General features: G+C 41.2%; 1 protein-coding gene across 1 annotated transcript; it reads left to right on the plus strand.

Annotated features, from left to right (window-relative positions):
• Nucleotides 1-4,516: 4,516 nt before the first annotated feature.
• On the plus strand, nt 4,517-53,642 carry MRPS9 (mitochondrial ribosomal protein S9). Its single transcript, XM_082218797.1, has 11 exons — nt 4,517-4,691; nt 22,511-22,690; nt 32,640-32,702; nt 32,792-32,822; nt 34,392-34,471; nt 41,181-41,269; nt 44,085-44,160; nt 46,752-46,920; nt 50,048-50,156; nt 52,340-52,509; nt 53,438-53,642. Exons 1-11 carry the CDS (start codon nt 4,602-4,604, stop codon nt 53,527-53,529), a joined length of 1,149 nt encoding a protein of 382 aa, XP_082074923.1. The 5' UTR covers nt 4,517-4,601; the 3' UTR covers nt 53,530-53,642.
• The last annotated feature ends 5,676 nt before the right edge of the window (nt 53,643-59,318 follow it).

Below are 59,318 nucleotides of genomic sequence, written 5' to 3' on the forward strand. Positions count from 1 at the left end.
GTACTATTTCTGGGTTAGCGGAGTCTGTAACCTGAAGCGTATGTAACCTGAAGCGTATGTAACCCGAGGTACCACTGTAGTTAAGTTTTGGAATTTGCTGCCACGTGATATAGTGCTAGCCACCAATGCGGGTAGCTTAAAAAGGGAGTTAGTGCAAATTCCTGGAAGATAAAGCTCTACTAGTCACTATGGCTTGCACTATGCCAGTATGCCTCTCAACACCAAATTGCTGGGGAACTTGGGCAGAGAGAGGGCTATTGCATTCTGAAATATACTCGGAGTCGAGAGTGGATTTCATGCTCTTTATTCAGCTCATAGTGGTGAGGAGGAATGGAAGTTCCCCCACAATATCTGCTTTATATACATTATATACACAAGGGGCCCCACGTGATTGGCTAATTCCGGGATTCTCCTGTAGGCCAATCAGGTTGCGGATTCACTTCCACCTGGAGTTGGATTGGGTGGCTCCTGCTGACCAATCATACTGCTGCATTGTTCTAGGACCAATTAGACTGCTGCATTCTGAATCCTATTGTTCTAGGACCAATCAGACTGCTGCATTTTGGATCCTATTGTTCTAGGACCAATCAGACTGCTGCATTTTGGATCCTATTCAACTCAATACATAACACGTTCAGATCCTGCTTTTGGGTTGGCCACTGTGCAAACAGGATGCCAGACTAGATAAGCCTTTGGTTTGATCCAGCAGGACTCTTGTGTTCTTAACAGTTCTGTCCTGTTGAAACGCCACATGCCTCCATGGCTCTATTACAGAAAAGACTAATTTGATCCAGGGAAGAAATGACACTATAAGAAAGTACTGCTATCATCCAATTTCTTATTTAGGAGTAAAGTACATGTCTCTGTTGTTTTTTTATAAGGAAAATGCTGTAGCACTGTGAGCGGGGAGAAAGGAGATCACTATCAGGTGAAGATGAAGAAATGGCCCTGCCAAGATTGGAGGGGAAATTCCTGTATCAAGACAAGAGTAATAGGCCTATCAAGAAAAGTGGCAAAGAGACAATGGACGGAGATGTGGAAGGAATAGCCCCTCCAGAACCACCATTCAGTCCCTCCTTATTCAAATGTCAAGAGAAAGCAGCAAAGGAAATCATAGGATTTCAGAGAACCAAAGTTACCGGTACAGATGGGGCATCCATACGACAGTATAACGTCATTATCAGAATCATACTGTTTTCAGAATGAGAGGCAAAAAGATTTGAGAATTGTGTGGGTTTATCATTTTGGCTTAGGATCTGTTTGGTAGAGAAGGGGCAAAGGCCAATCTACTCTATTTTTACTTCTCCGAACCTTTTCCTATAACAACATCTCCTACAACTCCCTTCATCCCTGACCATTGGCTTTGGCAGTTGCAGTTAAGAATCCACCAACACAGAAGCTGGAGGGCCACAGGTCTTTCTCTCCTGCCGCTGTATGAGGTAGCTGACCTCTGAAATCAACAGTGACCTGCGGCTTCAGAATTCTAGAAGGGGCCAGGCACGGATTAGATCCAGAGAAGAAACTCGATGACCTCCAACACAAATTGGAGGTCACACATCTCCACTGTTTTGTAGCCTAAACATCATGCAGGTTTTCTTTTATTCAGTGTCACAAGCTTGTAATGTTAGCTAAAGGTAAAGGGACGCCTGACCATTAGGTCCAGTCGTGGCCAACTCTGGGGTTGCTGCGCTCATCTCGCTTTATTGGCCGAGGGAGCCAGCGTACAGCTTCCGGGTCATGTGGCCAGCATGACTAAGCCGCTTCTAGCGAACCAGAGCAGCACACGGAAACGCCATTTACCTTCCCGCCGGAGTGGTACCTATTTATCTACTTGCACTTTGACGTGCTTTCGAACTGCTAGGTTGTCAGGAGCAGGGACCGAACAATGGGAGCTCACCCCGTCGCGGGGATTCGAACCGCCGACCTTCTGATTGGCAAGTTCTAGGCTCTGTGGTTTAACCCACAGCGCCACCCGAACCCCTCTTGTAATGTTACATTTATGCAAAAATGATAAAACATTGTTCTTTTTCTGTGCCAAGCATATTTTTAAATTGTAATTGCTGTACACTTGAAACAGAAAGAAATCCTCTGATCCAGATATTGCATTCTTGATCATTAATTCTCTCTAGGCTTGCAATCCTAGTAGGGAAGAACCTGAAATTGAGGTCTGTAGAAAGGGCATTTGAGTAAACCAAAACCAGTGTACAGAGCTCACAGATAGGTGTGGTGTCATTTCTGAAAAGTCAAAAATATTCAAAGTAATCAAGGAAATTGCACATTGAATAAATGTTGATTTTTATCAGTGCATGCAAAAGAAATGGCAGTTTTTAAACTAACTACCTGCGTTTGAAATGTTTCCCATTAACACAGGCACATTTGAATTTGCAGCTGGCTTCCCTGGCAAGAGGGGCAGCCTATACAGCAACTGGAATGACGGAAGCGTTGCTGGATGTAATATGCACTGGCCATTCTTTCTAACGGGAAAGAGGTTTGCACTCAACATCCCCAGACAGAGATTGTACACTACATTTAGCTGCAATTATGCAGTTAAGATGCCAACATCTTCTGGAAAAGGGAGAGTGAATATATTGGAAATGGTGACGTGGTGTTTGGCTGTAGATTGGATAGCAACTGATTGTGGGGTTTTTAGATTTCATGTTACTGCTTCCCCATCTGTCTGTAGGTTAGAAGGCATGTGCTCTCTGAGCCACAGCCTTTGATTTATTATTTAACAGTGGTACCTCAGGTTACAGATGCTTCAGGTTACTGACCCTTCAGGTTTCAGACTCCGTTAACCCAGAAATAGTACCTCAGCTTAAGAACTTTGCTTCAGGATAAGAACAGAAATCGCATGGTGGTGTCGCGGCGGCAGCGGGAGGCCCCATTAGCTAAAGTGGTACCTCAGGTTAAGAACAGTTTCAGGTTAAGAACGGACCTCCAGAACGAATTAAATTCTTAATCCTAGGTACCACTGTATTTATTCAGTATATGCTGGCTTTTCGACCTACAGGTTCCCAAAGCAGCTAAAGCCCAATAAAATTATTATTTTAAAAATCGAACAACTTAAATACATATGACATCCCAGCAGATGGCACCATTTTCTGGAGGTCAAATCAGGCATTTGATTAACAGTCGCCACAACATTTTGGGCAGCATCTGACATGATTCATATACAGAGTAGATCTACTGAAATCAATGTTGGATATCACTCATTGCAGAACTATGGATTCCAGAAGCATTTGTTCTTCACCTTACTGCCGTTCCGTCTTGCAAACGTGGATAAATCCAGGTCTTCTTAACATACCATCAGTGGTAAATTGTTTGAAGATTTTGTTTTTTTGAATTTTTTGGAAAATTTTGTTTTTTGCACTATACATTTACACACTATACACTGTACTATACACACTATACATGCAGTACTATACAAGCGGTATTATACCACTTTATAAATCCTGTCGTTTTTTAAGAGTGCAGAAAGTTGCTAGGGTCTCCCTCATCGCTCCACAGAGCCCCAATTCCCAGAGTTCCCTGAGCCGAAGGACTGACTGTTAGGAAGCAGTGTTGGTAATTAATGTTGAGTTACTATTAGTGGCTGTTTTTTACTTTTCAGTGTTGCATCATGCAAAAAAAGAATTTCAACTAAGTGGGGAAAGATGCTGACTTCGTTACATTTGGGCATTTTCCCAGAATGCCAACTGTCCCCAAGAAGCACAAATGTTATGCTTCACGCAAATTTGCATTCTTTCTTGCACATTTCCAGGTTTAACTCAGTCCTATACTCGTAGGCAAGTGCGAATAAGACAGCAGCCTTAATTTACCTTTTCCCAGCCTTGAAACTAGAGTGTGTATCCTAATAAAATGAACAATAGCAAGACATGAAGAAGCATTGGAAGCACGTTCCCCACCCCCTCAGAGAATTCTGGGAGCTGAAGTTCATCCTGCACAGAATTACAATTCCCAGCACTACTTAACAAACTACTGTACCTAGAAATCTTTGAAAAGGGGGGGCAGAAAATGCGCGTTGAATGCGTTTTAAAGACACCGTGTGGAGGTAGACAAACCAGCCACCTGCAACCCTATCTACTTTTTTAATTGCAGAACTACTGAAGATCTAGTCGGTTGTCCATAGATGTCCCTTAATAATGCTGACTATCCTACGGTTGGGAGATTACACAGCAGCCACGCATTATTTTTCTTCTAAACATCTGGCAACTGCGGACAATCCTGAAAAAATAGCAGCCTTTCCTCCTTCCTCGGGGTTTTGCGGCTCTCCCGGGTTCAAAACAGAAACAGTCAAGCAAAATATATGTATGCTGCTCCCCTTCCCACTCAGACTTATGTTGCACGCGCGGCTACATAACTATTAATGGCTTTGCCGCTTGACAGCTCGAGAGTCACATGACTCCTCCTGAGGGCGGAGCGTCCTTTCTTCTTCCCTCCAACACTCCCCCCGCCCCCTCGCCGCGTTTTGCGGCCAATCAGGCGCGACGTCTCCGCCGTCGTGCTGCTGCGTGTGCGACAGTCGGAGGTCCGCTGAACGGAATACGGCAGATAGGGGAGGGGTCTCTCTCTCTGCCCCGCCCTCCTCTCCCTTAGCAAATATGGTAGTGGCGGCGGTTGGGCGCTTGCTGCTCGGGAGCCATGCGTGGAGCGGGGCGGTGAGGACGGGGAAGCGGTTGGCGGGGCCGAAGGTAAGAGAGAAGGGAGGGAGGAAGAGAGAGAGAGAGCGCGCGGGGGGGGGAGGGGGATATGATTAGCCGCTCACGTAAAGAGCTGCCGGTTTCTGAGCGCTCGGCTGCGCATGCGCTGTGTTTTCTCTCCCATCCCACCTCCCCCCACCACCAAGTCCCATGTGAGGTAACTTCAGTCCCCAAAATCTTTCCTTCCTCAATGTTCAGAAAACGTTGCTCCGTAGCCCAAATCGCTTCTCTGCCTTCCCACCTTTTAATAGGGTTATGTGGCATGGCTGTGAAATCCCTGCGGTTGTACTTTGGCATTAAAGTCACTGCTCTCTCTGGAGGAGGATTGGAAAAAATTTAAGGACTATCTGCAAAAGTATTATAAGTTATATGAATCTTAAGATGCCGCGTGACTTGGAATGTTAGCCCCAGCAATGAAGGTGGAGTATATATGAAATTGGATAATATTTATGAAAAAATCAAAGTTTAAATGGGTGAAAATGATAATGTGTTATATTTTTAGAATAAGTGGAAAATAAGAGATTTAAACTTAAACTGCAATTGAAAGTACAAAGAAACACATGAAACAAGGTTATAACTTGCTGATAATTTTATTGTCAAGAATGCATTATGTGGGAGACGTGGGGAAGTCCGATAGAAATTCGAAATAAGTTGTTGAAATGGTTGTGATTTTTTGTCTTTTCTTTCTTTCTATTTTCTATGTTTTTTTTCCTTTCTGTTTTATCTGCAACTTGGAAAAAAAATGCAATAAAAAATTATTATTAAAAAAAAATAAAGTCACTGCTCTCTCTACACAGACACACTGATACACACACTATATGTGTGTGTATATATATATTATATATGCTTTCGTAGATTTTCACGGGTACAGGAATGCAGGTTTTGGTGTCTTCGGGTGTCTTCCCGTGTAAGAGTCGGGGTGTCTGTGCGACGTTTCGACGAGGTCTCACTCGTCATCTTCAGGCTGGTGCTTTCGGCTTCTTGTTACTGGAGATACCTAAGAAAAGATACCTACTAAACCAAACCAACAAAGATCTGCTCACTCTTCACCTCAAACTATGTAACAAAATCCACCCTGCACTCTGGGACAAATGCAAACAACTAGCCGTCTGGAGAGCTGAAACTGAGACCTCACATAAGACAGACAGACACACCAACAAACTCTACAAACTAGAGAAACGCCAGAAGCCCAGCCACCCTCCACAACAACCCATGAAACAAACAGTACATAACATATCAGACAGGATCCTCACCCCAACTGAAACCAAAGTACTCTCCAAAGGTTTCAACTTTGCAGTCGCCCCGAGACGCATCCCCACGGAAAACATCATATGCGGAGTCGAAGCTAGCCTGACCAAAATCGACCCAGATGAAGCCAATAAAATCAGACTTGAAGTCACCAACATCCTCTGCTCCAGCAAACCACCCAGAAGCAATTTACACAAAGAAGAACAGAAAGCACTCACCAACCTGAGGAAAGACAACAACATAATCATTCTCCCAGCAGACAAAGGCAACGCCACTGTTGTGATGAACACATCGGACTACCAAGCAAAACTATCAAATCTACTCCAAGACCCTACCTACCAACCTATAAAAACAGATCCCACCACCTATCTGGAAAAAACCACAAAATCCAAAATAAAAGCCTCTCCTATCAGTGAAGAAATCCAGCTAAGAATCATCCCCAGAGAAAAATCATCCAGATGCCCCAAACTCTACGGTCTCCCCAAGATACACAAAGAAGGAACACCACTCAGACCAATAGTCAGCTCCATAGGCTCACCTCTACAAAATCTCGCTAAATTTCTCGCTAAGCAACTTCAGCCCTATGCAGAATCCATCGCTTCACATGTTACTAACTCCTTCCAGTTCATAGAAACAATAAAGAAGCAATACCTACATCCCGATGACCTTCTTGTGAGCTTCGATGTTGTATCTCTCTTCACTCAAGTACCCATTAATGAAGCCTTGACAGCCATCCAAAACAAATACAATCCCCCCAAATACATCCTGGACCTGACCAACCACTGCCTAACCAACACGTACTTCATCCACAATGGACAAAGATACAAACAGATAGAAGGAGCACCTATGGGATCACCCCTCTCACCGGTCATCGCAAATTTGTACATGGAACACTTTGAAACCAATGCTTTAGACAAGTCAGAACACAAACCCAAACTTTGGCTCAGATATGTTGACGACACCTTTGTAATTTGGCCACACGGGAAAGAAAAACTAGATAGCTTCCTCACACATCTCAACAGCCTACACCCCAAAATACAATTCACTATGGAAATAGAAGACAACAACCAACTCCCCTTTCTTGACGTCCTAATCTACAAAAAACCTGATGGCTCCCTAGGACACACTATCTACCGGAAAAAAACACACACCAACCGCTACTTACATGCACAATCACACCACCACCCTGCACAAATAAACTCCGTAGCCAAGACTCTCATCTCCAGAACCAAACGCCTGGCTGACAAAGACCACTTGACAACTGAGTTACAGAATCTCTCAAATGTGTTAATCGCCAATGGATACCAGAAAAACAGGGTTACGAAGCTAATCCAAAAAGAAACACCCCCCAAAAACCAAGACACAGAAGAAAACAATGGCATGGCCCTCCTTCCTTATATCAAGGGCACTACAGACAAAATTAGCAAAATCCTCCATAAACACAATATCAAAACAGCCTTCTGCACCAACCAAAAAATAGCCAATATCCTCAGAAACCCAAAAGACAAAATCCAGCTGGAAAACCAAGGGGTCTATGAAATACCCTGCAAAGTCTGCCCAGCCACGTACATTGGACAAACAAACAGACGAATAAATGCACGTATCGCAGAACACAAGAATGCCGTCAAAAAAGAAGAAAAAACTTCCTCTCTTTTCCAACACATGAAAGAAACAGGACACGAAATTAATTTTGCAGATTCCAAATTGCTCTCTAACATGGAACATCACCACAAGAGAATAATCATGGAAGCCATCGAGATAGAGAAACACCCTCACAACATGAACAAGCGTGACGACACGTCCCGCCTGCCAGACATCTGGAAATTAGCCCTCCCCACAAAAACCGACACCAGAACCAGAGGCACACAGAACGCCGTCACCAATCAACCACACCAGACCCAAACCCAGACCCTCTCCACAGACATATTACAGACTCCATCCAGCAGCCAAACTATAGTGGCACCTCCGGATGCTGCACCCCCCTGCAATCCCTACACAGATCTGGCTGGCACAAGGCACAAAATCACAGCTCGCCCCTATACACGAAGCCAAGCCAGAGCACAACTAAATGCAGCACAGCCATCTTCTCAGAAAAACTCTTCACAAGCTCAAGAGGTCATGACACGAAAGCTTTAGCAACTAATCTACACTTAATGACCCACCCAGTGGTATTCAGAATATCACTCATGAAATCACTCAAGACATCCCTCAAGTAATTAAGGAACAAAAGAAGAAAAGGCACACTAATCTAGGAACTTCCTCTCTGCCCAGAACGTTGGAGGCTATACACCACACCCCTCAACAGTATTTATAGGAACTCAAACACCAGATTCTGCTCTGTTCCAGTAACAAGAAGCCGAAAGCACCAGCCTGAAGATGACGAGTGAGACCTCGTCGAAACGTCGCCCAGACACCCCGACTCTTACACGGGAAGACACCCGAAGACACCAAAACCTGCATATATACGAAAGCAAATATATATAATAGTATATATATACACACACACATTGTGTATGTGTACATACACACACACACACACACATGCATACATACATATATATATATATACCATATATATATATGTATATAGTCATACGGCGTTCCGTGTGCGGCTCTGGCTCGCCAGAGCAGCGTTGTCACGCTGGCCACGTGACCCGGAAGTGTCTCCGGACAGCGCTGGCCCCCGGCCAATAGATGTGAGATGGGCGCACAAACCCCAGAGTCTGGCAAGACTGGCCCGTTCGGGCAGGGGTACCTTTACCTTTACCTATATAGTCATACCTCATGTTTCGTTAGGTTCATGTTGCGTCTTTTAGGCTTGCGACCGTGGCAAGTGTATATTTCCGGGTTTTGCCACATGCGCAGAAACGTTCTGCGCACTTCGCACATGCGCAGAAGCACTCTATCGCGCTCCGTGCTTGCGCAGAAGTGCCGCTCTAGTTGCAGACTTTATGGGGTGCGAACGGCACCCCAGAACGGATCGTGTCCGCAACTAGAGGTACCACTGTACACCCTGTCGGATGGGCAGGGTACAAATAAATTATTCTTTACACACACACATGCACATACATGGCTTCTGTGCTGTTAGGATAGGAGTTGGGTCTGCAGTCACATCTGGAAGACCATACGCCTCCCATGCCCATCATATTTTTATTTACAAATGTTGTGTAAATAAGGGATCCCTGTATTATTATTTTTTGTGCTGTGGAGCAACTTCTTTATTTTATTTTATTTTATTTTATGTATACTTTTCAGATATATACATTTCCCTGATTTGACAGTCATTTCGACATTTTAAAACTTGACTTCCTTCCCCCATCTTTCTGCGGTTCCTTAAATTTATTTTTAATATCTTACGCATATCCAAATTAACTTATTTATTCACCTTCTTTAAATATATCCTCTTATGTAGCTGCAGGTTATTACAGTAAGGATTATCGCAAGTGATTCCTGTAATTGTGCATTGCAACAATGTAAAATGATGAAATGCAATTAAACCATATAGGCTCATGCTAATGAGAGGAGGGTCACAGGCAGAAATGACACAGGTGAAGTTCGATCACTTTTTGACGATGTATTTAATAAATAATAATAATCCAACGACACTTGGATTCAGGAAAAATATTCTCAGTCCTAAATCAGGAGGGTTTGTGTGGTATAATGGGTAGGGTGTTGGATTATGACCAGAGAGACCCAGGTTCAAATCCCTGCCTAGCGATGAGCTCACTGGGTCACTGTCTTAATCTGCAAACCAAATGTTTTTAAGGTATAAGGGCAAAGGTGTGTGCATGTTTAGCCCTGATTTAACTGGAAGAAGAATAAGGAGGGGAAACCATCATGAATCATAATGAATAACAAATGTGGTGGTTCTGTTTGTGAATATGTCTCAACTGTTTGAGTATACTTTGCTTCCAACTACAGATAAATTCTCAGCTGGGCTCTCCCATCAACCAGTTTCAGTTTTGCATAGATCAACTGCCACCACACCGTTCCCTAGCAGGGTCAGGAGCCCCCTAGATCTAAAAAAAAATTTAACTAATTAATGAATTATACCACCCTCTACCCGCAGGTCTCAGGGTGGTTCACAGAATAAAATCAAAATACAGTGGTACCTTGGGTTACATACGCTTCAGGTTACATACGCTTCAGGTTACAGACTCCTCTAACCCAGAAATAGTGCTTCAGGTTAAGAACTTTGCTTCAGGATGAGAACAGAAATCGTGCCACGGCGGCAGCAGGAGGCCCCATTAGCTAAAGTGGTGCTTCAGGTTAAGAACCGTTTCAGGTTAAGAACAGATCTCCGGAACAAATTAAGTACTTAACCCAAGGTACCACTGTATAAAACCACCAAATGCATAATCAAAATAGAAACAACAACCCAATAACCCCTCCCTCCCAACCCCCCCACCACATTTTAAAAGGGCATAGGATCCTTAAATCAACAAGCTGATTTGAGAAGAAAGTAGGGAAGAGTTGTAGGAGAGGAATCCCCAATAAGGTTCCCACAAGAGCTATAACTAAACAACCAAATGGGTTTCCAGTAGTTATATGCAAAGGGTAAAGGTAAGGATAGAAAGTATAACCAAGAGAGGTCTCTTGAAAAAAGACTGAGTGCTGCCTTTCCAGTATAATAGGGCTTGTCCTGGATCTGCTGGCTCCTTTGAAAGCCGCCGCCGCCACCACCTAGCCTTGCCAATGTCCAAAACAAGCCAACTGCAGTTGAGAGCTGTGTTCTTCTCCTGTTTCCAGTCTCTGTTGTAGAGGGAGCTTCCTTCTTGACAGGCAGCTCCTAAGGCCAAGCTCTCAAGCCTGCCAGAGTACTTCATTGCAACAGAGGAAGCATTTAATTGGAGCTATTGAGACATCTTTTTCTTTGGTTGGGGCTTTCTTAAATACAGGCTTCTGTCTCTTGTAACTAAAAAAGCAGGGGGGACACCCATTTCAGGTTGCAGAAGGTGCAAGTGCAGGTCATGCCATTGCTCACCTGCACACCTGCTCCACTAGGCAGAGGAGAAGCCAGAATTATACTGCAAAGTACCAAGACCAAGTTTAGAAGCTAACTTTCCTTTGCTGCAATATATGGCGTCTATACAGCACAGAAGAAACCTGGTTATCATTATGCAAAAAGGACTTTGGATAATCCAAGGTGTGAGACAGGAGGGCCTGTACTTGTATAGGACACAATTGAACAACATGTATCATTATTTACAAAAATCACATTGCACAAAATAACAGCAATGAAAAACTGTATCTACTGTGTTAAAGATACGGGAATGTAATGAAGCCCACTATTTCACCTGATTTTAAACCAGACTTTGACATTTGATGCTGGAAAAACAACCTAATTAGATAGAAAGATTAATAAAAACCAGAAATATGATCAATTACTCACCAATTAGAAACTATTTGCATCCCGAGAATTTATTATGGTTTAAATACTTCATTTACACTGTTGTTACATGACGTTTAAGAGATTCTTAAGAGATTTAAAATAATTTTATATTTAATAGGTTCTTAAGAGATTTAACAGTTTGAGGAGACTGTCCTAAAAAAGATAAAAATTGACTGTTTTGAATTTATTTTGTGAAACAGAGGTATGATTGTGAATGAGAACAGGTTGAGGATTACATGACTAAATGGGTGCGGGATACTGGAAATATGATCCCCATGGAAATCAGGAAATTGCTACAGTTCATTCTTTTTGTTAAATCAAACTATAAGAGAAAACTGCTTCAAAGTAATGTCAAGGTGGCATTTAACTTCAGTTGTACTAAGTGTGATGAATTAGGATAAGGAAGTTACTCACAATAACAATAACAGTTAGATGTTAATTTTGTAAATTTCTATGTTGTGAGTTCTTCTACTCTTGTTACTAAATTACACTTCAATCCGAAGAGAATATTTAGACTACAACTAATCTAGAGATGATCATTGCAGCAAGGATGTTGTTTTCCCAGAAACTGAAAACTCACCTATTGCCTCCTCAGATTAGTGACAGGATAAATAAGCTTTGGAAATTGGCTGTGATGTCAAAATTAAAATATTACTTAATATTGAAATAAACAGGATATGGACAAAACAATCTTTTTAAAGTTTGGTCCCCATTTTTACTGAATTGTCAAAGAAATTCTTGTCCCCCAACATTTCAGTATAGTTTTATATGTTTTAAGTTACGTATTAATGATAATGTAATTGTTCTGCTTAAAAATGATTTAAGAAGCTATATTATTTGAAATGCATGTTCAGAAGGATTGATAATGTTATTAATAGCATTATTGTTATCAGTATATTTTTCTTGTTGGGTTCTATGGCGCAAAAATGAGATGTTACTGTTCAGCCATTGCACAGCAAGTTCCCCCACCCTTACACGTGGGTGCTGAGGTGCTAGTGGAGAGCAGCCATGGGCAATATCAGGAAAATTGATGAAATGTAACAGTTCGCAAGGACGGGCTCTCCCAGTTTGCTACATGAAATGTTGCAGCCGTCTTCTGGTTTGAATTTAAACATTTAAGAACTCCTTAAGCTGGCAAATGGAATGTAACTCAGTACGTATTTCCCCTTGCTTGCTTTATTTAATTAATTTCTGTCCCAGAGCAGGGTCACCTAATGAAACAGAAACTTGTTGCATGCTGCTGTCGTATCACGTGACCAACACTAAAATTCTCAGCATAGTAGTACCTAACTGTTCCTGCAAACACCACAGTCAATACTGTCTGCACCTCCTCACAAGCCCTCCCTACCAAAAGCATCAACAAAGATATGAGCTTTTAACTGGTAGCTAAAACCAAATAAAATTGTTGTCCATCACATTTGAGGTGGGTGGGAGGGAGGGAATTCCAAAACTCAAGTGCCACCACCAAAAGGCCACCGCTTGTTTTTTGCTTTTTTGTAATATGTATAGGCTTATATTGGTAGGATCTGTCTTATATTGAATCAGTCCATTGGTCCATCTAACTCAGTATTTAATAAAAAAATAATAATAAAAAATTATTTATATCCCACCCTCCCCAGCCAAAGCCGGGCTCAGAGCGGCTAACAACAATAAAAGTAACACAGCATTCTAAAATCAATTCATTTTAAAATCAGTTCAAAATCAAATTAATGGCAACCATTGGGCTAGAGTTCTGTGAAGATTACGAAAAGAGGGGGTCAGACTTTGCCTTGGCCATTACTGGGATTTCAGGGGGGGGGGCGGATTTCCGAAAGGCAGTGCTTTGTCCTGGATCTCAGAAGTCAATTGAAAAATCTTGGGTCTTGGCTCAAAAAAGCTCAACAACTTTGGGGTTTGTCTAAAAAAAGCACAGCTACGCTGCTGATTTTCAACATAATTGTAATAAATTAGGGATCAAAATAATGCTAGCAGTGTCTTGCAGCTTTAATACAGAATTACCTGCAAATAATTAAGTAAACATCTCTTACTGTAAAATCCTATACTTGTCTACTCAGAAATAAGCCTCTTTGAGTTTGCTTCTGTTTGACTAAAAAATAATGTGTGTAGGTGGTTCCCTGTGTGGACAATTCACCTACAGGGGTCGGGTCTAAAAGCATGTGTGTGTATGACAGAGACAGAGAGAGCACTCTCTCTTGCCTATTCACCAGCTTCTAACAGTTTCAGTCTAGCTGGTGGAGCCTGTAGGGGGGAGCCACAGTTTATGCAAAATCTGCCTTGTGAAGGCAGATTGATCATCCTGCTAATGCTCTGCTTATATATTTCTAAGTAATGCAAATATTACAAATACACCATAAACCTCCAGTGCCCTTCTCATCCAAATCCCTGGTGTTCTTGGCAGCTTCCGGTTCGGCGCCAGCGCTAATGGCTGCTCCCTCTCCGAGCTCCGGAGAGAGGACGGCTCTGCGAGTTCGGGTCTGACCCGCTACGGCAAGCGGGGGACCCCTAAAATCACAGGAACGGAGCCTGTGAACAAAGAGATTCGGTGGGCACCTGAAGCGCCCCCCTTTACCGCAGAAAGAGCCTTTTTAAAGGCTCCGGAACAACAACGGGGAGCGCGGTGCTGAGAATCGCTACCCAGCCCGCAGGGTGAAGCCGCGTCGCCATTAGTGGAGAGCGCCGATTCCTTCCTGAATAATTTGGACAAAAAAGACCCGTGAGTAAGATCGAACCTCTATTCGTGTCAAAACTACTTGAAATTAGGCTGAAAACGGGAAAGGCGAAAATTAAGGAAGTCTGCCTTCCCCCGACTGCATGACAATTAAAGCAACGAAAGTTACTAAGCTGCATCCGTATGGGATATTGTTTTTAACTGCTTGAATCCGACATTTAGACTTTGACTATCCCCTCTAGCTTGCAGGGCAGAGGGGAGGAAAAAGTGACTTTATAAGCTGCATGATCAATTTAAAGGAAAAGGAAATTCTCTGCAGCCTCCAACCTGGCACAAACTGCTTATAAGACAAAGGAACACTGAACTGACTCTAGATTCCTGTGAAAGTAACAAAGTGGAAGTCTTACTGGTTACTTGTTATAAAGTTTTGGGACTCTGTGGCTACAATATATCAGGGAAGGCTGGGACTGTATCTATTGGGAAAGTGTTGCAATATACATATAGAAGCCTCCTGATATATTTGCTTTTTAAATACTCTTTGTCTTTGTTTGTGGACATTTTGATTTGCTCCCTCTAGAGGGTAAATTAAAAGTTGCTACACCTTGGGACAGTGGAATTTTCCTTTAGGAGAAGGCTCCCGTGGGAAACGACCTTGGGATATGAGTGGCCCAGCAGACGAGATAAGCACGAGAGCCAAGACAAGGCAACATCAACAACAGCTACAGCAACAAAAGAAAAGAGGCTCGATCTCAGGTATAACCCCTACAGTGACAACAGGACAAGAAAAAGGCACAGCAGTCTCCATGGATGCAGTGTCGCAAGCCCTTCTTAAGATAAACCAATCTCTGGAGAATCTAACAAAGCAGACGGCAGAAAACACCAAGAAATTGACAGAGAATTCACAGAAATTGACAGATTTAACAACAAGACTTGACCTGAATACAGAATCTATAAACAGGCTTACGCAAGAAAATTCTGCCACACGCCAAATTGCGGAGGAAGCTAGAACTATTGCTGGAGAGACCCAAGAAAAATTAGAACCGATTGCCAGGAAGGTCTATGACCACGACGCAACTCTGGCATTGTGGGAACTACAAAGAAAAGAAAGGAATTTGAAATTACGATCAATTCCAGAGGACGAAGGAGACAATCTTACGGACTTCTTAACGCAAGAGTTTGCTGACGCCTGGGAAGATCTAGAGGAGGACGAATTTAAAATCACAACAGCATTTAGACTGGGCAAAAGACAGAACAGAAAGGCACCGAGAGACTGTTTGATTACCTTGAGATCGAAGGAGGAAAGAGACAAAATTTTAAGACTGCATTTTGAAAAAGCCTTACAAATCGGGAACTCACCGATACAGATCTTTAAAGATATTCCTAAACACATTCTGGACTTGAGAGCTTCTTATAAGGATTTGGTCTACCTGCTGAAGAAGAACACCATTCTCTTCAGGTGGGAATTTCCACAGGGATTGTCTTTTGATTACAAGGGGAAGAAGGTGAAAATAAAGACGATACAGGATAAAGACAGGTTCCTGCAAAGAAATCAAGAAGATTTACAGAAAGGAACTGTAGACCCAATTGCTGAGCAAAAGAGTGTAATAGACATCTTGAACCTCTCGTTTGGACAGAACCTTCCACCACCAACAGAGGAGGAACAACAATTGGGAGCTGTTGGAGGAATACAGAAAAATAACAAGATGGCCCTGCAATTCCTTAGTTGGAATTGTAATGGGATGAACATGCCTTTGAAGAGACGACAAGTATTCCATATTTTGTACAGAGAACAACTGGACTTGATTTGTTTACAGGAAACTCATATAACTAGAGCTCACAGGAGACTGCTTATAAATAAAAGATTGGGACAAGAATTTATTTCATCGGACAAAGTGAAAAAAAGAGGAGTTGTGATTTATGTAAAAGAGAAGTGGGCCCCAAAAATGATGTTCAAAGATGAACAAGGAAGATATTTAGCGGTGGAGATACAGGTACAAGGAGAAAATTTTTTGATAATTGGGATCTATGCACCAAATGAAGGTAAAGCAGAATTCTTAAAAAAACTTCATGAAACTTTGATGGACTATTTGGAATATAATATGATAATCATGGGAGATATGAATGGTGTAGTTTCTACAAACATGGACAAGACACAAAGACTGACACTTACTAAAGAAGGGAGACTCCCGAAGACCTTCTTTGAAATGACTGAAAATATGGACTTAATAGACATCTGGAGAACAAGGAACCCTCTTGAAAGAGAGGGAACCTTTTTCTCCCAAGCAAAGATGACCTGGACCAGAATCGACCAAATATGGGTTACTAGTGGAATGGCTCCGAAGATTAAGAAGGTAGAAATCTGCCCAAAAACCTGCTCCGACCATAACGCCGTGAAGATGGAAATGAAATTTACAACAACTGGTCAGTTTAGATGGAGAATGAATGACACCCTGTTTCGAGATAGAGAGATCCACACGAAGGCCCAAAAAACTCTAAAGGACTATTTTGAAATTAATCTAAAGGGCGATGTGGAAAAAAGAGTGATCTGGGACGCAAGTAAAGCTGTGATGCGAGGATTTTTGATTCAACAAAATTCAATAAAGAAGAGAAAGCAGAATGAGAAAAAGGAAAAAATTTTGGAAAAGATAAAAGAAGGAGAGAAAAAATTAAGATTAAAACCAAAGTCCCAGGAGATTTTGAGGGAGATTAAGTTATATCAAACACAATATATGGAATTGATGAACCAAGAGATAGAGTGGAAAATAAAGCAAATGAAACAAAAGACATTTGAGTCGGCAGACAAATGTGGTAAACTTTTGGCATGGCAACTAAAGAAAAGACAGAAATTAAATACAGTTACAAGTTTAGAAGTGGATGGAAAGATTATATCTAAACCCAACGAGATAAGAAATTGTTTTGTGAGCTATTTTAAAAAACTTTATTCTCAAGGATTACAAAATGAAGAGGACATAGATAAATTCCTTAATAAATTTGGATTACAGAAAATCTCTCATCAAAGCAAGATGGATCTAAACCAGAGAATTACAGAACAAGAGATAGAGGGTGCCATTCAGGACATGCAATTGGGCAAATCTCCAGGGCCAGACGGACTGACTTCCAGATATTACAAATCTTTAAAGGAATGGCTGATACAACCGTTAAAGGACGTCTGTAACGAGATCTTAGAGGGAAAAAGGGCACCCGAATCGTGGAAAGAAGCATATATTTCACTCATACCAAAGACAGAGACTGAAAAGACTCAACTGAAGAACTACCGCCCAATTTCGTTACTCAATGTGGATTACAAAATTTTTGCAGACATTTTAGCAAAAAGATTTAAAAGAGTACTGATGGAGAAGATTCACAGAGACCAAGCAGGCTTTCTCCCAAAGAGACACCTCTCAGACAATGTTAGGAATATAATAGACATTTTGGAAAAGTTAGAGGTGAACATAAATACTAAAGCAGTTTTGATATTTGTGGATGCGGAGAAAGCCTTTGACAATATTTCTTGGAGTTTTATGAAAAAGAATCTTCATGGGATGGGGGTAGGACAAGGATTTGAGAATGGTATGGGTGCAATATATTCCGAACAAAAAGCTAAGTTGATCGTAAACAATGTAATAACTGAGGAACTTAAGATAGAAAAAGGAACACGACAGGGGTGCCCAATTTCTCCATTGCTTTTTATTTCGGTCCTGGAGGTGCTGCTGAACATGATTAGAGAGGACCAGCAAGTTAAAGGTGTAAAGGTCGGAGCCAAACATTATAAGTTAAGAGCGTTTGCAGATGACCTTGTATTGACCTTGCAAGAGCCAAACACTAGTACAAAAAGAGTGTTGGAAATAATCCAACAATTTGGACAGGTAGCTGGATTTAAATTGAATAAACAAAAAACTAAAGTCTTAGGGAAAAACCTAACAGATATGGAGAAGAATAAGTTTCAAGAAGAGACAGGCTTGATGGTGGTTAAGAAGGTGAAATATCTAGGGGTTAATTTAACATCTAAAAACTTGAATTTGTATAAGGACAACTATGAAAAATGTTGGTCAGAAATTAAAAAAGATCTAGAAATATGGTCAAATTTGAGATTGTCAATGTTAGGCCGAATTGCAGTGATTAAGATGAATGTATTCCCTAGAATGTTATTCTTATTTCAAACTTTGCAGATTATTGACAAGATGGACTGTTTCAAGAGGTGGCAGAAAGATATTGCGAAATTTGTCTGGCAGGGCAAAAAGCCCAGAATAAAATATAAAATACTAACAGATGCAAAAGAAAGAGGGGGATTTGCCCTGCCGGACTTAAAATTGTACTATGAAGCAGCAGCATTCTGCTGGCTGAAAGAGTGGATGCTCCTCGAGAATACAGATACCTTGGACTTAGAAGGTTTCAATAATGCATTTGGTTGGCATGCATATCTATGGTATGACAAAATCAAAGTGCATAGTGCCTTTAAAAATCATATTGTTAGGAAAGCGTTGTTTAATGTCTGGATGAGATATAAAGATCTGTTGGAAAACAAAACCCCTAGATGGTTGTCACCTTTAGAGGCTAAGGCACACAAGAAAGTCAATATGGAGGTCGGATGGCCAAAGTATTGTGAGATTTTAGAACAGGATGGAGAGAAATTGAAATTAAAGAGCCATGAAAAACTAAAACCCAAAGTACAAGATTGGCTCCACTATTATCAAATAATGGAGGTTTTTAAACAAGACAGGAAAATTGGCTTCCAGGTGGAAAAATCAAAACTTGAGACAGAATTGTTAGAACCCAATACTAAGAATTTGTCAAGAATGTATAACCTGCTGTTGAAATGGAATACACAAGATGAAACAGTTAAATCAGCTATGATTAAGTGGGCACAGGACATTGGTCATAATATTATGTTTGCTGACTGGGAAAGGTTGTGGAACACCGGTATTAAATTTACGGCATGTAATGCCTTAAAGGAAAACGTGATGAAAATGATCTATAGGTGGTACATGACCCCAGTTAAGCTAGCAAAAATTTACCATTTGCCTGATAACAAATGTTGGAAATGTAAGGAAACTGAAGGTACTTTTTATCATCTTTGGTGGACATGCCCGAAGATTAAGGCTTTCTGGGAAATGATATATAATGAAATGAAAAAGGTATTTAAATATACCTTCCTTAAGAAACCAGAGGCCTTTCTCTTGGGCATTGTCGGCCAATTGGTGTCAAAGAAGGATAGAACTTTTTTCATGTATGCAACAACAGCAGCAAGAATACTGATCGCAAAGTATTGGAAGACACAAGACTTACCCACCTTGGAAGAATGGCAGATGAAAGTGATTGACTATATGACATTGGCGGAAATGACGAGCAGAATTCGTGACCAGGGAAAGGAGACTGCGGAAGAAGACTGGAAGAAATTTAAGATTTATCTTAAGGACTATTATAAACTTGATGAATCTTAGAATGTCGAGATTCTACAGAGAGAAAGGGTTGCAGTAATATAAGACTAGATTAAGAAAGGACTATGATGAATTAGGACGGGAAAAAACATTTACAAGTTGCTATAAAAATTTGGACATGAGGATGCAGAAAGGGGAGGTATGGGGAAGTCCGAGGAAAGAAGTTTATGAAAGGATATTATGAAATTATACTTGTTTGTTTGTCTTTTTTTTAATGTTTGTTTGTTATAAAAACTTTTGTAAAACCAATAAAAATTTTACAAATCCCTGGTGTTCTGCCTCTTGAACACCTCATATCTTGGAACTAGGGAGCACGTGACAATACTTAAAAGTAGCTGGGCAGGCTAATGTATTTATCTGTCATGGATGAAAAATACTATCCAGGTTAAAAGAGAAAAGCCAAGAAATCACTTTTCCCAGTACCATTTTCTATTCCTGGAAAGTGGGAAGAGCCCTGCCTCCCTAGGACTCATCATTGTCCTTGTTTCTGCAGTGGTTTTCAGGCCTTGAAAGCTCATACTTAACTACATAAAAGGGGATTGGGATATCACCAAAGAACTGCTCTTGTGTCGCATCAGAACAGGATGCCATTGGTTCTATAACTGGGGCTTGCTTTTTATGACAGAGTGCTACTGGTAAGGGGTAATACAAGGAATTAAAGGAAGGACCCTTTATTTCTTTTGGCATGAGACCTTCGTTTGTTGCTGTTGAAAGGCCTGGATAGTTCAGTTGGTTAGAGCGTGTTGCTGATAACACCAAAGTTGCAGCTTCAATGCACGTATGGGACAGCTGCATATTCTTGTGTTGTGGGGTATTGGACTAGATGATCCTTAGGGTCACTCCCAACTCTTAAAATTTTATGATTCTATGAAAGGCTATGGAAAATATTTCCTATCTGAATTCAGCACTTCAGATATTGGACAGCAAAAAAGGCATCTCTTTCTTTGCCAGAAACTTTAGCTTGTGACTTGTTGGGAATAGGCTCTCTTTTGAAATCCTTGGGACTTTCTTTTGGGTAGATCTGTATAGCTAGACATGCAAGGCACAGAACTCAAACTGAAGTAAGAATATGTGTCACATTGTAGCCTAAAAGATTTGACCACTAGATGGCTAACTCCTTAAATTGCTCTCTAGCAAAACTGTTGAGTAGATCTACAAGATTTCACCTTCCAACTTCTTTTCCACCCTCCCATTTCTTTTTCTTGTTTCTTTCCAGGGAGACAACTCCAGTAATCTGTTTATGGAATAATTAGACTGCTGAGAAGCTTTGTTAATATGAACACAGGACAAATAAAGTAGTGCATAAGGATGGCTCTTTGCCAAGCTTGAGCCATTACTGCTTTGCCAGTGATTCTTCTGTTCCTTTGGCAGAGTGCTTGATTGAAATTACAGTTGTCTTACCCACTGATTATCTTGGTAAAAGAAAAACAAATCTGTCTAGCCATATCTTACAGGATTCCATAAAAGCCAGAAGATAACTGTCTTTTGGACCATTGTTTTGAGCAGAAATTGTATTCGCTAGTAGGCATTGATGGCAATCGCACTAGGGTTTTAAGAGGGAGGAAGTAAATTGCTCAGCCAAAACTGTCAGCCAGGCTTTTTAAATGGGCTGTCTTAGTCAATATGGTAGGCAAATATGCTAAAAAGCTTGGAGTCCTCATAATCTAAAGTTTTAAGAATTGGTCAACATTTACCAAGAATGGTGTAGAATTTCTTTAAAAATAAGTGTTTGCACGCATGCATTCAATACAGTATAGGGTACTAAGACTTTAGTCTTGTAAATTAGTTACACTGAGTTCAGTGAGACTTATTCCAAGTAAAGGTGCTTATGAAATGCAACCTTAATAAATTTTCAGTGCACTCAAGAAATATGTATTTCTATCATCATTTTTTTTTACATTTGTTAGCTAACACATGAAAGAGGATGTGAGCCAGATTGGATTTGAGTGTGTGAAATTTGGCCTCTTGGATGTCCTGAGTTTCACTCGCTTCTGAAAAATCAGGTGCATGAAAATATTGAAAATTAAGTAACCTGTTTTACTGAAGGTTTAGGCACATAGAATTCTAGAGAAGTGGACTCTCTTTACAGCTCCTTTTCTCTTCCTTCTTTCCATCCCACCCCTGTTTTCTTTGCCAACACGTACCATAAGTGACCTAGACCTATCTTCCACCTTCTTTGTCTGTGTGCTTGCCAAAATATCATAGGAACACTTTACCTGATAATTAGTTATATTAGATGGGGATATGTAAATAAAATACGTCTTGTATGTTTAAAGGCAGGCATTTTGAAAAACAAACGATTGCTTGCTTCATTGTGACATCTGTCTCAGAAAACCAAGTTTCTTGGAAAACAATAGCCCCTAATGAGAATTTATTTACAGAGCAGATGCCAGATATTTACAGAGCAATAATTAATCTTGCCACGTCACTTCTTTTCTAGAATAGGGCTCTTCTTCTTCTTCTTCTTCTTCTTCTAGAATAGGGATGTGCCCCTGCAGATGCTACTGGGCTATACGTCCCATCATCTCTCCTGCTGGCCGATACTGGTGGGAATTGGAATCCAACATCTGGAGGATCACAAGTTTCCTACCACTATTTTAGAGCTTTACGTTTGAAAGGAACAATGGAATTTCACTCAGTTCATATTAATCACAAGCCCCAGATCCCTGGAAGTGTTCCAGTAGTATTTAACAGGAAAATCAAGTGGATTGTCTTATGTTAACATGTATTAAATTTTTAAATGTATTGGAGTTTAAGATGCATTTTAGCTCCACAGCAATAGCCCTGTGAGATGGGTTATGCAGATGGGACAGTATAATTTACCCAAGAATTCAAGTGAGCTCACATCTGTATATGTGTTTTTCTACAGTTATATCCTGCCTATCTATCTTCTGTCAGTGAAATAAAGGTAGCATAAAAAGAGTTCCCTGGTAGCGTCTCAACCAGGCACTGAGGAGTCCAGACTGTCTTAGCTTCGGCACGGTTGCCGTATTCTGTGCCTTGATATAATATCCACGCTGTCCCTTTTATTTTGAGGTTTGTGATCTGTGTTTCCCTTCCCTAGACATTAAGACTGATCTGCACTACCACAACAGTGCAGAGGAAAAATGTTGCTGCTTCAGGACCTGAAAAGTACACAGAAGCTTTTATCAAAAAACAGACTGAAGATTTCAACATAGGAAAGAGACATTTAGCCAACATGATGGGAGAAGATCCAGAAACTTTTACCCAAGAGGATATTGATGTAAGTATGGTTGCTCAGTTGGAGAAGTAATTTACTGCAGGGTTTCAGAATTGAAAGCTCTTTGCTTCAGCATGAGCCCCTCAGCTCTCCGTGAATTTTAATTGAACTGTCAGCGTACAAGCGAATGCTACTATACATAGAAAACATTGCAACTGTGGCTCTGAATAGAGATTCTACCCCTACTACTGTGCGAGGTCAGACATCACACTGCAGAACTCTATACTATACCTTGCTAAAGCACAGCAGGTTCTTTTTAAAACTACTAATGGATAATCCCCTTGATCTGAGGTCGTAAGAACCACTATCAAGGTTTATATAGCATTTGGAAGCATTTACCCGTAATTTGACCTGCTGGGTAGACTTATGCTGGGGTTTCATGTATGATACTATAACAGCTAGCATTGCAAGTGACCTTTTTCAACACTTAGGGCCAACACTTGGGTTGCAACTCTGCATGCTTATTTTGGAGCAAGACCTACAGGAGGTTATTCAGAGTAAACATGCCTGTTCCGCTTTTGATTTGTGACTTCAAGTACATATTTGACATTGAGCTTTAATTCTTTCTGGTTGCCCCTGTGTTAGGTGCTTTGCTGATCAAATAAAATAAAATAAAAATTATTGGAACTAATATTTCTTTCTTCCCTCCAATCCAATCTCTCCCACCCCACCACATTCGACCCTGTGTTATTTTTTTGATGGTATGGCACAAAATGTCCGTAGTTGTGAGCCATTGCAGTTTAATGTAACTTCCACATAAGGAAGCAGAATGTCTCTGAATACTGGGTGCTGCAACGAGCAAGATGGAAGCACATTGACTTACCTACAAATGTTGAAAAGCAGGCTGTGTAGGTGGCCATGTTGAAAACAAAATATTGCACAACTGTTCTGATCTAGCAGGGCAATTTTAATTCTCCTTGTTGTTTCAGTTTTTAAAAATAGTCTTATCTTCCCTTTTGGTCCTATCCTTTTTTCTGATTCTTTCCAGAATGGCACATGCACCTTGCTGGTTGGTTCTACAGTGTACAGCCAAAAGCTCTTGTGCTACTGGGACAAAGGGAGAGATTTATAATATGCCACCCCCCAGTACAAATTTATTTATTAGACTGGTTCAAGTTTTGACCTCCACATTGCATGCCTCAGCATGAAGCCATGTTTATATGGAGTTGCATTGATCTCTGAGCAGCTTTGATGTAAAGGCACACACTAGAGAGTCTGTGTCAGCATTAAAAACCTTATGATAAGCAAGTCAGTTCTTTAAGCTTGAATTACTTGCATTTCCTCATGTTTATTAACTTCGTTAAGGCTAACAGACCAATTCAATGCTTGTTGATCTCCCCTGAGATTGAAGGGAGATTGTTAAGATTTGGGACGCAAGCTCATGGCACAGATTTGGCACTGGTCAATTGAAAATGGTGGGTGATTCTGTAAGCCCAGTGCCAAAAAATCTGGGACTCAAGACTCCTGTGCTACTCCTAACAATGCCGCTGGTTCAAAACACATACTGGGGTGCTTTTCTCTCTGATCCTAGGTAGCATGTGCCACAGCAGCCAGGAGGTGTTATTGATGTAGCCCAAACAAGTCAGTGATGACTCCAACATTCTTTCTGCAGAAAGGAAGACTGGCCTGGAAATGGGAAATGAGGGTATAACAACTAATACGTAGGATGGAGAAGCTTTGATTTACACTAGCCAGGGGCAGTTACTCCAATTCATCCTGCAGTGGGAAATTTCAGCAGTTCAGACATAGTGATTGCCAGCATCCCTATCTGAATGCTGGGACTGGTAAAAATCAAAACAGAAAGTGTTACATTCCCTTGTGTATTTGCAAAAAATGGGATGAAGCAGTGGGCAAGAATGGGGCAGTTTAACTCATTCCTTGCCTGCTTTCTTCCCTCAGTCCCCTAACCTCTACCTCCCACCTTTGTAAGGGATAAGTTCTGATCTTGAAATCAGGCCAAGGAAAAAGCATTTGAGGAAGAGATCATTCATTCATTCATTTTGCAGGGAGGAGGCATAGGTAGAGTGTGGAACTCTTTGCTCTTTTCTCTGCAAAAAATGATCTCCCCACCACGCTGCTGCTTTTATATGTATTTACTAGTGCCTTGTGTTTTAGAACACAGCTTGCCTCCAAACAGCCTAGTTAGATAGACTCTTAAACTCACACATGCCAGTTCTTCCCCAGCAGTTCCTTCCAATAATATTAGATGCTTTAAGGGGGAAAAAGTCACCTGACACTATATTGAGCCTTAATATGACATAATCTTAAGATCCTGAACCAAACCCCAACCTTGTGGCCAAGAAACACTGGAGGTTTTAGATACAACTTTGTGAATCAGGCATTAGGCCCAAGTCTAGTTTATTGCAAACTACCTCCTCAAGAAAACTTTTCCTCGACAAAAATTAGGTATATCCTGAAAAATCTCATTTTCTCCTTCTTGCAGATGTCAAGTATAAGACCAGTTCAACACGTTATCTTTTTTTAAAAAAGAGAAGACAACAAAGAACAACATTTTACTTAGCAAAGCATAGTACTTGTAATGCTTGTTCAAATAACATCAGGTGTTGTAAATACTTAGGCTGTATAACAGTGTCTGCTATGCATAATTAAATTTCTGTTATAAAAATATAAAAGCCGCTTAGCACTGGCAGCAGAATTATCAGGCTTTACACTTGGAATGGTAATAATTCCTTCTGATGAGTACTTATGCATCTCCTGTCGTCTACTGTTAATCAGTGTGTGTCGTACATTTCCAAAGTAGACATCCTAGGGTTCTTTTTCTTACTGGCATTTTGGATGTGTGTGTTTTGAAACAAGTCATACAGAGAAATATGTTAACGGGGTTGTCATTGCGTTCACGAGATATTTTTTTGCGCAGAGTAGTGCTTTCCTGGTGGTTTTATTTTTTAGAAATAAAAAGTTAAGCTATAAATTACAACTGTGTGTCTTGGGGAGAGGCGGGGGGACTCCAGTAAATTGATATATAACTCTGCAGAAGAGAAGTCTACCAATTGCTTTTTAATTGGTATTATAGACCGTGCTCTGAAATCCGGATGTTTTATTCTCCTATGTGTGAATATGCAGTATGAAGTTTCTCTAATTGATTCGCTTTGCCCATTCCATTTGATGTATCATTTTTCACAATATTTCATAATTTGTGCTCATTTCTAATGAACAGAGTCGTTAGGACAGGCATGTCTAAGTACAACTGACAGCTAACATTAGGTGCCAGATGCAGTTTATAAAGCTATGTAGAACTGTAGAGAACAGTTTAAATAAATTAGCACCTGTACATTAGTCTCACTTGCTGGTAATTTATAAGCGAATCAGTAGAGATGACATTTAGGTAAGTCATTGATCAAGTTAACAGCTGCATACCCGCTGCCCAGCTGGGATACCTAATTAATAGAGATTGCAGTCCTGACCTAGTGCTTTTCCCTGGGTTGAGAATGTAATCCTTTTATTTTGTGATTTCATTTTTAATGTATGGTGCAAACACACCTTAGCTTTGAACAGTTGGATGATATTAACATATAACCATTCAAAAAAAGGTAGCCCAACCAGTGCCCAAGCCAACTTGGAATGATATTTTATAATCCATTAAATGCAGTCACATCATCCTGTTATTTATTTTGGACCTCTATTGAAGACGGCTTCCTTGTTCAAAGCTTGATAAAGAAAGGTGAGAGTTGTTGGTATATGTGAGCGCTAAATAAGTTGGTGGGTAGGGTAAGCCAAACGTCTGGATTGTACTGATTTGCAGACTGCCTGTAGCATTTGATGGAATCATGGAACTATAGAGTTGGAAGGGACCACCAAGGTTCATCTAGTCCAGTCCCCTTTTCGCCCATTGTGGGGCTGGAACCCGCAACCTAATGCATAGTGACCTAATGTCTAATGCATAAATGTAAAGCAAATGTTTTAAGAAACTAACTTCATTGACAAAAGGCATTTGCCTTTTTCCAAGAGGCAGAGCAGCGTAGTTCTCTCTGACGAATAATTTTATTGCGTAAAGCATATTTATTAAAAGGATTAAAAGGTGTAGGGAAAGCTTCCTTTGCTCCAAAAGAACATGTCTCTCCCCTGCCCCCCCTTTTTGCTGCAAATCGACCAAGGGGGAGGTTTATGATACCTTGATTCTTATTACAAAATATAAAGTAGCTGTAGGTTGCTTTTGAATGGAGTTGGAAGAAAGTTGGAGGAGATGTTGTAAAGCCTGTCAGCTAGAAAAGAATAAAACATCAGTTGAGAGACTCCTATAAGAAAGCAGGAAAATACTTAACATTTTTATATATCGCCTATACATTTGGCTGGTAACATAACATCATTTTTTATACCCAGTTCTAAATAAAAAAATACTGGGGTTCATGCAGTTATGTCATGATATCACCTGGAAACAGAACATCATACCTAGTTTGTATTTGAAAATGAATTTTGTGTCTTCCTCTTGATAACATTTTCTTGAAGCCAAAGTATCTATTTTCTTTGCATGTGAGGCTATAGTAATTCCTGCTTCTTTCAGGGTCCATCAGAACATGTGATTGCAGCTCACTTAAAAAAGGGTGCCAAAGTCTACATTAATTTTATCCTTAACGTTTATCCAGAGTAACGTTTTCGTGTAATTTGGGTCCTGAATGTATGGGAGTATATCACCTCCGCAGCAGTTTTAGCCTACCCATTCATCTTTCTTTTCTGCTCATATTTGACTTGGCACGTATAGGTCCATTTCTTGAGATCCGCTTCAGCTCAATGTTCAGCATAGCATAAGCTGCTGTCTCCCCACCCCAATATCAAATTGGAATATAAATAATAATTATAAAGGAACACATTTTTATGAAACAAATCAAACACAAATTAGACGAGTACATATTACTAACTTTACAATAAAATAATATTGGGTCATTTAGAATTCTATAGCCCACCTTCAGACTTAAGATAAACTCTGCTGCTTGCACATTTTCCAAAGAAGAGACAGACAAGTAAAAAACAATCAGATTAATCAAAACTGAAAAACTGTGTTGCCATAGTTGCATACGAATCAAACTATTTTTTTTTATAAAAAAAATTGTGACTAGTATTGAATACATATGCGTTAAACATTTGGTAATTAATATTTTCAAGACACCTGTAATTTGGACTGGATGATTTCTTTCAGCTTCTTTAGTTGCTTGAACAGAATTATTTGAGTGGTAGTCAACTAAGCCGTACTCAGTGTAGGCTGTTTCAATTTGTGTAAGCTGCCTTGAGTTCCAATGTGAGGAAAGGGTAGGATATAAATAAATAAAGTAATAAAATAAGAGAAATTACTGAACATGACTAAGTTAGGTCCATTAACAATAATAATATTTATTATTTATTTATACTCCACCCATCTTGCTGGGTTGCCCCGGCAGTGGGATTACTTTGAGTAAAGCTTAGTCGAATGCCACACCTTTTCTTTAAAGTCTCAATTAAAAAATAAATTAGAACTTTTTGGTGGAGAAGAAATGAGAGGTGAGTCATCAGGAGTTTGTTTCTTTTTCATAGAAGGAACAGACTTAAAAGTGTTATTTGTAGAGTGATAGTATGCATTGGTCAGCTCACCAGCACTGCTCTAGTAGTTTCAGGTGAGGCACCTGTCTGCTACTGAAGTGCCGGCCTCTAATCTTGGCACAGGCACAGCGTATTTTGTCTCTTTTAGGACCCTAAGACACTTGGAGAAATACATGGGCCTCCAAAGATTTTCATCATATTAATACTGAACCACAGTTGTAAAACAAAGCACCTTCTTAACTTGCGCTTGTGTGCCACAGTTTCTCTCTTATTTCATTCAGCACCAGTATCTTGCATTGCACCAAAGATCACAACTGAGGCTGCCCTGAGTTTAAGGAGTTGGGTGTGGTGAGCTGCTTCTGTAAAGCATGGTCTTCATATATACAGATGTCCACAAGAAATCAGGCTTTCTCTCTGATTTTAAAAAACAAAAAAGTGTTGTGGTCTGAGGGCACCAATTGCAGTAGCTTTGCTGAAGCTAAGCTTCACCAGTGACTGGACTGCTTAAGTACCTTGGGCTTCTTGACGAAACGACATGAATGAAAACATTAGAATTTTCATTGGAAGCCACATAATAAGGTGAAAAGAGGTGTGGATCTGTAGAACAGTAACGGGGTTCTGACTTAAGATTTCAGCATCCTAATAGCACTGAGTCCTGATGTTGGCACATACTAGAGCAAGTTTTCTTATTCTAGCATTGCACAGTAAGTCACCTTTAGGTTGTTGTCCTTTAGAGTGCCATATGTTTGCATGCTAGATATGAGCAGCACTAGCAGCTGGATCTTCCTGTGCCTGCAGTCTAGATGAACATGTCCTCCTTGCTGTCTCAGATCACCCCAAAAGTATGATTTTAAGGTTGCAGGTTAGCTCAGGTTGAGCATGATAATTTTATTCTTTGAGCCCCATGTTGGGCAAAAGATTCCTGCGTTGCAGAGGGGATTGGACTAGATGACCCTCCTCTTCCCTTCCAACTCTACCATTCTATGATAAACCAGCAGAAAGTTTTGCTGTTGTCGAATCTTTTTGATAGAAAATTTATTGGAAATTCCTTACTTGGAATTGCATGCACATGTGAATCCGTTTTAGCTATTTGGTTTCAGTTCAGATTTTCAATGAGGGTCGAAGTGGATCTCTTACCATTCAGTGATGTGGGAATGCCACCAAGAAAGAAGCAGATCCTTGAAAAGTCTTGTGCAGAGCACTCATAGTTTGTGCTCATCATTGCCTTTGCCTCGTTTTCTACCTCTTTAGCATGTACACAGGCAATATGCTGTTCTACTTTAATTACAGATATGTAACAGTCAGTGTTTATGCTCTTGTAGCTGAAATTATTGTTTGAATCATCAAGCAGAAGCTGGCACTGAAGAGACTACTTAATAAGTATACATAGTCGGTCCCAGTATTCCATAATATATTCTTTTGATATGTTATTTTATATGGTGTTTAATATCCGTTGGCTTGCAGTGGGTTTTTCTATTGTCATTATAATTAATCCCCATTTGTTCACAAATGAATGTTCACCTACTCTGTATATGTACAATATCCCCATTGACTAACAAATGGGAATTCATCAAGTCACTAAGAGAATCAAAATACCATTCCAGAAAATCAAGTTAATCCTTTCTGTTTGCTGCTGAATTCTCAGAATTTCTGTTTGGAATGCCAATAGGGTATTAATAAAGTAATAGGTGAGGTCTTTATACACTCCACGCACTCCACAACCCACTCCAGTGGGTTGATAGCGTTGACAAACCAATCTGTGTCCACAGAAAATATTATCAGTGTGTAATAGCCTTGAGTTAATGTAACCAGCAATACAACACAATTCTTCAGAGAGAGAAATATTAACTGCAGACTTGAGACTTTTTCTTCTCATTGTAGACAAATTCTGCTTGCACTAGTATTTCTTTATGCAACAGTTCAAGGTTCAGAATCATAATGAATTTTATATAATTTTATGTAGCCTCTGTGCTACGTTGTATCACAGATATGCTATATTAGATAGTTTTAAAATTATTAAGATGTTATACTGGATATCTTCCTGGCACACCAATGTAAACACATTAGCCCAACTCAGAGCTTCATGCACTCTGCTGACATGGAGCTAAGAGCTATTACGGACTTCCTTGTTTGCTGAAAAGTTGGAAATAGCTAGCACTTGCAAGCGCTTTCACCTGCAGCCTGTACCAAGTGGGGGAAATGCATGCACGCGCATCAGACCTTATGCAGACTTGAGGCATCACAGAGTTGGAGCTATTTTCTTACAAGTTGTTCTCAATGGGTTGGATCTAAACTGTTCGTGGATAGAACTCACTGGCAAAACCCACCTCCCACTCTTCATCTGGAGCCTCCACTGGTTCTGTGTGTCCTCCATGAAAAGACAATGTCTTTCCTATTTAAGGATGGGTGTCTGGACACAACACAGTGAAATGAGGTACAGTGGTGCCCCGCAAGATGAATGCCTCGCAAGACGGAAAACTCGCTAGACGAAAGAGTTTTCCGTTTTGGAGGTGCTTCGCAAAACGAATCTCCTATGGGCTTGCTTCGCAAGACGACAATGTCTTGCGAGTTCCTGCAGGTGTTTTTTCCTCCCCCCCCTTTTTCTAAGCCGCTAAGCCGCTTATCAGCTGATCCGATCAGCAGATAAGCCGCTAATAGCGCTAATCCGCTAATCCGTGAATGGGCTTGCTTCGCAAGACGAAAAAACCGCTAGACGAAGAGAATCACAGAACGGATTCTTTTTGTCTTGCGAGGCACCACTGTACTTCTTTCCAGAAGCACACACGCCAATCTCTGAGCGGTGCGAGATTCCAGGGGTTCCAGGCGCTTAACCAGGATTTGGTTTCCTTGGAATGAGGGATAGCTGATACTGTGGTGTCTTTAAGATATAAGGTTTATTTACACATATAAGCAACCTAAGCTTATGATGGAGGGGCTCACAGCATTAACACCCCAAGAGGGTCTTGCTTCTCTCATAGCTGCAGGCTTGGATTCAAACAGGAGCCAGGCATGGTTCTGTCTCTCCCAGCTGCCTGGCCTGCAGAAGCTAGGAGCTTCTTGCTTCTAGCTCACACACACAAATCCCAGCCCTGGCCTTTGCCTTTCTAACTACCAGTGAGTTGAGGGAGGGGGCTGTCTGGCACAGAGCCACTTCCTTTGTTACCTTCATGGCCCATCCTTACTTAGATTTTAACCCTTGCTGGGTCCAGGAATTAGAAGGGACTGAGGCATATAGCCTCCCTCTCGCCCTGCAACTCACAACAATGCAAATCATAAAATTGGTGGTGATAAAAATGGCAGCAGCCAGTAAGAGTGTATCAGGGCCAGTTATTTTGACCTGCTAGAGGTCACATGGTGATGATGTACTGATGTTTTAGAGCGGGGTCAGCAAACGTTTTCAGCAGGGGGCCTGTCCACTGTCCCTCAGACCTTGTGGGGAGCCGGACTATATTTTGAAAAAAATAATGAACAAATTCCTATGCCCCACAAATAACCCAGAGATGCATTTTAGATAAAAGCACACATTCTACTCATGTAAAAACACCAGGCAGGCCCCACAAATAACCCAGAGATGCATTTTAAATAAAAGGACACATTCTACTCATGTAAAAACACACTGATTCCCAGACCGTCCGCGGGCCAGATTGAGAAGGCGATTGGGCCACATTTGGCTCCCGGGCCTTAGTTTGCCCACCCATGCTTTAGAGAAAGTTGGCACTGATGTCAAGGCTCACGATAGGGCTCCTCTCTCTCTCTGGAAGCATAGGCCAGAGCAAAATAAGCTTGTCTGGCAAACTCCCGCTGGCTGTTGGTAAACGGCATTCTGTTCCCTTCTCCAGCATCCTAAAGCAAACAGAGGGTATTGGATTATACATGTTCCCAAATTAGGAAGGTAGTGTATGAGTTTAACCTTGACAGTTAATATTATCTGAGTTGATGAATCGTAGGCAAATTTATGTGGCTGGCTGAAAAGAGACCATGATGTGTCAGTAGACCTCAGAGTGATTTGCAGCAGATTGACAAGGGTTTCTGTCTCCCAATCGCTGAACAATGGCAAGAACACAAAGGGTACTTTCCATCCAAAATAAGACTGCTGAAACAAAGAAGGCTTAGGAGGAAATCAGGAGTGAATTTGTGTGTGAAAGGACTGTGAGTTTTGTTCTGGGGCTTAGCATGTGCTCAGAGGCCTTGCTTCTTAATAAATACTATATGTTGGCCCATCTGCCTCTCCACTGGTATTTTTTACCTACCTCAACTTGGAGATCTAGTAAAAAGAAAGTCAGAGGGTAGAGATCCCACAGGCATGAAGTCTACCCATCTCTGTGCTAGATTTCCTGAGACGAGAGCTCTAATTTTTGACTCTTATGATCATCAATAAAGGTTTTTTGTTTAACAAAGTCTTATTTTTCTCTTCTTACAGAAAGCTATTGCCTATCTCTTTCCTTCTGGTCTGTTTGACAAAAGGGCCAGACCTGTAATGAAGGTAAGAACACAATTCAGTGCTGTTGATATAGAGAGAGTTTTTGTATCAGTTGTGCTAACATTTCTCTATTTTATTATATTTTTAAACAGCATCCCGAAGAAATGTTTCCAAAGCAAAGAGGTACGTGGATGTAGACTGTGTATGTGAAACCACTTAAGTTGTTTTCTGTTATGTTCACATGCACATGAAAGTTGGGATACAAAAAGCTACTAAATGTGCATCTGGAATTTTGCCATGCCCACTGGGTTTTTATATGTTGCGGGTGGCGCTGTGGGTTAAACCACGGAACCCTAGGACTTGGCGATCAGAAGGTTGACAGGTTTGAATCACCATGACAGGGTGAGCTCCCGCTGCTCGGTCCCTGCTCCTGCCAACCTAGCAGTTTGACACCACGTCAAAAGTGCAAGTAGATAAATAGGTACCACTCCGGCGGGAAGGTAAACGGCGTTTCCATGCGCTGCTCTGGCTCACCAGAAGCGGCTTAGTCATGCTGGCCACATGACCCGGAAGCTGTACGCCGGCTCCCTCGGCCAATAAAGCGAGATGAGCACCGCAACCCCAGAGACGGCCACGACTGGACCTAATGGTCAGGGGTCCCTTCCTCACTAGGAAGCAAAGATACCCTTGACACATCTCAGACTGCTTCGGAATACCTGTTTCAGAAGTGGCTTTCTGTGTGTCAGTGGGGGTTGAGGATATAGTAAAAATAATAAAACAAGTTCAATCCTCTTTGGGTATGCAGAATAATTTGCCAGGCCCTTTGGATCACAGGCCATATTTGTGTGATTCCTTTATTTGTTATTTTGCTCTTCTTTTAATCTTCTATGGTCATTTCTCACTTGACCAAAGAGATCGTGAAATTTATTGGCGATCACAATGAAAATGTAATATTGGGACAGTGGAATCCCACAACTTTGTACCTTGCAGGTGGTGGTTAAAGCTTTCTGCAGTCACTAATTACAGTGTTTATATCTTATCCTTAAGGTTCACAAATCTTGGTCCTTAAATATCTTGACTTTTTAGAAAGAGAGGAACGGTATATGTTTTTAAAAGAGCTGACCACAGCCTGTTGCCTTAGTTACAGCTCTATATTGCTGGTATATCTTTATCTAATCTGGAGCTGCACTTTTCATACCAGTTCATTCTTGTTGGTTTTTCTTCTCTGTGTGCTTTGCTATAGTTCCCTGTGTAAATGTGCCTGATGCCAACTTGAGGTTGCAATGCAGAGCATGAATACTTGGAAGCAAGTTCTATTTAGATCAGTGGGAGCTAGTATTGGGCTATATTATAGAAATAAGCATATTTAACTGCAAATAGATAAGGCTGAGGTAGTATGTGCCTTTTTAATATGCTAAATATTTCTATAAATGCTTAGTTTCTGTGACCAGTAAGACCAGGCTGAGAGGTAATAAGCTTAGAGTGAAGAACTGTCACATATTAGACAGGATCATAACCTTAGCATGGTTAAGCAGTGGGATAAATTATTAGTTGAGATTGTGGTGCCAACGTTGTCTTTTTATAAAAAATTAACAGCTGAGAATATCCTGGCATTCTCTGAACAGGGTGGGCATTCTCTGAACAGGGTTCTGGGTGCCGCATGGGGTTTTATTATTCCTGTTTAAACTATAGTTTGTGTTTTAGACTTCTGTAATTACCATTACATTTGCTTCCTTGTTTCTTTTCCTTCAGCAATCCAGTGGGACAAAGATGGCCGCCCATTTCACTTTCTCTTTTACACTGGCAAGCAGTCCTATTATTCTGTAATGCATGTAAGTAATCTAATGGCTTTTTCCTAGTGGACCAAAATAATGGTCACTTATTACATAATGTGTATGTTTGTCATAATTTTCTTAGGGCAAACTTGTTACCAAAGGAAGGAATGACTATTAGCTTTGGTTTCCCCCATAGTTACTAAACCGGTCTTGCTACAAAAGAATTTCAGACTGTGATAAGTAAAATACTAACCAAAGATGACCAGAGGCAAATTCGTATGGTAATCTTTTTTTAAATGTACAGTATTCTTGAAGGAAAGGAAAGTTGCAGAAGGCAGCTAGATGTTTCTTATTGACAGCCATATTAGATAATGTGTGAAGCAGGTTTAACGCTTTAACTTACATTTCCTTGTAATAGCTAAACATTTGAGCACACAGGAAATTTGCAAGAGGCCAGTGCTGTGTTTTGACTGGCAGCTATCCTATCCTTTCAAACATGAGAATTGGTGTGCGTTCCACTGGAGTTCACATTGCTTTGTTTAAAATCGGGGCCATGAGTAAAGCACTAGCCTCAACCACTTTTACGCTTTTTTACTCGGAGGCTACAAAGAACAGCCTCTCCATAGAGCATGGGTACTTCGTGGCTCTCAGTTATCTAAATCCACTTTGACACTGACTTGGTGCTGGTACAAATCTGAGTAGAGAATGTGGGAGCTACCCACATGCTGTTGCCCACTACTGCATTGTGTTAGGACGTGAACATTGGTAGTGGTAGAAATCCTAAGCCTCATGCCTGATCATTGTGGTTGTTGTGTTAGTCCTTAGCTTGTCCTTTCTTTCCTTTTTTCTGCTGCCTTTGCACATCTCACTTCACACATTAGGTGGTCACTAAACAAGTGAGCTGATTTCCCATCTGACTTGTTTTGTTTGCTAAGCTGTAAGAAATCTAGCTTTAATTTTATGCAATTGTCCTGCATCAGTATGGTGAAGAAAGTCTGCAGCTGCCTATTTTTTCTTTTTCTTTTAAGAACAGGCATTTCTGAACTTACAGACAAGTTCCTTCCCCAGGTCCAAAAGAAAATGACACCTCCGAAGTGTGGGCATGGGATTAACAGAAAGGCTTTTTTGTGAAATTTACCAGCAGTTGTAAAAATTAGTAGGTAGATTAAAAGTCTGTTCAAGTATTGTCCAACACTACCCAGTAAGGTACAGGAGGAAACATCTCTCCATGCCTATTATCTGTAATCGCTAGGCATCAGACATCCATGTTAAGAAACACTATTTCTGTCTAGCTTGCCACAGCTGAATTTCTGGATTAGATGGAATTTTGGTCAGTCCAGCATGGCAGTTCTTAGTTGAGCCCATACTGTGATTTCTAGTGACTCCTACATAACAATCCACTAAAGCGTGGGTAGCTAATATAGTGCCCTTCAGATATAGCAGGACTACATTTCCTATCATTCCTGACCATTGACCATGCAAGTTGTAGCCGATGGGAGTTGAGTCCAAGAATATCCGAAGGCCATCACTAAAGAATCTTTGAACCTATTTCCTACAGAAGGAACATATTGATAGTATTTGATGCATGTTGTCTATTTGTAGAACTTGATTCGCTGACTTTGTGGAAGAATCTAGTACAGTCATACCTTGGGTTACAGACGCTTCAGGTTGTGCCTTTTCGGGTGGTGCACCGCGCCAAACCCAGAAGTGCCGAAATGGGTTACTTCGGGGTTTCGGCGATCGTGCATATGCAGAAGCGCCAAATCACACTATGCACATGTGCAGGAGCACTAAATTGCAACCCGCGCGTGCGCAGGCACGGCGCTGCAGGTTGTGAACACTGCGGGTTGCGAACGTGCCTCCCACACGGATCACATTCGCAACCCGTGCATCCACTGTAGAATGAATTGTGTACTGAAGTTCAGTTATAGAAATATATATATATATTCGTAATCTGATTGATAACTTTTCAGCCTGGTGATGGCACTGAACTCTTGTTTCCCTTGGTATCTACTTCTGGTTGCAGTGCCATTTAGAGGACTTCCTCTGTAAAAACAAAAACAAAAAACACCATGGCTTTACTGTGCATTTTAGAATTATCTGGTGTGTGTTTGTACTCCACACACCCAAAGGACAAAATCCCCACTTGTCAGGTACATTTATTTCTGTAGAAGGAGAAGAGAGGAATTATTTTTTCTTTTGGTTGACCTTGGGCAAATGAGCTTCTTGCCCTGGCAGAAATGAAATGAATGATAAATGTAGAGTGTGTCTTTGCTGAGTAATGGAGCTGCAGCGTAGGCTTTCCAGAGAGGTTTTCTCCTGCACAGCCTGAGGCAGCCTGAGGACCCCTACTGTTCATTTAAATAGGTATGTCAAATCTGCCTCGAAACGCTGCTGGTTTGATCTGTGGTAATATTTGTGAAGCTTCCATATGGACTTGAGCCCCCTGCAGTGCTAAGAAATAATGTACAACGCTTCATGGTGCAGACGCAAATTTTCTCTGAAAAGGGATGCAGCGCTGCGTTTTAGCTGTCGGAGAGGATGATGGAGCTGACGCGCTAGGCCTGTCAACTTGTTACACGGATGGGTTGCACGCAGAGAGGCTGTGGAAAATCTGTGCCTTTTAGCTTTTCTACTTAATCACGGTTGTAGCATTGCCTTTAGACTGTATGCTACATTAATTCTCTTCCTGCCTTCTGCCTTTCATCCCAAGTTTCACGGAAAAAAGTAAAGCATGCAGGTCTTGTCGAGGAGCCTTATCAAGCAGCTGTCATCTGACAGGCCATTTGCATTTGTTTTGGCTGAAACAGAGCAAGCCAAGGGCAAGATGTTTTGTTGCATTCCATCATAATGAAGAAATTAAAAAAATATATTACAAGGCACCCAACTTTTTTTTCTTTTTTTTACCCATTGCTTGCCTTTTGAAAGCGGCATGTGAGGTTTTCCTGAGACACACGGCCTTTTCAAAGAATAGCTGTGCTCACCACTTGATTAAAATCTTCCTGCACACGAAATCCTTTTGACAAACAGAAATGCAATCATTGTAGAATATTTGTAAATTTACTTAAGTCGTGTCAGGCCATTTAGAGATGTCTTCATTAAAAAGAGTGATATAAATCATTTCATTAAACAGGATTCATCCCATCTTCTGCTCAGGAAATGTGAAATATGTGTAAGGGTGTTAAAGATGAGAATCATAGGCTAATGGAAATTAGAGAGATACTTGTTAAGTGCCAAACTGTCACTTTAAAAAGTAAATGTAAAATAATACACTTTTTTACTGCATCTTGTGCTCATAGCCTTTTATAATTTGCAATATTTAAATTTTTTATAAAATACGTTTTGCCTACATGTGTCTATTACCATTTGCTTTACTGTCATATTTCAGTTATTGATTTCAGTTGAGCCAACCACCCTGCCATTTATATAGGTTACTGGATGCAATATGAATAGGCTTCCTTGTAGCATTTACATTGACCACCATCCATCTTGTATATTCCATTTCATATGCTGCTTACATGTTAAAGCTTATTACTACTTTAGCATTTCTATTCCCATTTTCATCTTTGTGTCTCTGTTTGTTGAAAAGAGTTTGGCTTGGGACGTAAAAGGTTTCCTTAGTTGCAAATTCAACTGCGTCCTGAAATGTCTTAACCCCTTAAATTCTTAAATTTGTGCGAACCACCAATTTGGAACCTCTGTACTAGAAGTCTTCAGAATATCATTCATCTTTTACAAGGTTGCATCATTGGCTTGTTTAAAATGGCATTGGAAACCCATGTGCAGCTATATGTAACAAATTAAGAAACAGAATACAAAAACAGACCAGAAGGATGTTTTCCAACTAACAGCAACTTACAGAATCTGTGTCTGGCATTTTAAGATATTGGTTGCGTATGAACTCCACCTATTTCCTCTCTCCAGTGCTTCTGAGCCCGGGGGCAAGAGAACTAAGTCTAAATGTATTGATGATGTTGATAACCTACTGTGTTTGTTTAAGATATACTGTATTTTTTGCTCTATAAGACTCACTTTTTTCCTCCTAAAAAGTAAGGGGAAATGTGTGTGCGTCTCATGGAGTGAATGCAGGCTGCACAGCTATCCCAGAAGCCAGAACAGCAAGAGGGATTGCTGCAGCGATCCCTCTTGCTGTTCTGGCTTCTGAGATTCAGAATATTTTTTCTCTTGTTTTCCTCCTCCCAAGACTAGGTGCGTCTTGTGGTCTGGTGCGTCTTATAGAGCGAAAAATACGTTATTTCAAAGATCCAGTAGCCTGGTGCTTGCTCTTAACTTACTATTCAGCAACAGCTTTGTTAATTGACAAGATCGAGGATGCGGTCCTCCTGTTTTATGACAATATATATATGGCTCACAAGTATCTTATAAAATCTACTGCATAATGGCCACATTTGTAAGGGATATAGGCATGTATATTTATGACTTTGCTGTTGCCTCTGGAAACTGTTAGTTAAATCTTCACCTATCCGTTCTGAAGAAGCAAGAATTCCTTTCTGAAATGTTTCAGATGTGAACGTTTGCCGAGTGACATGATTCTCGGATTCTTATACCATTGCAAGATAGCATGCATCATTATCCTGTCCATTGATTTGTTATCCTGCAAATAATTTTGCACATGCCTTCCTTTATAGCTATGCACATCAATAAAATTTAAGAACAGCCAGAGTGTTTTGAGGAATGAAGGAAATGGGATCTGAAATGAGCAAGTAAAACTTCCCATGTCACAATGTACCCTTGTCAGTAGATAAAAACTCTTTAGGTTATCTTTTTCCACCCCCATGTAGACTGTATTTGAGAAAAATAAGTGAGGGTGGTGAAATACATTTAGCCAAAGGTGAACTGAAAATGCCCATCCTTTGAGGAGCTATACAGTATCTTGTGGGCTTTTATGACCTAGCCACATTCACACAGCATTATAACAGGGCCAGAAGAAGGGATTTTTTTGCCAGTGTTCAGGAAGACAGCATGGTTATCAAGGTTGTGTTTGCATTGCATGCACCATTGGCTGTGAGTCTGGTGCACAGCTTGACTCTTTTTAAAAGTTTGCAGTCCTTGAATTCACAGAGAAACTTGACAATGTCCAGGCATAGTAAGCTGAAGACTCTGAAACTAGAGAGATTATTTGGTAAGGGCTCCAAAAACATATTGGTGTGCAAATGTCTAAAGGTTTCAGTCTGAGAAACTACAAGACAGATCCCAAGTTTAGGTAACCGTTTGTTCACTGCATGGCTACAAATGGGAAACGAGCAATTCACCATGTGGTTAGAATCATAATGGAGTAAAAGTGGCCATGTAGCTTTATGAACGAACTATAATTCCAGCTAACACAATAAGTGAAGCAACATCTTCCTCTTCTTCCATCCATGTAGAGCATCATTACCAATCTCAAGAGTGAAGGACCTCGCAAGGATAATGGGACATAGCAACCTGTAATCTTCCCCCATAGGCTTGAAGGAAGTTTTCAGAGCCTGCTATCAGATTGTTATAGAGAAGAATAGAGATGAATGTGCCAGTGTGCACTGTAATATTTATGGTTTGGCTAGCTTCATGTGACAAGCTTCCATTTTAAAAGGGTAGTCAGCAGTGTTGTATTTCTTCCCTGGGCAAGACCACCTCATATCCCACCCTCTTCCAAAGGTCCTGAATTGCCTGGGTTGCTGGTACGTAGAGAAGAATGTAACAGAAATTATATCAGTTCCTGGAACCTGATTCAAAGGTGAAATCTACACACACACACAAAATTGTGAAAATGCTTTTTTTAAAGTGTTTTTAAAAATACAATGAATTTTTCATAAGCCTTTCCATCGCCATCTAGAGTCACATTGTATATTGCACTTAAAACACACTTAAAATGTTTTATTGGCAGCTGTATAGTTGAGTCCAAATGCTGAATAATTTTCTTATGAGCCAAGAAATTTAGTGAGACAGGCCTGCCCCTGTTGTCATAACCTTTCTTGATCGGGTTTTCACAAACTCAGGCCTGCTTTACACATAACATTAAAATTTAAACCATAATTAAAAATAAATCAGTAAACTATGGTTTTATATGATCGAGCAGCATGCTGCTTTATAGTGTGCTACTCCCTGGCTCTTGCTATTGCTGTGCCAGGAGGAAGCAAACCAACAGCTGATTTGCCATTATGTGCAACTTGGACTTGTGGTTTGTTTCTCTCCAAACAAATCACAATTGGAAGGCAAGGTTTGTTATCAGCTTATCACTTATGGGTTTTTTAGAGACAAATACACCATTGTCGAGTGCTCAATCAGAACCTCTTTTTAGGAAGTTGTAATCAGGTAAATGTCCTTGTAATCGGATAAATGTCCTTATTCTTGTGTGTTCTGGCTTAAATGGGGTGATTCTACAGCTAAAGAGCCTGGATTGTTTGAAGAATTACATTGTTATTACTACAGACAACCACTGGTCACAATGGTTTATCATAACTGAAATTAGTTAAGGTATGTGCTATGCCCCTTTGTACCACAGTTTGGGGGGGGGATATGGGAGTTATGGTACTGTATTCTTGTGGTTGAACTTCTAACACACACAAGCACAAAATTATTGTTTTTATTAAGGATTTTCTTGGGTTACAAAAGCACGTACATTGTTTCCATTTTCAGGTAATAGAGTCCTTTCTACAGATTAGTTACATTAATTGCGAGACATTAATGCTGAACTTCTAACTGATATTTGATGCCAAAATTTTCAGCAGAAGGTTTTAAGTGGAGCTCACCCTTGTATCTATTCTAGGAATTGTATGGTAAGCTACTTCGTATTGAGGAACACCAAGAACGAATGCGTGCTCAAGGATTATTACCGCCTGAGAAGAAATCCCAGTTGTAAGTTGTCTCTTTGTGATCACAATGAAAGTATGTTGGGGATGAGGGATGCAGATGCAGTTCTCATACAAGATTTTCAAGATATATCATGCTATGTGGTATTATTAGCCTAGGCCAGCCTTTCTCAACTTGGGTCCCCAGATGTTCTTGGACTACAACTTCCATCATTCCTAGCTAGCAGGACCAGTGGTGGGAGGAGATGGTGTCAATGCAAAATGGTCTGAAATAGGTGAGAATTGGGAGGTAAGCAAAGGAGTCTATTGAGGAGTTGAGAGTTGATAGGTTGTTGTTGTTTAGGCGTGTCCGACTCTTCATGACCCCATGGACCAGAGCACGCCAGGCATTTCTGTCTTCCACTGCCTCCCGCAGTTTAGTCAAACTCATGCTGGTAGCTTCGAGAACACTGTCCAACCATCTCGTCCTCTGTCGTCCCCTTCTCCTTGTGCCCTCCATCTTTCCCAACATCAGGGTCTGCTCCAGGGAGTCTTCTCTTCTCATGAGGGGGCCAAAGTGTTGGAGCCTCAGCTTCAGGATCTGTCCTTCCAGTGAGCACTCAGGGCTGATTTCCTTCAGAATGGATAGGTTTGTTCTTCTTGCAGTCCATGGGACTCTCAAGAGTCTCCTCCAGCACCATAATTCAAAAGCATCAATTCTTCGGCGATCAGCCTTCTTTATGGTCCAGCTCTCACTTCCATACATCACTACTGGGAAAACCTTAGCTTTAACTATTCAGACCTTTGTTGGCAAGGTGATGTCTCTGCTTTTTAAGATGCTGTCTAGGTTTGTCATACTCTGGCTTTATTGTGTTTCTAATGTAAGCTTTTCAGTGGTATATGAGGGAGACGGATGAAGTGAAAGATTTTAGGAATGAGTCAAAGTTAAAGCAGAGATCGCTCAGACAGTGAGTGATAAGAGTCTCTGGGAAAAGAGTATAATAATTGCCTAGCTTGGAAAAAGAGCAGAACTTAGAGCAGGAATGAAGAGCAAACACAGTGTTGACAGTGAGACTTGCCTTTCACCTCCTTGATTAAGAGTTGAAACTGCACATGTCACTTTTGCTAGTATCCCTGTAGCGAATGTAGCAGCCCCAAAAGAGATTCTCCACAGTCTTTGCTTTGCTTTCACATTTAGAAATGATTTCCTCGTGGAGGACAGCCTCCTCTGTATGGCTTCCCTCTTTGCCTTGGATTGATCGTCTTCCAAATGATTGTGTGCAGAGCCAAGATATGTCAGAATGAATTGGCACTGGGACACCTTCAGGAAACTAATCGTTTGCTGAGGAGAACCAGCTGGTACCAAAGGATGAGCCTTTACTTGGAGTGGTGGTGTAAGGAAGACTTATCCAAGGTGTGGATTAGGAAGGCCAAAAGAAAATGAAATTGGGGGAGGAAGTTGAAGCTGAGCACTGGAAAAACAGTGACTGTGGAAATCCCTGACAAGAAGGTTAAAAGACTTCCAAAAAACAGCAGCAGCACCCCTTGTTAGGACTAGGCTTGGGCTGCATGTAAAGCAAACCCACCCCAAGAATTCTGAAAGCTGTAGCTTGTTAAGGGTGCTAGAAACTATAGCTCTCTGCAGGTTAAACTGCAGCTCCCAACCATTTTTTGATTGTTTTCCTTTGAGTGGGTGTTTTAAATGTTTGGTGTGTACATAGCCTTGGTGAAAGATAAGGTTTCAATAGGTTTCAACTGGAGGGAAAGGTTAGCATGAAGAGACAGAATTCTTCTTGAAAAATGAAGCGAAGAGGTAGAATGAGGGATAAAAGATAAAGCCGTTCAGGAAAAGTAAGCATGAGAAGAACAGAAGGAAAGTAAACAGCCTAAAGGGCAGAGGAACAAGCTGATAAATGAATGGCACCAAGCCCAGGGGGCGCTCATCTTTCCGCTGTCCACCGTGTGGTGATATACAAGATGTATGAAACAAACAACACCAGAGAATGCCTGGTTTCTCTTTTGCCTGCAGCACATGGCAAGACAGTAAGATAGTTATTTTTGTTTTCTAATTGTGGCTAATCCAATCCTATGCTGCCCCTACTGTGTTTTACCACAGCTCTTTTTGATGCACGTCATCCCTTCAGGAACTGTAAAGGTAAAGGTAAAGGTACCCCTGCCCGAACGGGCCAGTCTTGACAGACTCTGGGGTTTGTGCGCCCATCTCACATCTATAGGCCGGGGGCCAGCGCTGTCCGGAGACACTTCCGGGTCACGTGGCCAGCGTGACAAAGCTGCATCTGGCGAGCCAGCGCAGCACACGGAACGCTGTTTACCTTCAGGAACTGAGTGTTCTGCAATTGGCCAGCAACTGGTCAGTCTGTCTTGCACCAGAGCTGATCTAGATAAGGTGTTGAAATCCCAGAAGACTTTGTATTCCCTTTGTACTTCAGTGCTTCACACCCTGAAATTACCTCTAGATAGAAGGGAAGAGTTATAGGGAAGACAAAATACTATTTCTTGCTATGTTTGCGGTCTTTTGTGTTGTGTTTTTTGAAATCTTGTGTATTAAATTTCATTCTGGTACAGCTGATTTACATACGCATTAGAATGCTGCTGAAAGTTGCCTTTAAACTAAACCGATGCCCGGACTTTTAACTCTCAACCACTTTAGAAATATTACTTGTTAATAAAGTAAAATTATGACACTGGAGCTACTGCTCTTTGCTTTTGGGAATAGAAAGTTTGTAAATGTAACTTGCACTTTCTCAAAGTAAAAGACAAGTATATTTCCAAATGAAGTGTGACTGTATGTGTGGCCCTTTGCAATCTTAGTCTAATTGCATGATTAGTTAAAAAGAGAATATATGTGATATTTTAAACAGAAACCTGATTGGCAGCAGATGGCTGATTAAAGAGGAATTGGAAGAAATGATAGTGGAAAAACTGTCAGATCAAGATGTGAGTAATTAATCTCCTTTATTTAATGAACCTTGTATTTTAACGGAACAGCTACATGGGTTTTTCTTTAAGGATCCTGAAAAAATCTTTTCCTTGGAGACAGGAATTATTCATGTTCTTGGTGTCTTTCGTGCACATAAACACACATATTGAAGAATCTGTATTGATTCCTATACAAATTACGTCAGCCACATTTGGACAACTTGTTCACTAAAATTGTGAGAGACTGAACGGATTCTCTCAAAGCAGCACTTCTCTTTAGTTAAATCTGTCTGACAGGAACCCAAGAGGAGATCCTTCCAATTTAACTTCTTCCCCTGTTTGAACAAAGTGATAATTGTCCCAAGCATCCATCTGCAAAAGTTTCCTGTCTATTTGACCTGCTTCCTGGTGTCCCGGTTCTCTTCCTCATTGGTTGGCCTTTCCCTATCCAACCTTCTGCCACCCAAGGTGTTTCTTTTAATTTTCTTTGGCGTCATTGAAACATCTCAAAGAGTCATGCATATACCAGGCATGCAAGCTGAACTTCCTAGCATGCTCAAAGTGTAAGGCTAGCTAGATCCTAAGTTTGTTTTAATTTTAATATGCATTCTTCCTAATCGCTATTTTTTTTTCTTAAATGAACTCTGTTATTTGGAAAACGGGAGGATTGGCTAGTCGCTTTACTTCACTGCTTTATCTCCCATGAGCCTGGCCACTCTGGCAACAGGCTTGTGGAAGCAGGGAATATGAAGAGAGGATGTGGGTGGTTTCCTAAATCCCAAGATAAGTGCTTAAAGGCTGTGAGCTTGCCTGCTGACTTGGAAACTTAAAAAAGGTGGGGGCAGTACTACTTAAAGGTTGGAGACCTGGAAGACACTTCTCACAGCGTTGGTGCAGCAGGGAACCCCATAACAAAGAGTTTATTTATTAAGAGAAACATAAAATCAACAAGAACACTGCAGAAATAATATAATAATGGCTCGTAATGTGCTAGCCCTATATAATCTCTTGCATGTTGTTGTGGTGTTAAACAAATGTCCAACTGTGTGTGTAAGTGTGTGATAATAAGAATATTTTGGGGAACCTAGGATAACCTTTTCATTTGTTAGTCTCCATGTGATGGTAGTTGTGTGAAGAGAGCATACAGGGCTGCACCCCTGACCCCACTATTGGGTCCCCTGCTGGTCCTGCCTTCCCCACGGCTCACACTTTAGGGCAGCGGTTCTTGACCTGTGGGTCCCCAGATGTTGTTGGACTACAGCTCCCATCATCCCTGAGCTCTGGCCTTGCTAGCTAGGGATGATGGGAGTTGTAGTCCAACAACATCTGGGCACCCACAGGTTGAGAACTCTGCTTTAGGGGGAATGTTTGTAAAGGGAAAGCCTGTTGTGCACTCAAGCTCTCCCCGCTTGGTGGGAAGTGTTTATGGGCATTCAGCAGGCTTCTCTTTAACAACATTCTCCAAAATATGTAGAGAGCGGGAAGGGGCACGGATGGTGTGGCCCCAAAGGCAGCGGGTGCAGCCCCATGGGCGCTCTCCATGTGATTATAATTGTGTGGAGAGGAGCAAGTGAAGAGGGCTTATGCCAAACAAATACTGCTACGTCTGCCAATTGGATTACGTGTAATAAAAAGGCGATGATGAGAGATCAGGTACTCTGTACAAAGAATTACCTGCATCTTCATTATGTCACCTCTGTTGCTCTCCCCCCCCCCCAATTAATTCTGTTCTTTATTTCTGTCTTGTGTGTGTGTGCACTAAACAGGTATTTAAGATCTGTGGTCATCAATACAACATTTGCCATTGACACAAACATGTGTGCCAGTGTGTGAAAGACTTTATACTTACAGCCGCTTCTTAAATTTTTTGTTGCCACAAGGCCTTCAGATAAGCCTTAATAACAAGACCATGTACTAGCAGTGCGGCGTTTTACTTTCTAATCACATGTTCACGATGTAGGGAGCGAAGCACACAGTAGCAAAGGATAATTTATTTCAAGAGGTTGCCCTTTAAGTCAAGTATCTCTTGAATTTTTAAGAAGCTTGATTGTTTGGTTTAAAAAGAAAATTATAAACATTTAAAGTAACTCCCGACTGAACAGCCAGTGGCATAGATACACATTTTCCGTATGTATTACGAAATATAATCACCTAAGAAGTGGCGTTTAGGAAAATAAAATTATTTCCATTTAAATGTACATATCAACTTGTTTGAAATGAGTTGGGAAGCTTACCTCTTGCCACTCTTCATCAAAGAACTGGATTCTGTTTTGAGGCCTGCAAAATATTTCTTTGAAAATTAAGATGAACTTCATTTTAATGTGGTAATCCCGTCTTACAAAGAGGTTGGTTGTATTTTGTTGAATTCTGGATTCATTTGTTGCTAGGGTTAAAAAAAAAAGAAAGGATTAGGTATCTTTATTCGCATAGAAAATGATACATCTGCATGTTGTTTTGAAAGCAGCATGCAAATGCAGAGGTGTCATCCTGTCAAAAGTTATCAATAAGAGCAGAACTGGAAAGATCAAGCATGTAAAAATAGAAGTTGTTGGCAAATGCAATTACACTTGCACCCCCAACCCCTTAATGATATTTTTTATTGTCTACAGTATTCACGGTGTATTCAGCTGCTAGAAAAACTGGTCGCAATGCCGGGCCATGAGATTGAAGATGATTATGTGCAAAAATTCCGTAAGCAATTACCTGTGCAATCCCAAAAGCAGAACATAGAACCCTTACAGTATGATGAGCGGGGCCTGGCCTTCAGTGCCGCAGAAGGTAACTTTATGTTCTTGTTTTTCCTTTGTAGAGAGAGGGGCAGTTCCTGGTAGACCTGAGAAATCAAAGATGTTCTAGTATTTTCCTGGTTGTCCATTCACAAGCATGGAAAGGGCCATAGCTCAGGGCTGGAGCATTTGCGTTGTGTACAGAAGGACACAGAGGGACGCGGGTGGCGCTGTGGGTTAAACCATAGAGCCTAGGGCTTGCCAATCAGAAGGTCAGCGGTTCGAATCCCCACGACGGGGTGAGCTCCCGTTGCTCGGTCCCAGCTCCTGCCAACTTAGCAGTTTGAAAGCACATCAAAGTACAAGTAGAGAAATAGGTACCGCTCCAGCAGGAAAGTAAACGCCGTTTCCGTGCGCTGCTCTGGTTTGCCAGAAGTGGCTTAGTCATGCTGGCTGTACGCCGGCTCCCTTGGCCAATAAAGCGAGATGAGTGCCACAACCCCAGAGTCGGCCACGACTGGACCTAATGGTCAGGGGTCCCTTTACCTTACAGAAGGACACAGGTTCAAATTCCCCATTATTTCCAGATAGTGCAGTGAGCACCTCTTGCCTTAAACTCTGAAGGGCAGCTGCCAATCAATGTGTAGACAATACTGTGTAAGATGGATTAGAGGTCAGTGCAAGATGGATCATAAGGCAGCTTCCTATTCTCCTATGACGTTGAACCAAGATTTGTGGTGAAATGTGATCTAGAACCTATGTTGTCGTACTTGTTTCATGAAATTGTTTTGCTAGGGCATAAGGACCCATTAGCAGCTTTCCTTGGGTGGGCAGATAACAATTTGGCAGACGTATGCGGAAAAATGGCACATAGTAGTCCCATTGAAGTCACTGGGCTTTACTTCTGAGTAAACACACAGGCTTACGATCAGGCTGTATTCACCCCTGGTTTCATGATAAAAGAATACAATGCATGATGACTGTATCTATTAAGCAGTGTTTCTCATTTATGTGGGTTTTTTTTAACCTGACAGTTCATTTGGGCTAGTTCAGTACCTTATTTTCTTAACAAGCAAAGCTGTTCAAATTTCACCTGTTGTTAACCCAGTTTTCACAACACCACAGTGACTCGGATTGATAAGATTCTGGGCTTGTGTGTGTGTGTTAATTCTTCCATTTAATATTACTGTCTACGCTGAGAAAGATTATAGACTATGGCTGAATCTTCTAAACATGCTGGTGATATTTTCATACCAACAAGACTTAATCAAACAAATACGGGTATTTGTTGAAAAGCATAATCTTTTGTTTAAAGATTTTCAGTATCCTATGTGTAAAGATTATCTGAAACCTCTACAGAATAGTAAGGAAATCGTTTTTGAAAGCATTCTTTGTATCAGTAGTAGATTGCATCATTTTATTTTCTTACATCCCTAAATGCATAATGGGCATGATCAAAACAATTTGTAACTGAGTTCAGTGGGACTTACTCCCAGGAAAGTGAATATGGGATTGCAGTCTTAAAAACATAGACATAGTCCCATGTATGACCTGTTCACATGCCGTAGTAAGCCGCAATTACTGTTTTACTGTGAACACAGAGATTACTCCCACATTGCTCATCCCATACCAAGAGCAACATACCACAATCTCTAACTTAGCAATACATCTGACCTGGGGATTGTAACAAGCTGTGTTTGTTTGACTCCAAACTATGATCTGAAGCCAAGAAAAAACTTGGCTTCAAATCAGGGTTGGTTTGGGGTTGAACAAACCATGATCCCTAGTTTGGAAGTAATGCTAAGTCGGGGATTGTGATTGGGTGCTCCTTTTCACCATAGCGGAAGCGTGTTGTGTGCGCATCTGCACATTCACAGTAAACCATTAGCTATAAAGTACCACGATGTATGAACACAGCCATTGATTGCGCTGATGTGCTGTTTCTTCATTGATAAACGTTCTTCCCAGTTCGCAGCAAGCTGCCTTAAGGTTCAGGTCCATCAATTCTTCATACTTATTATTTAAAATACTTTTATCCTACCATTCCATTGCATTTGCTGTTCTCAATGCTGCTTACGACAGTTTTAAAAACCTGTAAAATCAAACAGAAATTAATCATCAATAATCAACAGCTGGGGAAATCTCACTGCCCTAAAATCTTGCAGTGGCACATTGAGCTAACCTTAAAAATCACTTTATCTGAAGTCCTATGGCTTTAAGCATATCTTATTTCATTTGAAGTAAATGAGACGAGCTGCTAAGTATTTATGCTTAAACAGAGTTTTCGGTCATTATTAATGAATAATTCTCCATGTATGTTGCAAAGGTCTGAATCTAACTATTTATCTTGTCAAAATCCAGTTTCTCTGTTGAAGATGCTGGCTGCCATTTTGAATTCTCAGAGTATGCTTCCCTCTGCTGGAGGAAAAAAAGAAATATTCATAGCAATGGCGGCAATATGAATATTTTATCCACCATGTCCCATTTTTCTTTAATGGGATGAGACATTTTTGTTCTTTCTGTTTATCCCTTTTTTCAATTTATTCAAATCTTTTCAGTATTTTTATAACAGCTACTTGCACGGATGGAGAGAGATTATGTGTAAAGCCTTTGTTGTCGAAAGATGCTAGTGTTTCTGCCATAAGACAATAATACTAATCTCAGGGCTTAGCCATACCACTTGGGTTTCCCAGCAGCTAAATAATAAATAATAATAATGATGCAAATTCCCTTGGTATCATTTTAGCAACCACAGATAAACAGGAAGCATCAGAACCTACTCAGTGGCCAGTACCTAGAATAACAGTCCCTATTTATTGGCTATGATATGGACTCTCTGTTGTTTCCATTACCTGAACAATTGAGGCAGCTTCACCCATACGGAAGTGTCAAAAGGCAGGCAACTCAAGCCTTTCCCATTCCGGAACAAATTTAGGCGCTAAATCAGTATTGGGCCTCAGGATGGATAAAATAGCTTTTGTTACATTACAAATAGAAACTTTGCCTCATAGGAAGAAAATATATGGGCAGTACTGCAATTGGCCAGGAAAGAATGCTGTGTGATGAACTTGGAATAAATAATATTTATTATGAGAGAATTTCACTTTTGCTAGGATTTTCCCATGATGAGCATGCCACGTGTGATTTTTGAGATGCTAAGATGTGTTATTTTTTTCAAGGCTGGAGAAAGACAGCAAAAGCAACCGTTAAGGTTTATGACAATGGAAGTGGGAAAATTACTATAAATGGAGATGATTATATACTTTACTTTCCAGTGTTGCAGGACAGGTGAGTGAACTAAGTCAGTGTTTACTGTAGATAGTTATTTTATTTGGAATTTTTCCAAGGGGATATGTTGCTGAAACAAAGACTATAGCCAGTCTAGTCTTAGCAAAGACCGCTGCCCTGGGTGACTTCGAGAGGAAGGTAGGGATATGAATTGAATAGGTTTCTTAGTTTCTTCAGTTTTCATTTTTGTTTAAAGATTGAGGTTGCATTACATGTGCACACCACCCTACCATCAATACTTACAAAAAATTGGGAGCATCTTATTTTTTGCCATTGTTTAACCAAAGTCACAAATGTCTGAGGAAGATGATGGACTAAAGAGATCTCACCTGGAGACTCTTCCATGCCACCGGATAAAACCTGGGATCCCCGATTGCAGGATTGCACTGAAAAACACCAAAGTCAAAAGCATTTGTAAACAATTAGACTATGGCTGAACGAGTGGCATAAATACTGTATATTAAAAATAGAAAATGTTTCTCTCCTGGGCTAAACTATTTCCTTCTATACTGTGTTTTTGTTTCTTGCACTCAAACTGGATAAGAAGTCTACATGATCTTACTTTTGTCATAGCGCCTAATACAAGTTGGAATCCTGGGGCCACCTTGAAACTGATCTTAAGCTCTGTGTTTGTTCATCTTCTCACCAAGTGGATTGTTCCACTTGAGAAAATGTTCCCTCCAACGTGAGAGAGTGATGATGCAAATCCATTTTTCAAGCCAGGATTTCAGAGATATAATGCACCTAGTCTAGTTAATCTTGGGCACAGATTGGAACAGAGGGGTATCCTAGGTGCCATTTATGCAAGAGCCCTACCAGATGGGACCAAAGGCATCCTGTTTGTAACTAGGGCTAGATTAATGCATTTAAACTCACAAGAAGGCTGCAGTTTCCTTATTGGAAACTGATCTTTAGAGGCCTGCGTAAGTTGTTCCCCACCAAGCCAAATGCAGCCTTCTAGAATCTTAACAAAACTCATATGTTTGTTTGTGGCACTGCAAAAGAGAGGGGGAGGGTTATCTGGGTTATCTGGGTTATCTTTCTTTCTTTGCAAATGAGCATGTTCTAGATATTTGCCTTGGTAGTTTTCATTTGACATGGTTCTATATTAACATCACTTTGCTGGCAACCGTGCTATGTTTGCCATTAAAGGCAAAGACTCTCCTCCCTGCAAGAGAGGGGAGTGGTTGTGGCCGGGAGCCGGACTCCGCCTCAAGCAGAGGGCGTTTGCCCCCTGCCTCCCACCCACCAGGCTGGCGCCCACGCCCTCGGCCAGGCACCCAACCAGGTGCCTTCAAGGGGGGGGTGTACAGCAGCCTAAATTGCTGCGGCACCAGCCTTCAGCCCTCACTTTTCGTTGTCCCGTCGCGAGTCACCCACCCTCCACTCCCTCAGAGCAGGGTTCCAGTTTTCTTTTGGCCTTGCTATAGACCTTAGGTTGGTCGCCCTGGTTGTCCGGGGGGCCTGGTAGGAATTTTTCCATTTGGCATTAGGCTTTTTGGTTTTTTTCGCCTACCTCGTAGCAATCGTCACAACTTTCGTGGTATTGGTGGGTAGGTTAGGCATTGGAATAATGTGGTGTCGAAGGGCTAGGTGTGGCCATCGCCTGTGCCTTCAATTTTTGGGTATTCCGTTAAAGGAATCCGGCGGAAGTGTATTCTGTCCGCTGCCTGCTTGGCGGGAGGCCATGGCACGACCCTCGGTGACATCAGGGGAGAGCTTATAGTTGGATTAGCATCAACAGGCTCCACCTACTGGTGAATAACCCCCCCCCTTGTTTTTTAGACTCACCCCTCTCCAAGTGGGTGGAGTCAGCTGACGTAATCCAATGCCTAAGCCAATACCTTTTCACTTGCTGTAATCAATAAAGTTGTGGCCTTTTCTTGCCCATTAACCTTATATCACATGTCCTTGTGTTTCATTCCACTGCGTGGGGTACGGGTCCTCGAACCACAAGCTGAATTTTATGGACTATATATATGCAACATAAAAGAAGTGAAAGGATAACAGTTGATACAACGGGGGGGGGGAATAATCAAGCGGTCCACCCAGACCCTCCACAGTTTTGTGGGGAAAGATCAGGAACCACTGATCTAGATCATTTCCACCTGTCTCCCTGATTGCTGGTGTTACAACTAGACTACACGAGCCAATAATGCTGGGTGCATTTGTATGTTTTTCAGAGAACAGCTGATGTTCCCCTTCCAGTTTCTCGATCGCCTGGAGAAGCACGACATGGTCTGCTCTGTTTCTGGGGGAGGAAGAGCAGCGCAGGCCGGAGCGATCCGCTTAGCTTCCGCAAGAGCGTTGTGTAGCTTCGTCACCGAAAACGAGGTGGAGTCCATGAGGCAAGGTATAAATCATGAAGAAGAAAGTTGCCCTGGCTCATCTGTGTGTTTTGCATTAGAAAAGTTTGGGCTGAATCCAGCATTGCTTAAGTGGACATCCATTCACACAACAGGACTTCACCCTTCTTTCCTCTTCCACCCCCAGCAATCCCTTTGTACTACCCCCCTCCAAATTGCTCCAGAAGGTCCACCGACCGTCCAGAGCAGATGAGGGGGAGGGAGACAAAGGAATTCTTCCTGCCTGAACAGAAATCTATTCCTTGAGGCATGGAATCCATTGGCTGCAACTCTTATGAAACCCACTCATGAAAAGTGGTTGTACTTCATATTTTTATTTTTTATTTTTTTATTAAATTTTATTTAACATAATTATTGCAAAATACATACAAATACATACATACATATATTTTTCAGATAAGCACACATATATAAAAAAGAAAACAGGGGAAAAAATAAGAAGAAACATTTGAAAAAGGAGAAAAATTGGAAGAATTTCCACCAAATTCACTCCACAAATATCTCAACAATAAAAATTCATTAATTGACTTCCATCACTTACACTGCACTTCTATATACATTTTAAGCAAATTTGTATCTGTTATTTCCTATTTTTCCCATACAGTCTCATACAAATATTCTAATCAGTAAGTTTTCTAAATCTTTCATAAATCTATTCTAAACACAATCAATACCTTATGCTTAATCCTTGTCTACATAAATAATCATTTAAACAAAAACCAAAAAATATAATCCAGAAACAATGGAAACGTACTTCATATTTTTAAGTGTACAATCTCATCATTAGCTTATCTCATCCCTCTGGGCTTCACCTTGCACCTTCCCGTTTTCTTCTCCCAAGTTCAGCTGCTGTTCTGAGTGTAGTATGGAAGCACCGTGACTGAACTTCTTCTAACCTTTCTCTCGCCCCTGCAGCTGGTCTCCTAGCAGTTGATCCACGTGTGAGAGAGCGGAAGAAGCCCGGCCAAGCGGGATCCCGCAAAAAGTTCACCTGGCAGAAGCGCTAAATTCAGAAGTGAAACAAAGTGCATTGCAGCTGTTGCAATGGATAAATTTTAGACATGTGGATGCGTGTAAATATATATCTATATATTTGTAATTAAATTGTTTCTCTCCCACCCACCCCCAATTCCCGTTCATGTTTTTTCTTCTTTTACGAAAAGGACAAAACAAAAAGAGGTAGCAGTTGGACTTGCTTGATATCAAAGTTGCTTTCCTACTGAATGAGCAGCGGGAACTAACTTTAATAAACGTGGGGACAGGATAGAGCAGAACAGAACAGAGGCAGCTAGACATGGAAGGAAGTACAGAACGAGGCAGCAGTTGTAGGACAAATGAGGAGGCAATGTGAGTTGCTCTTCGAGAGCTCTGCCATTTGTTGTTAAAGCAGAAGGTACAAAGGTATTGAGCCTTCAGTATGAAAAAGCAAGACAATGAATTATTTCTTCCTTGGTGAAACTATTAGGAATCCTCTTTCTGAAAACAGCATGATTGGTCTATGTTCTGTCATCATATGAAAGTCATATTTAGAATCTGTGATGCCCCAAGTCACTGTTTGCATGAAAAATGTATACCTTCTTTGCAGCTTTTAATCCACACACAAACTATTTTAATCAGTTTTTAAAATTGAATTTAATTCTGGCTGTCAGTACAACTTTTTTACCACAAGATGGAGCTGTTTACAGTCTACCTTACAAAATTACATAGGTTTCCAAAGGGGGCAAAAATAAGGAAATGTGGAGATTGTGTAGAATTGCATCAGACTTTTTAACACACACATGCTTATGAAACTATTTAAATCATGAGCTCAGTTATTGTTAGAGCCCAGGCTGTTTTACACAATACTCTTTTTTTTTTTTGGCATTGCTGCCTAACTAGTGTAAGTAAGGTCACTAATTTGGAGAGTTTTTAATTGCTAGAACATTATGAGGGTTGCAATAATTAGTTGATTGGTTAGAGTAATCAATTTGCAAACCTTTTGATAAACTAAAAAGGTGTCCCTGTTAATCAGGCAGCCTGTGTTTAATACAAGTCATTACAAAAACCCCAGGAAGCAGATAGCATCTTAAGAGACATCTTCTCTAAAATAATTTGTGCTTCAACACCTGTATGCATTATCTAAAAGTGAAGAATGCTTTTTGTCTCTCTCCAGAATTATTTTATTCGTATGCAGATTTATGCAATTATCATACAGTTAATGTACTATGATTATCTTAATTACTAGCCCTAACAATTATTATTTGGGAGGGGAGGAATGCTGTGGAAGACTTACGTTAATGTCAAAGACCCACTGAGGATAGAGGAATAATTGTGTGAGCTATACAGGAACAGATACGGTGAATTCAGGCAGTAGGTAAATGACATGGCTCTGTATTGGTTTCATTGCATGATCATTATCTCTTCCCATTGTAAACAACAGCCTGGATAGCTCAGTTGGTTAGAGTGTTGTGCTGATCACGGCAAGGTTGCAAGTTTGATCCCTGTATGGGTCGGCTGCACAGTCCTGCACTGCAGGCGGTTGGACTGGATGATCCTCAGGGTCCCTTCCAACTCTACAATTCTCTGATTCTAAAACAGTGTTGATAAATTCAATTACCAGCGGTTACGGAAAAATCTAGGTGCGAGGCTGCTCAGTCACCCAGCTCGTCGGGCAGAGCCCATGGGTCCCTGCGGAATAAAGGATGGAGTTCAGTCGGAGCAAATAGCTGTAGACCAGAGTTTATTGCGCAGCAGGTTCAAAGAGGAATTTTGAACCCCGAGGATGGGGTGACAAGGACTTTTAAAAGTTTCTGTTTTATCCCAGCATACAGTTCATTAAGCATCATCACTACATCATTGCTATATCAGAAAAGGGGAGGGTTATACATGATTAAGGGACATGGGTGGCACAGAGCCTAGGACTTGCCGATCAGAAGGTCGGCTTTTCGAATCCCCGCCACGGGATGAGCTCCCATTGCTCGGTCCCTGCTTCTGCCAACCTAGCAGTTTGAAAGCATGTCAAAGTGCAAGTAGATAAATAGGTACCACTCTGGTGGGAAGGTAAACGGCGTTTCCGTGCGCTGCTCTGGTTCCGCAGAAGCGGCTTAGTCATGCTGGCCACATGACCCGGAAGCTGTACGCCGGCTCCCTCGGCCAGTAAAGCGAGATGAGCACCGCAACCCCAGAGTCAGCCACGACTGGACCTAATGGTCAGGGGTCCCTTTACCTTTACCTTTATACTTGATTATCATAGAAGGAATGTGTTGGGGCAACAGGCAGATACAGGATATGTATTGGGAAGTACATTCTAAGCACCTACTACAAAGGGACAATAGAACTTTGGTTTGCATAGTCTGCCACCTGGGCAAGTCCGGAGGAGTGCCTTTGCCCAGCGATTGACACCTATGAGTGAGTACTCCTGTGAGTACGTGACCTCCCACTTGAAGGATTATGGCGGGGACCGAGTGGTTTCCAAGTCCTTGGCCGATGAAGCAAATTGGCGGCGGAATGAAGGAAACTAGCAAAGGAGTTGATTTTATATGATTTTTAAAGCTAGGTAATTTCTTTGTCAAGTCGAAAGGATACATTTATGCATAGTATTTGTAACATTTAACAACTTTAAAGATGTGCCCCCCCCCCGGTAATTTCCGTAACAAACTTTTCTATGGACAGTGGCTTTCTATAGAGCTTAGCCTGTGAAAGGCTGGGCAGCAGCCCCAGCATCATGGAACCACGGCCTATACTGGTGACAATGCAGTAGTTGCAAGAAAAGAAGCTGGATAGTGCATTGTGGGTAACCAGTTTTGTTGTCGTTGCATCTCCTGTAAGGATGCCCAGAGACAGCAGCTGCCTACCCTCCCAATGTAAATAATGTACTTAAAGATGCAAGAGGAAAGCAGGTTCTGAAAAGAGGAAATCAAGGCATTCCTCTCTGAGAAGCCAGCAGCACCAATGTATTGACAAGCTATTTAGACCAGCATGTCTGAACCAAAGCAAAGAACACCCAACCCTTGAAATTTTAATTTGCACCAGAAGATTTTGCAGAGAAGCCAGCTGGAACACAACTTTTTTTCTGACCATTGTGGGGAAGATGCTTCCACGCCACGTGCTTAGAGTGGAATTGCCATTCTTCACTTACTCTTTATGAGGTATCCGCACGACGCCATCATCCAATCATTGTCATCCTGTTTTTCCCCAATGGCTCTTCTGCCAAAAAGTGAATTTTCAGAAGAATGAAAGAGTAACACAGGCTTGACACATGTACGATGCCTTTAGCTTTACTCTTCCATCTTTTTAAAAAAAGTATTTCCCCCCCCCTTAGAATATTGTATTTATTGAATTAAATTTAAAAGTATTTCAAAACCACTTAATGTTTTAAACGTTTCCAAGTGGTGTGCAACAGTATGAATCAACATAAAAACACTTAAATCAGTATCAAAACAGAAGCCCATTGATTCAGAGATCAGGGAAAGCTGCCACAAACAGATATATCTGAAGATATCTGAAGCAAATTATTGTTGCTTCATGTATGGTAGAGTGAAAGGCATTCCAAAGTGATGTAGCAGCAGCAGAAAATTTCCATTTTAGAGCTATCATCCTATGTTCTGTAGAGTGGTGCCATGAGTACCGTTTTCCTGTGTGATCTTAGAAGTCTGTATTGAGATGAGTACCCTGCCCCCAAGTTTTTGTGGGCTTTATAATGTTAATAAACATTTACATGGCCCTGTGACTAGTCAGTAGTCAGGGGCCGTTCCCTCAACATAAAGGTAATAGCTGCATGTCCAGGTATTCCTCTCAACAATCACTGCAGGGTTCTGGAGCGGCTGCAGCCTGTCTTAAAGGGATGGACACAAAAAACTGCAGTATTCCTGATAGTGTGGACAAATCTGCTTGTAGATTATCGCTATCGTAGCACTAGCAAGAACCCTGTAAGGTAAGTCAGTAGAATGGAAAGCGAAATACTGATGGACTACAAAAAGAGGTTTCAATACACCCTCAAGGTAAATCTTTAAAAATGCAGTTATACGCACAGAAAATTGGGAAACACTGGTCTGGGAGTGCTCCTAATTGGGGAGCCTTTACCAAAGGCATCAGGGACTTTGAAGAAGCATGAACTCAGGACAAAAAGGAGAAACGAGCTAAGAGGAAGGCGCGCTTGGCAAATCCTCAATGTGATCAACTCCTGCCCGGAAACCTATGTCCCCACTGTGGCCTCCACAATTACTTCCGGACTCACTGTTAAGACTGTGTTCATGGAAGACAATCTTACTCGGTTATGAGTGATCACCAAAGAAGAAGGTCAGTAGTCATGGTGACTCTAAGCAATAATAATTAGAGTCACCATCACTACTGACTTCCTTTGGTGATCACTCATAACTGAGTAAGATTGTCTTCCATGAATAATTTGGATCTAACTATTGGAGGACCCCAAAATTGCCCTTTCATGTATGGTGGTTGTCAAATCACCTCTGGGTTGCCCTTTAAAAAAGGAATGTTCACTCTTGGGATATATGTTCCTGATCAATCTTGTTTTCTTCATTTTGAAGAAAGCTTCTTAAAGATCTCTGTTGTTAGGGCCCCTTTTATGCAAACATCATGAATAAATGCTCCAAAACGTTTTATAAACAGACATCTCTTGAATCATAGCCTTCCTGACTTTGGTTCTTGTGATTAGATGTTTTCCCTCTCTCCCTTGTGGACCATTCTTCCCCACCTAAGCTGCTCTTGAAGCTTGACTTTCATTCCAGTGGATAATTAGCAATCTATTATGTTTTATGAAGATGGTAATGTCAAGAAGAAAGTGGCACAATTACAGTTTACATACAGATGCAAGCTCCTTACTCTGTGTGCTTTGGGAGTGGCTCTAAATGTTCTGCAGATGTAGTTTTTGTTGTCTTTGGTTCCATTTGCTCACTTCATTGCTTTTTATTTATCGGTTGGTGATAAGGAGAGGGAGAGGGAAATGGGGAAATGTTCCATGCGAGCCACATAGTTTTCTCTTGGTAGATCAGGAGGCTTTTGCATTAGCGCTGAAGTGATCTCCCTGGGACACAAACTTGGGCACTGTATGGAAGTCCTGGGCTTCCAGACAAGACCTCGCTGAAGTGGTCCAAAGGAAAGCAGAGCAATATGTTTGGCACCAGGAGTTGCCAGAAGGAAGGTGTACAAAGCACCACCCAACCATCTTAGGGACTGCACTCTGGATTTGTGTAGGGTTCACTCCTTAGCCCTTTCTTCTCCCAAAGATATCCCACAAGGCAGTGGAGGTTTAGGATCAGTGTTTTCCTTCTCCTAGATGGGCTACCTTCCCAGGTGAACAAGCCCAAAAGCACCTTCTTGACTGTTGCGCCCACTATTGATCTCCTCTGTTCAATCCACTGGAGCCTGCCTTCGCATGCATGTTCAGCTGGCCAGACAAAGCCATTTCCTGGGGTGTGGCCAGCTCCGCAGGAGAAAAGACGCTTGCTCCATCTTGTTCTTTTGAATAATAATAATAATAATAATAAATAATAATAATAATAATGTCTGTATAGGTAAAGCTATGGTTTTCCCAGTAGTGATGTATGGAAGTGAGAGCTGGACCATAAAGAAGGCTGATCGCCGAAGAATTGATGCTTTTGAATTATGGTGCTGGAGGAGACTCTTGAGAGTCCCATGGACTGCAAGAAGATCAAACCTCTCCATTCTGAAGGAAATCAGCCCTGAGCGCTCACTGGAAGGACAGATCGTGAAGCTGAGGCTCCAATACTTTGGCCACCTCATGAGAAGAGAAGACTCCCTGGGAAAGACCCTGATGCTGGGAAAGATGGAGGGCACA

Source organism: Podarcis vaucheri (assembly GCF_965113315.1).
Source record: "Podarcis vaucheri genome assembly, chromosome: 4".
Taxonomy (NCBI): domain Eukaryota; kingdom Metazoa; phylum Chordata; class Lepidosauria; order Squamata; family Lacertidae; genus Podarcis; species Podarcis vaucheri.

Coding starts and splice junctions, on each gene's coding strand:
- MRPS9 (XM_082218797.1), top strand. CDS start 4,602: ATGGTAGTGGCGGCGGTTGGGCGCTTGCTGCTCGGGAGCCATGCGTGG. Junction 41,270..44,084: donor CCTGAGAAGAAATCCCAGTT/GTAAGTTGTCTC, acceptor TATTTTAAACAG/AAACCTGATTGGCAGCAGAT. Junction 50,157..52,339: donor TTTCCAGTGTTGCAGGACAG/GTGAGTGAACTA, acceptor TATGTTTTTCAG/AGAACAGCTGATGTTCCCCT.